This window comes from Cryptomeria japonica, chromosome 10 (assembly GCF_030272615.1).
Source record: "Cryptomeria japonica chromosome 10, Sugi_1.0, whole genome shotgun sequence".
NCBI lineage: Eukaryota > Viridiplantae > Streptophyta > Pinopsida > Cupressales > Cupressaceae > Cryptomeria > Cryptomeria japonica.
The window spans coordinates 464,165,563-464,237,651 of record NC_081414.1 but is presented as its reverse complement, the minus strand read 5'-3'; the positions used below and the strand labels follow the sequence as shown (position 1 = coordinate 464,237,651).

Sequence of the window (72,089 nt, the reverse complement as noted above, 5' to 3'; positions counted from 1 at the left end):
CCTTTGCTTAAGTAACAACAAGACTTGATATGTTTGTTGGGACCCTATCGTTGGGTTGATGTGTGGTTGGCCATAGATGGTCAAGTCCCTAGTTAGAGTACCTTCAAACTAGGGACCTTTGTATTTGCTTTTAATATGTTCAGTTGGATCCGTTTCTATGTAGGGATCATTTAGGTATTTATTGACTGAAGTGGTCGTTTGTATATTGGTTATGTTCGCCTTGATGGCACGATTGTAAATAATGTGAACCTTGTATATCTTTAACTTATTTAATTATCAGAGGGGTCTTGCAGTTGAGCAAACCCGGAGATGTAGCCCTCCAGGGGTGAACTCCGAGATCATTTGGTTGTTATGTGATGCTTTTGTTCTTATGTTTCGTGGTTAATGCTAGCATGTATGGATGGCACTTTGATAGAATGTATAAGTGGATTGGATGAGAATTATCGTAATGCATGTATGCAGTCGTCTCTTAAATGCAATAAATTGGATCATGAAAGGATGTAGATTTGAATAATAGAATGTAATCAATTTCAGTTATTGATAATGCAATTAAGTATGCATGGAAAGAACTCACTAGGTTATGAAGAAATTAAAGCATGTAATAAAACTAAATGCATGGTATATGGTTAAGGAAAAGTTTGAACGAAATGATTGGATAACCATTGTTGGATGAACTCGTCATATTACCTAAGTTGTAACTATAATGGATGAACTCAATTGGTTATCTACATTTTAACCTTAATAAATGAACTTCATCTTGTTAGCTATATTTTAACTATAATGGATGAACTCAATTGGTTATCTACATTTTAACCTTAATAAATGAACTTCATCTTATTAGTTGTATTTTAACTATAATAGATGAACTCAATTGGTTATCTGCATTTTAACCTTAATAAACGAACTTCATCTTATTAGCTATATTTTAACTATAATGGATGAACTCAATTGGTTATCTACATTTTAACCTTAATAAATGAACTTCATCTTATTAGCTATATTTTAACTATAATGGATGAACTCAATGGGTTATTTACATTTTAATCTTAATAAACGAACTTCATCATATTAACTATTTTGGTATCTAAAATGGATGGACTCATCAAGTTAACTATGTTTTAACCTTAAGGGATGAATTCATATGTTACCTATGTTTTAACTTCTATGGGTAAATATCCTCATGTTAGACTCACCTTCAACCATAATGGATGAGCGCGTCCTACTATCTATAATGTTAATTTACTGAACAAATTATATCCATGTTTTAAATAATAATATGTAATTGAGATAACCTGCTTAATTGGATCTAATGTCGCGAATTGAGTTAGGTGTTAAGTTATGTAATCACGTTGGGAAACCCTTTAGGTTTGTTTAGGTCTTCCATTGTGTTATCGAAGCTTTAGATAACTCCAATGTATCTTAATGTTGTGTCTTATTATAAAAAAAATATTGCACTCCTTGAGTGTGTTTCAGCTTTACCCCTTCGAGGTTTCCTAGCGGGGCATTACACCTTGAATTTAGTTCACATGGCCTGAAGAGTTGTGCAAGACTCAAAGTAAAATAGGAGACTATCTTTTTTTTGTGCTAAAAATCCTCAAATTGATGTAGTAGACCACAAACCTTTGGACATAAGAAATCTAGTCATTTGATCCTTCCAAGTGTGACAGTTATGGGGCTGGAGATGTACAATAGAGTTTTCCATAGGGATGGGATGTGAAGAGGATCTGAAAAGGATGAATTGACCCCTAACAATAAGAAAACACAAACCCTATAGATTTGAATAGATGACTCTAAGATCTTTTTAACGATATATGCAAAAGTTGAAAAACAAAGTCTATTTGCCAAGTTATGGACCCAAAAGCACAAAAACTAGTCTTATTTTGGAGGCCTGAAGCAGTCAAAAGGAGCAAAATATGACAAAACCACCACCACAACAATTTTGGTGTTAAAAACTTCTTTTCAACGATGTGGAAGTCAAAAAATGGACGCGATATGTGCAAGTTATTGCAAAAAAAATGAAGGTAGGTATTTAGGGCTTAGAGAGGTCAGACTATGTTATCCTCAATTTGAGTAGGGGTAAAATTGGGATACCCTCTATGAATTTTTCTCATATCGTATCCCAATTCTATAAGGCACATTTTTTGAGAAAGGTTATAATTGTTTTCCTTAGTCATGCCAAATTATCTTCTCAACATTTGTGATAAGTTTTGAGTCATTTTTGTGTCGGTTTTTTTTTGTTGTTGTTGTTGTTGTTGTTGTTGCTTTCTTTAAATTTTAAATACACTTGTAGTATCGAGTTTAAAACTTGACACTACACGTGCTCTTAGGAGTTTTATTTAGGCACACATGTAGTATCAAGTTTTAAACCCGAAACTACATAGGTTGGTTGCGTTGTTATAGTCTTTAAATCAATGCACATGTATACTAGGTTTTGAAAATCAATATACACATGCTTATTGGGTTTCAAAATCTGATATACATGTATTCATTTCCTACATGTTCGACATTTATGATATTGAGAGTCCAGTTTTTATAAAGTCTTTTTGCTATTTTCTTTTGTTCATTTCCAGTGATCTTGATCCCGTGCGAGAGGCAACATAGGGCAAAAGATTGTTCACATTTCTTATCTTCTTTTGGCTTTGAATCGGGTAATTCCTTGCTATTTGCTTTTATTTGTTTGTGACTTTAGGGTTTTTCTCTTTCATTCTATTTTTCTTTGTTTGTTTGAAGCCCCAACGTTTGTGTGGGTAGGTGGCGAGTGCATCTCATCCAACATTATACATTAGTGTTGGGCCGAATGAAATTAAGTCATCCCCCTTTTCCTCTATGCAAACCATGTTTTGAAGCTTTTCTTTAGCTTGTAATACAGGTTTTGAAACCCATATTACAAGCCAGTGTTTCCCTAAACTAAATGCAAGGGCACATGTAGTCCAGACCACGAAGTTTGAACTATATGTAGTTTGGGTTTCATGGCCCGAACTACACATGTCATTGTTTCTTACAAGTCAAAAAATTTGTAGTTCAGGTTATGTAACCCGAACTACAACTTGTAGTTCGGGTTTTATAACCCAAACTATAATGTTGTGAATATGTTCCCTTTCTCTTTTGAACTTCAAGCATGAGCTTGTAATTCGGGTTACAAGTCCCAAATTACAATTTGAAGTTCAGACCTTGTAACTTGAACTGCAAGTATTTGGTATTGAAATACTTTAAGCTTTTCCAAATATGTAGTTCAGGTTTTAAGTCCTGAACTGCAAGTAATGTGAACTATCAAAACATGTAGTTCGGGGTTTAAAACCCAAACTGCATCTAAGTTGAATTCTTCCCAAATCCTTACCTTTGTTTGCACACACATTGTAAAAAGGGAGTTTTTCTCTCTAATTACACTTATGGATTCAAATTGGAGATTTTCTTTGATTCTCAGTTTGTATATAACATTCCTTTTCAGATTTCAATTCATCATGAATGAGCCATCCCCAAGAAAGAAAGGGATGAAGTACAAATATGATAAGTCTTTGAAGGCAAATCCAGAAAGCTTGGTCACTTCAAATGTGTTTGAAATTAAGGATATTGAAGTAGGTCACATTAATATGACAAATTTTCTAGAAAGGATTGAAGTAGAATCTCTCACTCTGGAAATGAAGAGAGTCATCAGAAGTAGTATTCATAAATTTGTAACATTTCCCTTCTCCACACAAAATCTTGAGTTCGTACTTGCTGCAGTGGCTCATTTTGATGCCACAAACAAATGTGTTAGAGATTCAAATGGAAATATGGCTATTTAGCTCACAAAAGAATTATTTTACAAGATCTTCATGTGTTTGGATATTGAATCCTATGCAGACTTAAAGATAGACAAAGCCATTGAATATTATGAAAAGAACACATAAGAGTGTAAGAGAGTAATTAATACAAAATGGTTACACGAGGTGGCCTAAATCATTGCAAGGGAGAAACTTTAAACAAGAAATCAATGATCTTATCACACTTCATAGTAGGGTTAAAGGTTTACCAGATTCCAACATATTTCAAGAATGGATGTTTAAATACATCCAAACCATATTGAAAAGTAAAACTAAGATCTATTGGGGGAAGGAGATCAGTGATACGATTTGCGATCAACTTTCCAAGGTTAACACAACCTTGAAGTTCTACATGACATCTTATCTTGTCTATGTGGCCACTTCAATGAGACATTTTCCAGGCTTGACTATAGACGATAATTGCAGACAAGTTCTTGTGTACATATACTTTTCTTAGCTGACATTGAATGAAAGTAAGCATCATTTTAGGAGGGTTAATGATCCCTTCTTTGCAATTTAAATGTGCATGTTCAATAAAGATTTGGTAAAGAAAATATTATCAGATGAGGCCTATCAAATGGTCAACAAGTATGGATGTGTGTCCATATAGTTTTCCACTTTCACATACATCCCAGTCGGGTACTACGATGATCGGTCATACACGCTCCCTCGATACCCCGGTGATAAGATTGTTCTCATGGAACTATGCAGGTAAATCATATCTATCCATGCACGATAATTGGATGCCCATGAGGTAGCTTTCAAATTTTCACTCTCTATTGGTAGGTATACCATAAATACCTCCTTCAAGGCTAAGAATATGGAGATTGAAATGCAATGGGTTACAATGAAGGAATTCAAATGCATGGAGAATTTTGACTACAAAGGAATGAAAGATAAGTTGAAAAGAGCCTATCGTCATGTTCACAAGGTAGAAGATATCTGGGTTGAATACAAAACTAAAGAACATATTAGGAAGCTTGACTATAGTCGACTTACCCTTGATTAGTTGAGAGCTCTCAATATGGCAAACAATCTTGATGACATGCAAGAAGAAGGTGGTGTTCTTGATCCTTCTTATGTAATCAATCATGTTGTTGATTCACCACTTGTAGTAATTCAATGGTCCAAAAAGGAGTCAGAGTCAATTAGAGAAAGATTTCAACATGCTCTTGCAAATACAAACATTTGGTTGTAAAAGAGGAATAAAATTGAAACCTTTTGAGACTAGTTCTGATAAGGAATATCCTCAAGGTCTTGTTGGGAGGGGTTCTGAGTTAAGAACTAAAAACAAAGAAGGCCCAAAGGTTACCAAGAAGACTCCCACAATCAAGTTCACTATTGGGAAAGATAAAGGAAAAGGTATAGGTGAATCTTCTCCACCTAAGGTATTAGATCAATATCTACAAGAGGGGAATGAGAAGGAAAGGGAGTTTGATGATCCTATTGATGTGGATGAACTAGAAGTTGAACATGAAGATGAACCAGAACAAGAACCATATCAGCAAGTAGAAGAGAACCTTGCTGTAGAAGAGGACACTACACTAGAAGATCTTCCCTCAGTGTCAACTCTTTTTGCTACTACAATCTCACCTTCCTTGGTCATAGTTACGAGTTCTTTCTCAACTCCTATGGTTTTGATTCCTCCTAATTTATCTAATGTGCCCGTATAAGTAATTCCTTTTTCTACTCCGAGTGAGTCTATGCTAGAAACTCCTCATGATAGTATCGAGAATATTTTTGATACTTTGTCATCATTCCCAAGTCTATCTGATGTCTCAACTGCCATGTAAGAAGATATCTTTGATTTGGACAAAATTATCAATGATTCTACATAGAAGGGTAGCACTCCTCTTGTAGTACAAGTTAGTGTCCTGACTATTGTCATCACTATTGTCTAGCATCAAGATACATCTCAATAGATGGTTTCTTTAGGTCTACCTCCATAGCTAGATTCTACTATGTAACAAAGAGGAAGAAACAAGTTGTTTCTCTATATGAGTTTGATTTCAGTCAACTACTTGCCACCAAACCTAAAATGGTCAAGAAAGGAAAAACTTTCTCTTGGATTAGAGTAGATCAGAATAATACGAAATATGTAGAAGTGATAGAGCCTCCTCTTGATAAAAACCGAGATGAAGTTCAACAAGAAGATTATATAGTGAAGATATGTAAAGACGTAAATCATGCTAACTTCAATGATAGCCGAAATACTCTTTATTCTTAAATAAACTCATAAATAAGTTAATAAATCTATTTCATTCCACTTTTCCATCCATAGCTTCATTTGACCATTCCATTTAAATCATAATAAACATGAAATTTCTATAAAAGATAAAGATTCTTCATTTAATAAATCGATAAAAGTAGTATCTCAATCATACAATACTTAGGCATTTCAAGTTGTCTAAGTTCAATAACAAAATAATACAAAGTAAAGGGTGAGATGCGTCCATTGATCTACAACCCAAGCTATCTTCAATGAAATCTTTAGCATGAAGACGAGAACAAGATTCAGGCACTTTTTTCGCCCAACCTTGAAGCTTACGCTTCACCAGAATTCTTAGTCAATCAAGAATACCCGACCCTGCATGAATTGCTTAGCAAAAGAATTCGAAAGACAAGATAGAATCTGGTGCGTGCCTAGATGATACATACATTTTCATTTTTTTAATTCTATTAAGAAACAAGCAAGTTCAATCAAAGATGTGGTAGAGAGCATAAATAAATGAACTCCATCTATTTCAATGGTTTATTCAATTGGATTACTCGAGCGAGTATAATGCCATGCATAGCAAAAATAGATAGTTTGGAAAAGCAAACTATTCTCTCTATAATCCACATTCGACACCCGTCCTGGAAGGTAACTTTCCACAAACACAAGCCTATCTAGCTTTGTTCACATAAATCTTAGAATAAATATATACAAAAGACAATCTTTCGCCTTTCAATTCTAGCTTCCTATTTCTTGCAAGATAAAAATACAATGCTAAAAGAAGACAATCTTTCATTGAATAGAAATAGAAAGAATCAAAAGTTTATTACAACCAATCCTATCTGATAGGAAGCAATCTTTCATGGATAAACAAATATACATCTGAAAGAAAACAATCTTTTGCTTCTATCTTTCACGCAATTTAAAGACAAGAATTAAAATATTAAGAATGTGTAACACATGTATGTTTCTTTACATAGAAATTGAATAAAATGAGCACACATTCTTTTATTCAATTATCAAAACATTTAAATAACGTAATCATTAACATGCATTCCATTTCTTATGGTTTAGAATTCTAAGTTCATATCGTCTAAGCTCTCTATCTTTCCATGTGTCTTGGTTCATTTACCTCTTTTCTCAATCATCATATTTAGTTTAATACTAATATGTGACTTTTCATGATTTAAAAACTCAACTCACTGATTTTACTAATTTACCATAACAACAATCTAACATGATGAAAATTCATAAAGTGCCTATCTATATGGCTTTTTAAACAAGACACCTGATAACCATCTTTTCTCTTCATGCAAGGATCTAATTTGAAAGTGTAAGTCTTTTCTTTATGATATCAAAATAAACTTCACTATTTAATAATTCATAATCCTAGTATTTCATCTTCTCTGCAGTTCAATTTCAGAGTTTCTCTCTCTACCCTCTTACTCTGTTTCTAGAGGATTGGGCAATCTAATTTCTGAGAGTTTCACTAAGTTTATAAACAAACTTTTAGAAATATATCATTATTGCATCTATATTTGCATGATCGTAGTTTAAACAATTAAAAATAATTCACATCATGACTCTAACTCTTTCATTAGAATGTTGCATAAATCTAAAACTAGATCATTCTTTATCTCTTAAATCTCTACAACAAAACATGCTAGATTTGAGCCTACCTCAAGAAACATGATCCATGTCTATTATGATCCCTGATAACTTCAAACTGTCTACACTACGTCCGGATTCCAATGCTTTCCACCTCAAAGCTCTTCTATCTCATAAGCTCTCTATTCCTAGTTCTTATCCTTGCTATATTCCGATAATTTCTCTAATAACAATAAAACAACTAACACTCATTCAAGAGCCTAACCCCTAAGCTTGACGCTAAACCAGAGATGATCATCGTCGATCTTTTACGACTCGATTGTAAACACATCAAAATCTCGACTACTTTTCTCTTCTACATTCCATTCTCTCTAATTTCTCTTGTCGTTCTTCTACGTTCTTGCTCTCCTCTATCTCGCTTCCCTCTCTCTCAAGCCCTTGCTTCTATTTAAACTATTTTTCTCTACATTATCTGCTACATTCTTGGCTTAGATATTGCTATGGGTTCGACACCTTGGCTACATTATTGACAGGTCTTTCACTTCACTTCCCCACGTCTACTCCTTCCTAATAGACTCCCTAGTCTATCTACTTCTGATTAACTATCTTATTGACACGTTTAGGGTGGTTGGATTCTAACTATTGTTTTCTGTAGCTGAGTCAACCTTGGATCGTGGAGGAGATTGTTTGTGTCCTACGCTATCACCGCGGAGACTGCAGTCTTTCCTACTGCCACCGTGAGATGGGGAGAATTCTGCAATTCATGATAAGTCGACTTATCGACTTCTACCAGTCGACTCACCAACCGCCATCTTTGTTAATCACGCACAAGCATTAACACATACCATTCTAAACTTAAACAATAGTATATTTAATAATTCATTCTTTGCATTTAATTATTAAATGTTAAATAGAAAGAAATTCTAATTTAATCTCTTATGATATTTAATAAATTAATAATATATAAATATATATATATATCTGTGTGTGTGTGTGTGTGTATTTATAAATGTATATATATCGTTCGATTTCATTTATAAAAGGTTTTAAAATAAATATGGTAATATATACTCATAAACTATACTTCAATTGACAAGATAATTTTATTCACTTTCAAATGAAAAATAACTTATAAAACAATAATCGAATTTATACATACGAACTCCAGTCATGTCGACTTCCTCTAACATGCATTATAAATCCGCCAATATTTCAAATAGGTCAGTATTTATATACCGACAAAAATATAAAACATAAACTAGTTAACATGTTCTTTAATAGACCATTTTCCATAATTAAACACACACACACACACACACACACACACACACACACACACACACACACACACACACACACACATATCTGCACAAAAAGAACGTATAACCCTACGATCAATATTCATATCTAACCCATTAACAAAACAATCTTACCTTAAAATAAGACATAATATTTCACATTCATTCATGCAACTTGGATTTAATTCAATCATCGCTCAAATCATGCAATAAATGCACATGAATAAACATTTAAATCAATCTACTACTCATTCCAAATTCATCATTCCAATTTTACCAAACACTCAAATAAGGTAATTTAAATAATCCATCTTTACAAGATGCAAATTATAAATCCTAATGTGGTGTGTGAGAGATTTCATCTATTCTAATGAAATACAAGAGCTAAGACAACTCTACCTGAACCATGTTCTTGCCTTCATCTGCGTTCACCAGTTCCTGCCTTCACTTGCACTCAGTTGCTCATTAGCAATGACGATCCCAATTTTGCAATAAAAATTATTACTGATAATTCAATTGTATATAAATCATTTCAGTGTATTCCATCTCCTATCTTATTTCATTAACAATTCCAATTTCATTTTATTTCCATTTCATTTGCGAAAAATAAACATTATTTTCCTAATTAAATAATTATGAAAAAATAGGGTTAATGACAGATTAATTGATCTTGGTAGGCAAAGTCATGATGGTGCAAAATATGATGTGTAGTCTTCTCTGGACATTTTGGTTCAAGGGTATGATCAGCTCACAGAAACCAAAGATAACTACAAGCATCATGTAGAGAAGTTGACTAAAGTATTGATCAAGATCATTAAATCATCCAAGGTTGTGACACCTGTTGAGGCAGTAGTTGATTATAAATCAATGAAGGAGACACATATAGGTGTGCGAGGAAGAGCTGTTGGTGAATGGATTGACAAGATGCTTTCTCACTGTACTCATTTTTTATGTTCTTCCACCAAGTGGATTAGTAGTTTGAACAACATGAAATCAGAATTGGACCAAACATTGGACACCTTTTCATAAGAGCTTCAAGTTTTGGAGAAAGACTATGATGCATGGTTAAAACTTGGAGACTTTGAATTATAAATCTTGGTAGAAGATGGTGTTTGGGAAATGTATATTGAATAGTGTGAGGCCTTGGAATATAAAATGGGCACCCTATAAAATCTAATAAAAGATTTGCAGAAGGCACAAAAAGAGTGTGTAGACAAAGGCCTCGAGATCTCAAACAAGATCTTAGAGTTTCCATGTAAGTTGTTTAATGATGATCATAACATCTTTCCAGTTGATAACATTATTCAAGAATTCAACATGCTTGTTGATAAAGAAACTGAGGAAAAGGAGTTCAGTTTGGATTCCATAGACAACTCATAGACTTCAAGCTATTCTAGATGATTCAAGAACAATTTTGAAGAAACATAAGAAATGATACACAAGCATTGAAGATGCAATCATTCAAATCCATACCATTTCTAAACATTCTCAAGGACCTAATGATTTAGAGATTCAAAGTTCTCTTCAAAAGTTTGAAGAATCCTTGAGGAAAGAGTAAAATGTGTTCCTAGACACTTAGATCAGTTTGATATTCTTAGATATGTACATTGCATTTTGTTTTGACATCTTACATGTAATTTAGAAATATATAATTACATGTAATGAAAGTACAAGTCAAAGTCAAGTAGGCTGTACTTTTGAATAAGTCATAGTCAATTCATGTAACAAAAGTACAAGTCAAAGTCAAGTAGGCTGTACTTTTGAATAAGTCATAGTCAGTTCCTAGTTTTTCTCTTAGCCCCTCCTCTATAAATATGAGGGTGCTCATTGCAAATAATATCTTTAATTTTATGCAATGAAACTCTACCAAAGTGAAGAGCAAAGTGTAACTTTGAGTTGATACTATTATTTTGCAGAGTTGATTAAGTAAGAGAACATCTTTGGCATTAAGACTTTGTGTTGAATTCATTGTGGTTTACAATGAGAGTGTTCTTACATCATCATTATTGTAGAATCTTGCTTTGATTAAACAAAAGCATTGTGAAGAAGTGTTGATAAAGAGTAGAGCAAATTTCATTTTGTAAACTCTGTGTTACATTTCATAATTTGTAAGGTAGAACTAGTAGGTAGGTAACCATTTAAAGACTTTGAGCTTTACTTTGTTGTCATATGTGAAAGTTTATGGATTTGTATGTAGATATCAATATAAAAAATTTGAGCTTTATCTTGTTATCTTAATGAAAGTTTATTTTGGGCTACAAAAGTTATTGATTAAAGGTTGATAGGATTGTAGTGCGTGTTGAAGACTTTGAGCTTCATTGTTATTTTCTCATCCCGAGGAAGTAACATAAGACTTTGTGCCTTCATGGAAACTTTGCTTCTCGTTAATTATATATTTCTGTAAAGCGGAAAAATCGAACCCTAGTTGTTCTCCCCTCCCCAACTCCGAGGAGAGAGAAGGGAGAGTCACTAGGATTGATGGTTTTCACTTGGGAGAGACTTTACATTCAAAAGAGGGGTTGAAACCCACAAGATCCAGTCCCACGCAATGCAAGATTGGATTCTATATGAGTTTCAAGGGTTGTGATAGCAAGGATACCCTCTTTTGTAAAGAATTTAGATAGAATGATTGAACTAAGAATGCATGTAAAGTAGGAAAGATTCGCTTATAAGCAGAGATAGGGATATGGGATGAAACTGCGGACCTGGAATTAGCAGTAAAATGTCGAGACGGTGCTGTTCTGCAAATTTGAGCGAAAGTTGACGGGACAATGGCGCCCAGCGTGCACACGGTCCTTCGAAAAATCCGCGAAACGAAGGTGGATATGTTCGTCTCTGCACAAGGATTCCAGATCTTCAATTACAGCCGCATACCTGCAACCTACACACAGAAAAGAGAAGACGATTGGGGGGTTAGGGATGAGGGGTTTGCCTTTAGGTCAAACCCCGGTTTTGGAATTAACCAAGAAATGAGAATGCTGTAAATGTAAATGTTTGTAATGTAAACAAGTACTGATACCTTGTTGTAAGAATGTTTGTATTCTTACATGCGAAGGTGTAATGTATGTAGTATGTAATGTGTTGTAAGTGATCTCCTCTTCAATGGTTGAATCCTTGTCTTGAATGCAACACTTAGCCTTGAATGGAGACTTAGAATGATCAATTGCTTGAAGGAATGCTTGAATGCTTGAATGCTTGAATATCGTTTCCGCCTTTTTTCCATCTACCAAAATGGGAGAGGAAATGTAGTTTATATACTTGCCAATTAGGGTTGATAGACTGATTTTCCCGACCTTAGGCCGACCTAGGAAGATTATTTTCCAATTTGCAAACTTAAAGACCCGAAGTCCCACAAGAGACCGGGCCCAAAATAGGGCCAGGGACCAGGGCGCTGGGCGCCATGGTCCCACCTCCAGGGACAACAGGGTGCAAGGAGGATCAGGCCAGGGTGCTGAAAAATGTAGTTTTTGATGTCATGAACAAGTTTCGGGGTCTCCATTCAGGTTTAACGTTGCATCACCATCGTGAAGACCCAAATGCAGTCGAAATTGCAAGTGTCACAATTTTAGGACGCTACAATTTCACCAATATACTTTAGGTTGTTTCTCAATAACTTAGAAGTTTATTGGTTATTGTTACTCTCAATTTGTAATATCTTTTTTTGAAATGAGAGAAAAGGATAAACCATTTGTTCTGAAGAAAGAGAATGAAGATGGTGCAACACCCAAACTTAGAATAGGATTAGTTTAAGTAGAATTTTGTTTTAAAAAAGTTAGAGTAATAAGAAAAGGGGGAGCCTTCCCTTATAATTAGGAGAAATTTAATCTCACACACTACGACTAAAACCACAATTTTGTAAACTTCACAAGTTTACAATTTTTTCAACAAACAAACTAGTCAAAGGGTTGACTAATCGTTGGTGTGGTGTTGATTGAGCTATTGATGTGGCATCGACTGGGCTCTTGTCTAGACAATTTGATCAGGCATTGATTAGGTAGGTTGATTAGCATTGATTAGGTAGGTTGATTATGATGTTGAAAATGCAAGGTGATTAGACGGTCAAAGAGTGTTGATTGACTTGACTGGGTGCTAGTGTTGATGTCAGTAGAGGGGTTATTGCATTTTGTAGGTCCGTACGAACCTACAATAAATTTTGCACCCGCAATCTTATCAAACGACAAATATTTTTTTTGAATTTCATTTTACTAGTTGTTTTTTTTCTTTGTTTATTGTGCCTTCATACAGTTGTACAAATCCATACAACCATATATAACTTCATAAAAACTAGTTGCCCCCACAAAAAATGGCTCAATTTTTGCACCAGTGCAAATTTCAATAATTCGATAGGGGATTTAAGGGCTTTTCGGCCTTTTAAACATTATAGTGAGATCGATTTTGCCCCAAAATGACCATATTTTTTGTTGACCTCCAAAAATCGCCTCTAAAAATGTGCCATAGGTGAAATCGCCTAAAAAACATAGTAGCTTAGATTTTGATGAAACAAAAAGCATTCTTGGGGTTTCCCGATATTGGAGACACAATGGTGATGCCTATTTTGCTCCAAAGCTGATAATAAAATCGTCCCATCTCTAGATGCACAAAAAAGCAAATATGTGACCCTACAATGCTTTTGAGAAAATAAACCTTCAACTTGAGAAGGTGTTTACCAAATTTGCACTTTGATACCATGTTGAATTTTGCATCACAAGCACCTACAAGATCAAGCAAAAAACAAAACAACTTCCACAAGTGAGAGCTACACAAAAGAATGCTATATTACTCAAAAGAAAATAATACATAATGAATTACAATTGTACAATGAGGTTCTTATAAATAAAGCATTGAGCTAAATTAAAGAGAACTAAAGTGCAAGCATGAGAAGCTAAAAAAGCTCAACTATAGCAAAACTAGATGCACAACTAAAACAACTAGAAGCAAGCACTCCTATGTTAACCTAAAAAGCATAACTAGTTGTAAAAAAGCAACTAATAGCTAAAAATGCTCTAACATGTGAACCTAACCCTAAACTTGTAAGAATGAATTGGTACAAGTTTGACTATTGGAATTTTCTTGTCTTGATTTTCTAATGTTTTAATATCAATAAGGGGTTGTGGTGTTTAGAAACACTTTTTGGGATTTTGCTGAATCATAAGGATCACGTTCTCCTTAGTCAAATCCTTAGGATGATCAATTCACTGGTTTTAAAATAATGATCAAGTACACCAAACAAGAGTACAATGAGCCCTAGACGATGTTGCAAATAAACATGCAATGACAGTGCTCCATGATACTGTGATGATGCTCTCATATAAATGCTCCAATGATAATCTTTGTTGACTTAAAGAAATTAGTCATTGAAGTTAGCCCTTAAATACACCATCAGAGTGTGCAATTTAAAATAGATTTTTACTTTAATCAACACATAACAAACTAATGAGAGAAGGAAACATGAACTTAAAATAAGAAATTTAAAATTTCAAAAGTCTATATCCATGATCATATAAATAACTTAAATCAATTTTATACTCATATATTTGAACTAAAATAATAAGTAATTAAGATATAAAATCAAACCTAGATTATACAAATAAATAATAATAAAATAAAATTTATTTTCTTACTAACTTTGAGACAAAAATGCACCAATGTACAATTTAATTCAACTAAAACATAAGAGAAATGACATGCAAATGAAATTAGTTCTCGAATCTCCATGCCCAAAACAAAAGGTTAAAGGGCGTGCACATGCAATTTTAAACTTCATAGATCTAGTAGCAAATTAGACTGCTATAGAATCCCTGTAGATATTTTTATTTTGTAAAGGTTGCGTGTCTTTATCCTCTGCAAATATATATTACATTTTCCTATACAGTCGACATTCATAACCCGACAAGAAGTTGATTTTCGAAGAGACGTACAAACGACACCACACATAATTTGTTTTCAGACATCCAACATTTATAAATCCGGAATCGCGTTCTCGATTCGACTATGCGAGGAAGCTGGAGACGATTAGTTTGATAAAGACATCTGTTTTCTCTCGAGTGGAAATGCAGGATAACAGAAATCAGAAAGGGTTGCGAGTTGAATTGCGGTGAAATTTGAATAAAGGAGCGAGAAAGAAGATAAAGGAGGCAGAGGGCATAAACATAATTAGTATTATTATTATTGGAAGATGCAGTGGTTGGTGAACGGGAATTCTAAGTATGGGTACGGGATGTGGTATGACATAGCTGTGATAGCCCCTTCGGTGGCGTTTCTCACGTTTCTGGTGTTGCAAATGAAGAGCAGTCTGGAAAAATTAAGGCGAAGCGGATCATCATCATACATCATGGCCTCCTGCTACGCCTTACTTTGGCTCGTCGCAATTTTTAATCTCCTCTGGTGTTTACTTCAGGTTCACCTTCTAACTCATCTCAATTACATCAAATTCCAACTGCCGTCTTTTTTCTTTTTATTCAACGCCCAACTGTTCAAATTGTGTTACCTTGATTTATAGCGGGAAGCTTTTTTTTCCCTCATCCTAATGATAGAACATTGAATGCCATTCAAAACATTGATTCAAACGGAAACAGTTTTCTCATAAGCAATTCACTCAGTCGAGGACCGTGAAAACCTCATGCTTATTAAGGATTCTTCTTATCTAACAAATACAAAAGAAATTGTGGTCTTTGAGATGCTATTATTCTTGTGGCCCCATAGAGATGGTGGGCACAATTACCAGTGGGAGATGGAAATGAGATTCAATGGGCAGAGAATGGCACTACTAAATGCGAGAAGTCAATAGAGCTACCTTTGTGCATCCGGCAAGGGGGTTTGCCTGGCAACGCTTTTACAGCTGGTAGATTTTTTTGTTATTTTGGGCATCCAGAATCTCAAATAACAAACAATGTGCTGGATGTTTAACACTAATGTTGCCTACTAGGAGGCTGCCAATTTCCCAATAATCAACACCTATTACTTAATGTTATCATGCCTTAAATTAATTTATTAAACTAGATAACCATATTTATTATTCATAGTACAATTGAGTGGCTATATTCAAGCCCCAATTCTTACTTCCTTTCTAATCCTCGACCCTCGATGGGGATTTACTTGTCTAGGGCATGATGACACCACCTCCATAATTGGGCCCAAGTTTCAGGAACATCCGTCCAGGCCACCCGTGGGGCTCACCTAATTTGGGATGGATTTACTCCACCTCTCCCTAACAACACATAAGGGGGGCAATAGAAATGATTAAATAATTGGGCTACGAGTATACTAACTTCTCATATATAATGAATACATATGAAAAAAAAGTATGACTGTCATACATATTGCAGTCTATATTAATATTACTACTAAATTCTGCATAAGAACATTATCAGGCTTCATATATTAAGCACATCCCCATGCATACCACCAAGAACAAAGATGTTACTGCCTGCAACTTAATAACTGTTCTGATCTGATCTGATCGATGGTGATCCCACTGGATGCTTTTGATTCCTTTCCTTTATATATCTCAATGTGAGGGAGAGGTCACACCTCTTCATCATGTATGCCCTTTGGCAAGAGACACACCCTTTCATCATTAGCATCCTTTGAAATAGTGTAACTCTTCATTATTTCTGCCCTTTGAAAGGGACACAACCTTTCACAATCAGATCTGCACTTCTGATTCCCAAAATTACCCCCCCTTCAAATGAGTTCTCTTTTCCCTTTTATAGCTCATATTTGGGGGAGTCACAACTTATCATTTCATGCTCTTTGACCATTCATTAACTATAATCAACTTTTAATTATATTTAGTTAATTTTTATTCTTTTGTATTTTAATTTTATTACTATTATTTATTATTATATTCTATTTCAAAGTGGGGACATTACATTAACATTCAGCAGCTGGCGTTACTTTATTTGGTATCAACTTAAAGTTATATAAGCAACAATCTCAAACTCTCAAGACTCATCATTTTGAGAAAAATTTAGGGACCAAGTGATTTGGATGCCAAGAGGTCTAGGAGAAAATGTTAAGTATGTGAAAGACAAGATTATAGATTATGCACCAGAAAACAAAAATTACAGTTATCCAATATACAATTGAATTGAGTGGAAAGCTTTTAGCAATTATGTGCTACTTCTATTCCAAAGATGAATGATTAGGATACAATGGATGTTACATATATCATCAAGATAGAGAATGAAATTTCTTGCGACGTAAAGGGGGCAACCACATCAGACTGGCTTGTCTAGACTATTCATCTATCCATACCCCAACATGAAGGATCGAATGTCTTACGAAATAAAATGAGAAGATGAATTGGTTCATGCTCCAAATTGTTTGACAGTTGAGTTCTTGATAGTTGCCGTTTCAATCCCATAGTTTGAAGGAGAAAGCTATGTGGTTGCCATGTGTGTAGAACTGTTGATTGTGTGGTGATTGTTAGGTGGTGTCCCAAAAGGGGTTGAGTTATGCATGGTGAATGTTGACGCTGAGGTTTGCACGCTAGTGTAGAGTGTTGAATAGACTTACATGTTGGCATAAGGTGTTATTGAAGCTTGTGCATTGACCCAAAGGACTTCTATGAGGCTTGCACATAGATTAAAAGGACTATAAAAATTTGCACAAGTTTCTATGAGGCTTGTAGGACTGTGCTTTGATCATTTGCCCTTTCTTGAGAAGTGATGGGCTCCAAAGTTATGCAAATTGAACATGAAATTATCGAAGATTGTACCACTTTGCTTGATCTGTATACTGCCTCCCCTTAGCCACTTTGAATAGATAATGTGAACCTTGGAGGGTGTGTGTTGCGACCATTTGTATGATCTCATCTCAGACAATTGTGTGCAGTTGCCTAGGATCCAAGTTTGGAGGATGTCGGGTTGATGCTGGCTTGAGATGAGGAGGAAAATATGGGTTAAGGATTCCGCAATTAATATTGAATACAAACCCAATTATTGTGGGAGATTGAGAACAAAACATTCTCATCAGCTGCATGCAAGATGGCATATGGAGCATCATGCAGCAGCTTTATCTTCCTATGTGAACCCTTGTAGCACTCCTTTTGAAGATACAACTAGACTTTGTCACCAACCTTGAATGAGTAAGGGGCATAATATTTATCATGGCATTCTTTTTATTTTTATTGTTGGCACGAGAGAATCTATTGAACTTGTTCGTGGACACTCTAAATGTGTTGCAATAACATTGATGCTTTATCTGCTTCTTGTTCCTATGTGCATGAGTCTACTTGAGATGGTGTGCAACAGGATATATTCAAGGCTGCCACAAGCCAAAACCCAAGACATTTAGAAAGGACTATGCCTTGTAGAACTATGTAGGGATCTCTTTTAGGCATATTGGTGTAGAGTAGGTTGTCATCCCAAGTGTGATGTGTGTAATTTTAGATATTCAGAAGATGCAAAAGTTTGCGATTGGCCATTGCCATTTGGCTGTCTAGTTTCAGACTAAAGGTGGTTGATTGATCTAGTTGTGTATCCAATCATTCTCACAAGGATTGGCAAAAAACGTGCTAACAAGCCTTGGGTTCTGTTGTGACATAATCACACATCGCCCCATTGCAAATGGGGACCCCCCTTGTTTTCGCTTTTTAGGGTAGTGTTTTGGCGTCTTGGGTTTTGTCTCCAGTCTCTTGCCTTCACAAATGAGTCAAGTTTTCCAAAATTTGGAGGAGTCATCAAATCAATAAAGGAAAAGAATGATCAAAAGAGCGTTTTGATGTTATAGATGTGCTCAGATAGGTCGAAGGATTAAAAACGCAAATTTTCGGGATCAATTTTGACAACTTCCTATTTTTTAGGAAAATTGTTTTTTTTTCTACTTTTTTCTTTTTCAAAAAGTTTTATTTTTTGCATTTTGGAGCCAATCCAGGAACTTGCTTTTTTGTTTTGCTTTTTTCTAAAAATAGAAAGTTGCTTTTTTGCTTTTTTTGGGATCATGGGTATTTTCTAAGTTAGAGGAAGTGTTCATTGTCAGGAATGTTCATGGAAGGTCACAAGGAAATGGCTGAATATGGAAGAAATTCCTGATTCCAAGTGAAGTCCGCCCTAGACATGGAAAAAATTCCTGATTCCAAGTGAAGTCTGCCCTAGACATAGAAGAAATTCCGGATTCCAAGTGAAGTCCGCCCTTTGCATGGAGGAATTTCATAAAAGCACAAAAGAAAGAATGGGAAGGTTCGATTTGGTGTTCAAAATAAGACCGGATTCGTTTCCAATAAAACACAAAAACAAAAAAATAAGACAAAGCAAGAGTTCAACTTCTCTATAAATATGAGCATTGGCATTTCATTCAACTCACAAATCACTTCTTAAGGTTGAAAGTTGAAGCTTAGGAGATAATTTCTTTCAAACTTCAAGGCAAATTTCAAAGTAAATTGTAGGTGCAAGACAATTTCTAGGAGAATTCAGGCCAACATCTACATTTGGAGACAAAGTTGAAGGTGATTCCTTAAAGCAATTTCATCAAAATTCTCAGGTTTGCAAAAAGGATTGAGGGCTGATTTTCAGAATTTCGATTTCTTTCAGACTTCAAGAATTTTCAAATTTTATCTAGGATCATGTTGCTTTTTACGCTTTATGCAGATTTGAAAGCAAGAAAATTTCATTATCAGATTTAATTTCAATTTCCAAAATTTCACTAAGTCTGATTTTTAGTTACTATTTCATAATCAGACTTGATTTCACAATTTCCAAAATTTCACTAAGTCTGATTTCTAGAATTTCATAAGTTAAATGAGAATTATCCTTCGAAATTCCTTCAAACAAGCATCAAACCCCCTTGTTCTTTTTCTAACTTAGATTTTTCATGTTTTCAGGTGGTGGATGTCAACTCAGGGAGGGACCCCTTATTCTTTTTCTATCTTAGAGATTTTTCATGTTTTCAGGTGGTGGATGTCAACTCAGGGAGGGATTTCCAAAAAGACAGATGAAGTTCAATAACAAAGGACCACAACAAGAGTCCAGAATTGTGACAAAATGGAAGAAGGTTGGAGATATTGACCTTGGCCATGTTAACCTCGATGATTTCAAGAAAAGAATGTATGGGCTCAATGATTGCTTTCCTTCACCATTAGCACACAAGATGATGAGAAATGGAATTGTTCAAGCAACGGATTTCCTCTAGCTATGCAATGCAACGAGCTGATAGTAGAATGTGCCAGACATTACAACATCCAAGAGAGACAAGTTGTGGCACTTGATGGTAGAGTGCTGGCTTGCCTTGGAGAAATGGCCATCAAAGAAGCATTCGACATTCCAGATTAGCCTTCCACCATATACAAGACCAAAGAGGAAACCTTAAGAATTTTTGAAGCAGATGCTAGAACTTGCCTCTTGAGCTGAAATGATCAACAAGCAATGGTTGCAAAAGCCAAGGGGTCATCATACCAAATTGCGTAAGAAACTTTTAAAGACAGATTTCATAGAACAGTATGTAGACCTCATCCTATTGCTAGCAGAGTCACAAGAAGTCCTCAAGCCTCCCTATTCGAGCCTTGGATGTTCTCCTTCATTGATGAGGTCACTTCTGGTGTCAAGATGATAAATTGGGCAAAAATAATCAGTGATAGCATAGATGAGCAGCTGAGAAGCATGGAGCACACAAAGTCTTTGTACATGAGTTCTTACGTCATTTACATGCTGGCAAGATGTTATAGATATAAGGGATTGATTTGCAAAGGATTGTGGGAAACAAGGATGGTCGATTCAAAGCATATGATTGCTATCTGCAATTGCATATACAGGAGAAATCCCATTTCAAAAGAGTCAATGATGCGTTCCTAATGTACATCACCAGGATGTTTCAAGGAGGCACTCATCAACGATTGACACAAGAGGCCAAAAATTTGCTAAGCAGGTTTGGATATTGGTACATTCAATTCCTCATATTCACATATTTGATGGTCCAAGGATTTACAAGATGCCCATACAAACTTCCAAGATATCCTACAAATAAAATGGTACTACTAGAGGTCATAAGACAATTGGACACATGATAAAATCCAAAGAGGCAAGAAAAAGGTTGGAATTTCTTTTCCCCTTTTTGTTGGAAAGATGTTAGAATCATGTCCATCAACACAGGTAATTGATAAGGCAAATGTGGAAATGCAATGGTACCCATTCTCCTTATATCGATTGAGGTCCAACTTTGATCCCCATCACCATATTGGGATGGTAAATAAAAAGAAGTATAAACATAGAGTTGATCTTGAGGATTTCTGGGCCAATGCGGTTGATGAGTATGAAATAAGGAGAATGTGGTCCAAGATATTAGTAAGTATGATCAGAACAATTGAACTTTTCCCCATACTAGATCAACTGGAGGATGATGGAAATTTCACCCAGCCATGCTATGAAGAAGAAAAAGATAAACCTCTTTCTGCAACAGATTGGTTTGGACTTGAGCTTTCAGATTTGGATACATTAATGAGGCCAATCGTGAAATTCACTAGATGGTGGGTGGATTAGTAAATTCACAATGTGAGGGAGAAGAATATTGCCTTCACCTATGATTTAATTGGAAGCATGGATTCTTGTTCTTTCGATGAGAATGAAGTGACTCACGGTGCTAAGAAGCTATGAAGAAGAAAAAGATAAACCTCTTTCTGCAACAGATTGGTTTGGACTTGAGCTTTCAGATTTGGATACATTAATGAGGCCAATCGTGAAATTCACTAGATGGTGGGTGGATTAGTAAATTCACAATGTGAGGGAGAAGAATATTGCCTTCACCTATGATTTAATTGGAAGCATGGATTCTTGTTCTTTCGATGAGAATGAAGTGACTCATGGTGCTAAGAAACTAGAAAACGGAAATTCTAGGAGGAGAGATACAATAGAGTGTTCATTAAGACCAAGAAGAAAGAGAACTTATAATGAAGAGATTATACACAAGAAATTGAGAAGAAATAATGCATCTTCCTCTACGAACACTTCTTTGGTTGAAGAAATTGGCTCATCCACAAGTAGGAACAAAGCTCCAGTTGATGATGATTTACAAATTGAGATGGAAATTCCTCCTCGAATTTGTGAAGAACCAAATGAAGAACTAGTTCAACAGCAAATTGTTCCTGATGGCCCTAATAATCCAATGACAGTAATGGATGAGGAATTGGAGAATATTGAAGCTGACATCTTGGAAGGAGATTTTTAGGAAGGAATGATTTTTACACTCAGGGGAATTGAAGGAAGTGAAGGAAATGAAGTAAAAGAAGAAGATGATGGCATTGAACAACCAATAGTACTTGATTGGTTACTACAAAGAATGAAAAAGATAGCTATTGTAGAAGTCCAACTAGTGGACGATTTAGCAGAATTCTTAGCTTGATTGAATCACCCTGTAGAAAAGAAGGCAAAGAAATATTCCTTAATCCATAAAGATGGCACAAGATCTCGTTCAATATAGGTGGCCATTCCAAAAGTTGACAAAACAAAAGAGGACATCACTCCTGAAGATTACGAGCTAATGACTATGAACTTAGGTCTTGCTACAAAGGAACAAGAAGTTCAGGAGTTAGATGGAGATGACTCAATCAAGGCCATCAAGGAAAGGCTAAGGGAAGAGGAAGAAAAGAAGAACAAACTCCAAGTGGAGAATGAACAATTAAAGGATTATATCCAACATTTGGTAAATCCTATCGAAAGAGAAGAGGTAGCCGTCACTCCACCTTTAGCTCTTCCACAAGAATCAACTGAGAGCTTTGAAGGAATGAAGATGGCAGCCCAAGGAGCCAAGGAATGGATTACAAAAGTTGCAAATAAGGCCATCAAATTCATGGAAGAATTGGCACAGGTCTGTGGTCAAATCTCTTCATTTATATACAGAATCCAGAGCATAGTTGAGGTTTGGGAAGATTTTCAAATTGTTCAAGAAAGGACAATTCCATGTTTAAAGGTGCTGAAAGGAATCCCTAAACAAGACTTAGTCTATGGAAATGTTATTGACGCCGAAACATCATATGACTTTAGCACATGGTATCATGCCTTGGTGGCTAGAGGAGAAGTCTTGGAGAAGATGAAGATTGATGGTGCTAGAATAGAAGAAACAATCAAATCTGTCCAAGACAAGGTCTTCATCATAGTCTTTGATGTGCTTGAGCAAGAAATAGTCCGAGACAGGGAATTGGATGTAGAGAACCTGAAGGCCAAAGTTCAGGGCAACTTCTTTACTTCTACAAATCCAATCTAGAAGCAACATTTTAGCAAGGCATATTCATTTCTGTCTATTGAGGATGGTTTTCAAAAACTGGAAATAGATTGGATAGCCACTTTTGCCACATGTGAACATGAGATGGACCTGATGGAATACAAGATTGACATTTTGCGAAGTGTTCCAATGGAAGAGCTCAACCCCATAGTGACCAGGTTCATTGAATTTGCTGCCAAAGAAAAGGAGAAAGGATGCCCACTTCTAGAAGAAAGCTGGATTTAATAGTTTATTTATCATTGGTCCGTTTTGGATAACTATTGTAGCTTGCTTTAATTCGAGTTTAATGTTTTAATCTTGACCGTTGATCTTAGATCAATCTAGGCCGTTGCTTTGTAATGGGGTGCTTATATAACTTCTCTTTTCATTTGTGAGAGAGACAATTCATTGTTCAATATGCTGGATACATTAATGATGTTGTTGGTGCAGTGTTTAGATTGAAAGGCATAACAATTCTTTTGTATAGTTCCTCTTTGATTTCAAATGTTGTCTTCCAAATATCTCTTGGATGAGCTTGTACTTGATGATATCTTGACTTGTTGTCGATCTTAGTGAAGTATTGCACACTACAGTTGGTTTAGAATGTTGTTGATGTGCAGTAGGGGATACCTATTTTTAACTATGATCTTGTTGAGTGTGCAATAGCCAATGCAAAAGTACCATGTCCATCTTTCTTTGGTGCAAGGACTATTGGGTCGCTACACATAGAAGAGCCATATTTGATTTGTCCTAATCAATTTAGCTCTTGAATTTGGTGCGGAACTTCATCATTCTTCCAAACAAATTTGTAGTACAATGGGCTATTTAGAAGAGGTGATTCGAAACTAAGTCAATCCTATGTTGCATCTTGTAATGTATAGGAAGGTTTTTGTGCTCTTCTAAGACATCTCCATACTATTGTAGTATTGTGTTGAGTTGTTGCTGCGATAGTGTATGTGTGTTGCCAATGTGTGTGCCTTTAGATGGATGACGAGAAAGCACAAAATTCAATGTGTGGGTATTGTTTGGCAAAGTTAAAAGCTATCATGGCCTTCAGCGAGGACTTGTGAAGATTAAAGTAGTAGTTGCTAACATGAACTGTGCACCATTGTGGCTTAACTTGATAGACGCTATTTTTGTCATACACTTATGGCTTCCCAAGTATTATGTTGCAAACTTCCAATAGTGTGGCATCACAAGTGATCATGTCTTGCATGGATTCAACCACATACTTGAAAGTACATTGGCATTTTACTTGAACGTCCTTGTTGGAACCATCCCAAAGAGCATGGTCTTCAATGTGCTTCAATGGAATGACCTAGGGACTTGATTTTGTCTTGCACGATGTTCTTTTGGTTGCCACTATCAACAGTGACATGGGCTAGGTGTTTGTTAACCCTACACTTAGTATGGAAGAGACACTTGTGTTCTTTCGGAGTGTCAATTGCCATGACATTTGTGCTGAGACATTGCAGCTCTTGATGAGTCTCCTTGGCTGGTTGCTGCCCCCTGATTGGGAATGTCCTAAATGTAATGGTAATTGCATAATTGATCGATTCAATAACGAAGTGCATATAGGCAATTACAAGAGGGTGTTTCCATAAGAAACTATCGTAAATAGTTTGCAGAAATAGAAAGAATCTAGACTCACGAAAATTAACTAAAATAAACTAATATTACACTAAATGATCATTAATGACTAATAAAATACTTTAATACCCTCCCTTAATGGTCATTCTATCAACTACACCAAGGTGCCCCCTAAATTTTGCAAACTTCTTCAGGCTCAGAGACTTGGTGAGGATATTTGCAGTTTGGTCCTCAGTTGGAACATACGGCAACATTATTGATCCATCTTCGATAAGCTTTCGGGTGAAATGACAATGAAGCTCAACATGTTTGGTCTGCTCATGGAAGACTGGATTTTTGGCAAGTTTCAGCACCCCTTGATTGTCACAGTATAAGGGAGAAGGACCTGCTTGAGACATTTGCATGTCAAAAAGCATCCTTCGAAGCCAAACTACCTTACAAGCTGCGTTAACAGTTCCTCAATATTCTACTTCGGTCGAGGAAAGAGCTACTGCCTGATGCTTCTTGCTGGTCCATGTGACTACACCTGTTCCCAAACTGAAAACATATCAAGAAGTAGACTTTTTGTCATCAATAGAACTTGCCCAATTTGAGTCTATAAAACCAATGAGCCTAGGATCTTTGTTTCCGTTGTACAAAATGCCAAAGTTAGGAGTGCCCTTCACATATCTCAGCACACGCTTCGCTGCAACCCAATGCTCAACTTTAGGGGTTGTCATGAAGCAAGATATTTAGCTCACAACATAATTGAGGTCAGGCCTAGTGGCAGTGAGATAGATGAGGCTGCCCACTAGTTGCCTGAATGCTAATTCATTCACCATAGGTGAATTCGATTTGGTTGATAGTTTCAGCCCTTTCTCCATAGGTGCAGATGCAAGTTTGCAATTGTGCATCTGAAACGTATCTAGTAGATTCTTGACATACTTTGACCGAAAAATAAAAATGTGGCCATCTGTTTGCCAAACTTCTACACCGAGACAATAATGCAGAAGTCCCAAATGACTGGCACAAATTCTTTTTGATCTTTTTGATCTTTTTGATCAAATGTGTTGCACCACTAGTATTCTTGACATACAAATTGGGAGCAAAAGGACTCCTCTGAAAGCCTTGATCAACTAAGTACTTATCAATTTTTATGTACCATGCTTGAGGAATCTATTTGAGGCCATATAGTGCTTTCACCAGTCTGCATACTTGGTGTTCTTTACCGACAACCTTAAAACCTGGAGGTTGCATCATATAGACTTCTTCCTGCAACTCACCATTGATGAATGCACTCTTGTCATCCATTTGATGGACTTTCCAATTAAAACTGGGCTGAAATAGCAAGGACAAGCTAAATGTTGCTCATTTGTCTATGGGAGTAAATGTCTCCTCATAGTCGATGCCCTCTTTTTGTGAGAACCCTTTAGCTACTAAGCGAGCCTTGTACTTATCAAGGGTTCCATCAACCTTATACTTGACTTTATACACCCATTTGAAGCCAATGCGTTTCTTCCTAGGTGGAAGATTGGACAAGACCCAAGTTTTGTTCTTTAGAAGACTATGGTGTTCAACTTCAATAGCCTGTTCCCACTCTGGTATTCCTTTAGCCTCTGAATATGTCTGAGGCTCCTAAACACTATGAATGTTGGCTGTAAGAGAAAAGTTAATTGTGTTCTTTTGCTTGCTCTTGCGTTTGGCTGATCTTACGCTTAATAAGTTCATCATCACGAAGATCACCAATGCTCTTGGCCCACCACTTGGGCCGAAGATTAGAAGCACCTACATCCAAGTCAAGAGTATCAACATCATCTGGGGTGCTTGGAACAAAGTCATTTGGAAGCGGATCCTAGGGAAAGTCGGGTGGTACAATGTCATACCTGGGAGACTCTACAACTTCAGAGTCAAAGTCGTCTGAAACCCTCCCATCAGGTGGACCTAAGGGAAGATGAACACCCAAATCCTTAGCCTTCAGAGGTTGATCCTCAAGACGCAAAATGGGAGAAGAGAGCTGAAAGGGCCCTCATTCTTCATCAAATACAACATCACGACTGAATATGAGACAATCGATGTCTACATTAATTAGCCGATAAGCTTTGTGGTTATCATTGTAGCCTGTGAACGTGAGTTTTTAGCTCTTGGAATCCAATTTTGTGTGCTTGGCATTTGGAATCCAAACATAAGCAGTAGAGCCAAAGACCTTCAAATGACTGATTTTGGGCTTCCTTCCAGAGGAAGTTTCCTCTGGGGTCATCTTCTTCATGGCCTGTGTGGGAGTTTGATTCAAAAGATAGACTGCAGTGTAAACTGCTTCAGCCCAAAATTTCTTTGGAGCATTTATATGCTCCAACATAGATCAGGCTATCTTGGTGATTGTGTGGTTTCTCTGCTCAACAACACCATTTTGCTTAGGGGGGTTATCAGAAATATGGGCAGAGAAGCTGCAAATAATTCAATGCAAAACAATACATGCTTCACCTCTTTTTAATCAAATAAATACATCATAATTATATAGGAGTCTAGTCTCCTACATTATAGGAAATTCTCATAACAAAGTTTACCCATTGAGTTGTTTTAACAACTCAACACATTTGTACCTCTGATATACTAACCTATTTAACAAACTATAACAAACCTTACAGATAACAAAGTTTACCCAAATATATTGAGTTGTTTTAACAACTCAACACATTTGTACCTCTGATATACTAACCTATTTAACAAACTATAACAAACCTTACAGATAATTATTTTATGTGTCCAATGTGAACACGAATTGCCAATAGGGGTAAGGTGTGGTAAGCTGATGCTTAATTCCATGTGTCGCATAGAAGTTGGAGAAATTAGAAGAACAAAATCCCCCCCATTGTCTGACCTAAGAGTGACTATTTGACAGCCTAACTCTTTTTCTGCTAAGGCCTTAAACTTCTGAAACATGCTAAACACCTCTGATTTGTTTTTAAGAAAATACACCCACATTCTTCTACTAAAATCATCGACAAATAATAGAAAATACTTGGAGCCAATGACTGATGGAGTGTTCATCGGTCCACAAACATCTGCATGAACCAACTGCAAGACCTTGGATGCTCTCTAAGTGTCACCATTTGAAAACAAAGTCCGATGTTGCTTTCCAGCCTGACAAGCTCCAGAAACTCCATGATTTTGAGTCTGAATCTCAGGTAACCCAACAATCAGACCCTCCCAAACTAATTGAGAGAGATAGTGAACATTCAGGTGCCCATATCGCTAATGCTAGAGGTTGCTGATGGAAGAATTTTTGGCTGCATGGCGTGCTCCTGAGAATCACCAATATCAATAAGTCTATAAAGACCATGATCCTCAAGGCCAACAATAACTGTAGTGCAAGTCTCCCTATCAACAATGCTGCACTTGTGCCAACTAAAGATGACATCCAGCCGTGGAGAATGACACATGATATGACCAATTGACAACAGAATCACCTCCATACCTACGACAAAGTATACATTGAGAAATATCAAGTTTCTTCCTCGAGACGTGATTTGAACGTTGCCTTTTCCGACAACAGTATACTCTTCACCTCCTCCAAAGATCATTGAATCTTTGAAAGGCGTGTATTTTGTAAACCAATCCCGACAATGTGTGAAGTGTCGAGAGGTGCCAGAGTCAATGTACCAGGCAGCTGATTTCACATGATTAGATGTGCATTTGGCCACGAACGCATAAAAGGCAAACTCCTGTTTAGAATGCGTGGCAACATGGGCCTTTTGCTAAGACCCTTTTTGTTTAGATTGCTTAGACGCCAGTCATTTCTTGCAATCTTTCTTCATATGGGCATACTTGTGACAATAGTTGCATTGAATATTCTTCTTAGGGTTCTCCCGAGGTTTGCCTTGTCTTTTCTATTGGAAGGACTTGCCTTTGCCCTTTTCTGAGGCTTTGGTAGTGAATGCTTGTTTAGTGGAGGATGAACTAGGACTGCTTCCAAATTGTTGTTTCCATCTATCCTGTTGCAGAGATCAAGAAACTTTAGATCAACATTCGTTGAATGTAATGTCCCCTTTTTGGGATGATATGGTTTATGGTTGGATTAGCCTATTATTGGCCCTCGTAGGCTAAGACTGACGGTTAGAGGGTCCCAGTTGGCAGTGCGGGAGGCTTATTTCCATTCCGGAGGTTAGAAGTGTTCAGGATTGCTTTTCGTTTGGTTTAGTTTGGCCTTCGTTTGACTTTGTTCCACACACTTACTATTTATAGTAAGTTAGTGGTTGATTGAGAGGGACCCTTACTATTTTTAGGAAGGCAGTTAGATGCGCAATGCATGCAGTTATTGACCCTCTGGTTCAGACGGGATTGAAAAGTAATGAATATTTGAGAAGTTATTAATGTTTAATTGGCCTAAATGATAATTATTTATTAAAAGGTGATAATATAAGTTATAACTTAATGTTATAACTTGAGGGTCAATTCATCATGAAAAGGGGGCCAGTTGAGGAATTAATTATGAATGCAAATCTTAATGAAATATTAAATGTTTTCCCTAAGTCTTAATGAAATAACATTTTAAATGTTATTAATGTCTTTTATGGGAAAGCGGGCCTTAAGGAGGAATTAAAAGTAAAGGAGGATTTATCTCACATTGAGTGTGGAGATTGATTTGGAGTTTGAAGAGTCTTTATAAACAAACCTTGTCTTCCTTCAAGAGGATGTTATGAGATTATTTCATTGAAGCTATTTCTCCATTGTTGTTGGAAATCAGTGACTGGATTGTTCTAAGGACAAAATCCCTTGGAATTTGAAGGTTGGACGAAACCCCAACTTTCCATGAGAGGTGAACTCATCTTCGGAGTTTGCTGCTGCACTTAATGGTAGAAGTTTTGGTTCAAATAAGAAGCTCTGATGCAGATTGAAGGTGGCATGAATAGTAAATCGCTACAGTACCTATGAATAGTAAATCGCTATAGTACCCGTGAATAGTAAACACTACAGTACTAATGCATTTTAGAAGAGTTAATTTACAGAAATTCAAAGGGGTTTGAAGAGCTATTTTCAAATTGTTGGAGGCACAATCTTTAGAAGCTGATCAATTGCTGTTAGCACCTTCTATCTGCTGCAAACATTTCAGTCTAGAAGTTGTCTTTATTTCATGCATTTGGTCAACTTATGAGGAAGAAATCAAAAGTAGGATCAACTATATGTTGAAAAGAGACTGCATGCCAAGTGTTTGATGAAATGTTGGACAACATAAATTGAAAGTCTTAGGCAAATTTGACAAGGGACATTACATTGAAGTAATGTTGAGTGTCTCAATAAAATGTTCTTAAGATTTTTGTAGGCTCTTCAAAGTTATGACCACCATATCTTCCTTCTCCATTAAATGACCAATCGCCTCTAGCTGATCACGGATGTCCTTTATCTTCGTAAGATGCTCCTGCAGAGACATCTTCTCATCCATCATGATGGAGAACAACATGTTCTTTAGAAATAATGCTCAGCTTTTATCTTAGGTTTCATGGAGATCTTTCACATGAGTCCAGATCTCTATAGTTGTCTTGTCGGATGGCACTTGAGGTAGCTGATCATCGACGAATGATAATTTGGTGAGCATCACTGCTTCCTAGTTGCTCTCATCGAACTTGTCCAAGTCTTTTCCCACCACTGAAGGATGAGCAATCTTACCCAAAACAATCTGGTCAAGGCACCGATACTCAAATATTGTCAACATGTGTTGTTTCCACGTGTTGTAGCTGCAGCTCTTGAACTCCAGGTCAAAGTAAGTCAACCTTGTGAGGCACAAAAAAAGAGGTAGAAGCTTCTAATTTAAAATTAGATCAAAGAAATAACCAACACGGATCTCAAGGCAAAAAAATAGACTCAACACCTGGACACGAATATTGAGGCATAGAGATAATTGCAGAAAATATCCTTGATTTTTATGCCAACAAATCAGTCAAAAAAATTGTTGCAGGAAAGTTGCTGAGAACCTAGGGTGTAAGAAACCCTAGCTGGTATGTAGCAGAACCTACGAAAAGCAAAAAAACGATGCCAAGAACTGAGAAAAATGGGTCAAAAACCCTAGCCGAGTTTGAAGCCCATGATTTATAGACAAATCGTGCAGAAAATACAGAATCCCGTCGTAGAGAAAACACAAATTCCAGTCCATCGCAGGTAGCTGATGCGGGTTACAGAAAGAACACGGAGAGCACAGGTTGTCGAGTTGAAAACACGATGCAGAAAAATATCTAACCCATCATGAAAAAACTCATGAACAGGTGCGTAGAGCCAACGCGAAAAGAGATGTGCAAGGTTTACAGAGAGAGACAACACCTCGCAGCCAAAAACACAGAGACAACTTCTCGTTGCACAGCAGCAAACAAAACGTTGACGCCTGAGAAAAACACGAGCCTTGACGTGGCCAGGACCAAACCCATGAAAGAACTTAACGATTCTGCCGAAAAACAATCACAATGCAACCAGAAAAAAAACTGCAAAAAATGCCCTTCACGATTTTTTAGAAAAAAAACTGCAAAAAATGCCCTTCACGATTTTTAGAAACAAAACACAGAAGCCTTCGTATATATATTTTTTTTCAAAGAAGACGTGTGAAAATATCTTATTAATTAAAAAAAAACTGAAAAAAAATTTTGAAAAATTGTTTTATGAATTAAAAAATTCATGCTTTGATACCATGTAATGGTAATTGCATAATTGATTGATTCAATAACGAAGTACAGGCAATTACAAGATGATGTTTCCATAAGAAACTATCGTAAACAGAATGCAAAAATAGAAAGAATCTAAACTAACTAAAATAAACTAATATTACACTAAATGACCATTAATGACTAATTAAATACTTTAATACTAAATTTGCCCTAATTCTCAATTTTCAAGTAAGCAAAGGGGTTTAGAGAGTACCTTCACCTGATTGAAACCTTGCAAATAGATTAGAAATCAGTTACAACAACAATTCCAATAAGCAGATTATAATAATACTAGCACTTGCACCAAAACAAGGTGCAATGGTTACGCAGATAGTAAAAAAATATACTTTGAATAATATATCGAAATTTGACCTACAACTTAAGTATAGCTTTGTCTTCTAATAATTATTAATAATTAAAAAAGTGTATCAACCTTCCTCCTCTGCAATCTGCATAAGTCAGAGCAAAATGAACGAAAGGTTTTATCGTCAGCAAAGAGCAGAAAATGCAAAAAGGATTTGGTTTAAAAATATATAAATAACAAACAACATCAAAGGGAAGAAATGCAAATTTTGATTGCGCCAAAAATCATATCATACCCAGCAATACAAATTTGAAATTTTACAAGTTTTGTATCTTCTGCTTGAGTCTAGTTTAAAAAATTATTTGAACAGTATTTGATTTATTTAAAAAAGCTTTTTTTAAACAGGCTCCATTTTATTTTAAAATATGCATCAGGGGAAAAGTTGAGTCCAATAATTTCCAAAAGCCACCGTTAATTTAATTATAATGGGAACTAACAGTTTATGAGTTGGGCCTAAAGCTGGAGTAAATCTTTCCTGACTTCTATCTCGTGCCTTTTTCGGAAGTAAAATTTGAGGGAAGTTTTTATGTTCTCATACTCATGCTAAACAGAATCCTTTACAGAATCCTCTATACCATAAAGTCTCCTGCAAAAAATTAATTGTATGCTGTAGGTAATTTCAATGATGTTCACATAACAAAGAAGAAATTCAAAGAAAACAAAATCCTATGTTCCCAAGAGCACAATGCATACTTTTACAGTATCAACTAAACCTTGCAGTTAAGGTTTTATCATAGGCCTGAGACTAAGAACAGAATTGTCTTTGAATGAATTAAAGCAAAACAAAAACAAAATGATCTGGCCACATAGATTCCAAAAAATAAAAATCATAAAATTATGTTGATCTCAAAAAAAAATCATTCAAACCGTGTTGTGTGCTATAACTTTTTCTTGTCAAATGCAACTCAATCCTGACAAGCAAGACAGTGTCAGCATTATAACATGTTAGAGCTATAAAATTATTCAATAATGAATGATTCTATTTACTCTGAATATATTCAGATGAAATAACATAATCTATCAATTAACTGGCGGTAGAATCAGGGCAAGCTTACAAAAACAATTGCTAAATTTAAATTGCTTTAGAGCCCATAATCAAAGGTTCTCAATTTCCATAGAAAATTTGCATTTCATTAAAGTTCATTACAAACACACCTCAGTGACCAAACAAAGAAAATAATTACCAGCACAACTACTGACTGTGATGTGGCCTTGCAGTCATTATTAACCATAAAACGCTTCCAAGGGTGCAATTATCTTCATTACAATGAAATTTAAGTCAGCACCATTTTAAACTAGTACTTAGGATGCTTAGTTTCCACACAAAATAAACATCTCAAAAAGGCCAATTTAAAAACCATATTAGCAACTATAACAGTTTGAAATTCTCTGTTAAGGAAGTTTATGCCTGTTTTGGAGCAGTAGCATGATGCCTATTTACAGAAACTGTCTAATCCAGTACCTCAACACCAACAATGAGCTTAGGCAATGCCGTTGAGGGCTACAAGTAAACTTTTGGGTAAAACGTAAAGAGAATCAAATAAGTCTTGCAAGATATTTAACCATGCTCCATACAATTTCTTTGAATTTGGACAATGTTTCTTCTGCATTTACAAAGATCAAAAGGGTTTTGTTGAAATTTTCAAGGAAGGAAAATTGGATGTATCCATTCAAAATTAAAAACCCTAGATGAACATCATGAAATCTTGAACAGTAAACAATAGCAATGGCAGCCAACCATATACAGTTATCCCCTCTATGGAATTCAAAGAACCATAACAATTTGATCTTCTTAATTATTAATTGGTTATTTCCCTTTTTTTTGGTTTGAAGATGTTTTAGCTTTTAAAAAATCCTACCTCGTGAGATAGAGAAAGCCCACAAAGGAGTGAGAAGCAGATTGAGAATCAATGTTGTCCATTTACAGAGCCCTTGAAAACTCCCTGTTTTCATTCATATCAAGCCTAGTGTGGAAGGAAGACCCTACCCCTACTTTACCTCAATCGGTGATTTGCAAATCAACAATGCAAGAGATTCTGGTGTATTAAGAATATGGATAATTAGATAGCCCCAGACAAAGCTTGAGAGGCTCTAATTCACTACAGTAGGTGGAGGATGTAATGCAACTGTTCGTTGAATGGCACTTGTAGAATTCTGTGTGGGCAGCTGTGTTGTATCCAAGTCGGTCAGTATAATTCTCCAGCTCCACAAATATATTTGCAGTGTCAGCAACTGGAAATGTTTGAGACGTTTGAATTGTCCACCGTCAAGCTTTTTCAGGCATGAAACCCGGCGTGAGACTTTCTTGGTGGGGTTCCCCACCATAAAAAAGCCTATCAGATAATTAGTAAATCCATGGTAGAATTATCAATTCAATCATAAAGAATTCAAATATATTTGGAAGGCCTAACCATAGGAGAGCATGCGAGAGAGTGACTTTGATGGGGTATCTCAGATCCTCTACCCTAGGCCCTAGAGTGGATATACCATCCCTCTTGGCCTCATGTGGCTCATGCCATCCATATGAGGTGTCTGCTTTCCGTTTCACCTCATCTTGCCATCCTTTTTCCTCTCTCTATGATTGGTCTCCTTGTATTGATGCATCATGATAGGGGAATGAGGTTACAGCAGGGTGCCTTGGAAGCCATCTCTTCCAGGCCCAAGGGCAGTACCCTCTGTACCCCCTTGGCCTCATGGAACCATCTAGTCCCCCACCTTGAGGTGGCATACCTAGAGGAGTGCCCCATCACCATACCCCTCTTGTAGGCCTACATTTCTTCTACCATGGCTGGAAGTACTCAGAAAATATGAAAGATTCCAGTATCATACATATACTTTACATATAATAAATAAATTATAGAAATTCACAGATCAGGTGCAGTTAATGGTCATTGTGATATAATCATAACAACAATGTACTATTCAATCGTTAGTGTGCAGTGGTATATTTATTAATGCAGTGTTTATTCTGTTATGCACAATGGAACTCATGCCAAACAGTTACATTCAATCGAACTGCAGAATGCTCAGTGTTGTATCAAATATCCAATTTGAATCCTTTCCATGCTTGATCCCTTTCTCCCTCTATCTTGTTGTTATATCTTCCCTTGTGTCCTTTTATGAAGGGATGTATTCCTTAGGACATATCTCTTCCAAGAGAAGCGATTATCTTAGGGACATCGCTTTTCATTAACTTAACTCTAAATAAACCAATCGCACCTCTTGTATGTATTGCTGCTTTTTAATGTTTGCAACATAGTTGAACTACTCGCCAAAAGAAAAAACTGGCCAAGGCTCGGAAAATAAACTCCTCAAAAACTCGGTGAAAACTTGACAACTTAAACATTTGCTTAAATTTAATTAGAAATGCATTTTTTTTTGCAAAATTCAATGAGGAGATGCATCCAATGAGTCAATAAATGAGTTCACAAAAGAAACAAGCTGAGTCTAGATAGATTTGATTGATTTAAATGCAAATTGGGTACAAAATGGCATCCTCATGTGGAATGCTGATGGTTGATAGTCTGAAACAAAATGAAAATAGCAAATTGTTTTTGTAAAACTAAATATAAATACTACATCAAAACATTTTACATCTTCCTCTTCCCAACTCTAGTGAAAACTAGGGGAGAGGTGGAACTGGAGGGCCTAGTCCCAGGAGTTTGCTATGGCTCCTCCACCTCACCAAAACGAGGTTTAGGGTAGCAGCCCTTGCGGGGGTTTGAGGGTGAGAGAGAGAGAGGTAGAGAGATAGGTCCAGATCTTGGGGGAGAGAGGAGAGAGTGAGATAGAGACTGGTAGAGAGAGGGGATAGAGGAAGAGTGATAGGGAGATAGATAGGTCTAGAATTCAGGGCAGATAAAATGAGTGAGATAGAGAGAGCGAGAGAATGTTGATAGGAGTCAACTGGTTACTAAAATTTGACAATTCTGAAAATTTATAAGATCCTCTAAAACCTTGAATTTGCATTATTACTCCTAGAGATTTGAAACCACTCTCAAACATTACCAATATATACATGAAATATAACTTAAATATTTTTCCTTATACTTAAATGTTATATTTCATGTATATATTTTGATGAAGAGAATGAGACTGAATTGAAGAAAAAAAAAATACATAATTTTTTGATGTGTTTGGACTTCTTTTTTTAATGCAGCCGAGTTTTTGCCAAAGGCTCGCGACTTTTTCTCGGTGAGTTTTTCACAAAAACTCATGTGAGTTTTTGGGTGAGTTAATGGCGAGTTTACTCGCTAGGCCAAAACTCACGAGTTTTTTGCAACTCAGCTAGTAGTTCATCTTTGCAAATATTAATTATTTAACATATTAACCACAAATCAGCGCTGTCTTACAGGATGTAGTCACTGCTCTTAACATTGTTTAATAACATAAGTCGCTACTTCCAAATCACTTCTCTTGTATTCATTAATCCTCTTTGAATATTGCTGCTCCTAAGTCTTCCTAAATCTGACATAGCATTAGTTTGTTTGATGCAAGTTTAAGGGAACAAAACCCAACACATTCTTGACATCCTCTGTGGGTTGTCTACTGATGACATGATTTTATAATCGCATCCTCTTAAGGAGAAAGGAAATTGCTTTTCAGTAAATATTTAATTAGTGGACAATTTCTGACAGGCTGAAGATGGGTCCCAAAGTTTATTAACAAGTTACTAAGGCCCTTTTATTCTTATTTTGATGGGGCATGACAGTCTGCCCTTCCCAAGGTTTCTTGTCCTCAAGTAATTCATAATCCACCTTTCACTGCACTACTCTGATATCATTGTGAGTTATAGATTGAATTAAGATCAATATGTTCCTCCCTCAACTTGAATGTGAGTTAAAACTAATAGTTGGAAACTGGCAAGATCTTAATTTAAGACAAGTTTTCTCTCATCTTCATCCAATTGTATTTTGCAAAAACTGATTAGGTTGGTGATATGTTTACACACTGGATATCTTGGTGAGTATTTCCATGTTTTAGGGTGATGATTAGAAACATGACACACATCTATGACCTTCATATCCCTTTTTGGTTTACTCTTGTTATTCTCATATTCTAGATTAACTAAAAATATAGAGCCAAAAATGTAGAATACACTTGTAAACATGGAGTATACACATGAATGTATGAAGACATGGAGCATACATGAATATACACATTGTTAGACCCTTCTTATTGACTAGAATGCATCCATTGATTTATCTTTTTCCTGCTGGCTGGCAGGATCATGCTCTGGTACCATTTGTGATGCCCCCTAATTGGAAATGCCCTAAATTTGCCCAAATTCTCAATTTCCAAGTAAGCATGTGGGTTTAGAGAGCACCTTCACCTGATTGAAACTCTGCAAACAGATTAGAAATCATTTACAACAACAATTCCATTAAGCACTTTATAATAACATTAGTAAATCTATGGCAGAATTATCAATTCAATCATAAAGCATTTAAATATATTTGGATGGCCCAACCATAGGAGAGCATGTGAGAGAGTGACTTCGATGGGGTGTCTCGTATGCTCTACCCTAGGCCCAAGAATGGATATACCATCCCTCTTGGCCTCATGTGGCCCATGCCAGCCCATGCCATCCATATGAGGTGGTCTACCCAATGAGGTGTCCACTTTCCATTTCCCCTCATCTTGCCATCCTTTTCCCTCTCTCTATGATTGGTCTCCTTGTATTGATGCACCATGATAGGGGAATGAGGTTACAACAGGGTGCCCTTGAAGCCATCTCTTCTAGGCCCAAGGGCAGTACCCTCTGTACCCCGTTGGACTCATGGAACCATCTAGTCCCCACCTTGAGGTGGCGTACCTAGAGGAGTTCCCCATTACTGCACGTAGATTAGAGATTATGCATAGGTAAACAACATTCACAGTTATCAAATACTTAATTGATATGAGCAGAAGACTTTTAGCAATAATGTGCTTCTTCTATTCTCAACAAGGATGAATAGGATACAATGGATGTTCCAGATAACAAGATCTAGACTATTCTTCTATTCCTCTTTCAACATGAAGGACTGAATGTCTACAAAACAGAATGTGAACATGAAATGGTTCACATCATGGTTGGCATTCTGATTCCACGATCTGAAGGAGAATGCTTCATGGATGCCAAGTGTGTAGGACTGTTGATTGTGTGGTGACTGCCAGATAAAGTGTGAAGAGAGGCCGAGTCATCCATGATGGCACATAATGATACTAAGGCTTGTGCGCTAGGACAGAGTGCTGAATAGATTTGTGCACTGAGGCGGAGTGCTGCTGAAGCTTGTGTTTTGGCACAGAGGATTATAGATGTTTGCATAAGGTTTCCTGGGGCTTGCACAGCTGTTGTCTGATCACCATGTATCTCCATACTGCCACCTCAAAGATGTTCATATGAAAACAGGAGGTTGGGAACATGTCATTTATGTTACCATCAGAAGAGGAAAAAGGTGGAAGTTAAGAAAGCGGTAATAGAATTTACACAGTCAGGGAGTTTAACTGCAGCTATTGCTTCCTTTAGTTTTGCCTTTTTCATCCCCGACATTTTTTTCTATATCTTTTGCTCATTGACAGCCTCAAATTGTTATAATTTTATGTTTTCATTGCACAAATAGTTAAAGTTTTCAGACCTGTTTTTGGAAATGCTTACTTCACTCTCAACCTTCTGCATTCTTCCTTTGTCAAGAACATTGTTGAATCTTTTCAATTTTATGGTAAGCTCAATTTGTTTCCTGGTTTTCAATTTCTGTTAGATTTAGACCTTGTTGACATTCAGTAGGAACTAGGCTCCATTTTTTTACTTGTACATAATCTCAAATTTTACTTTATTGGTCATGATTATACAGGTATGGCAGGGTCTTCCTTCACAAGCCACTGCATTTAATGTGCTGTCTTTGGTAACAAGATCTGGGATGCTGCTTCTGGAAGTCAGTGTGGTGGTGTTTTTATTACAAGGAAATCATGTCAGGGGATGGGATGCTTTGCTGCAATCTCTAATTTTATCAAGCATCATTGCTGGCATCGATGTCACTGTGAAGGTAAATTCACATGGGTTTTCTGCAGTTATTCATATGCAAGTTGCCAAATTCAATTTAATCTTGGTGGGCTTCACTCAATTGTCAATTTTGATTGTTTGCTAGTTGTCCTCAGCATAACAAAATCTGCAACTCTTCTTGTAGGACAACATTGAAAAGAGTGTAGGACAAGATTGAAAAGAGTGCAACAGGAATTCTAATACTCTTTTTAGTAAGGATGGCTGACAATTTTTGAAAATAATGATATTTTGATATGATTTGAAACTGAGCTGGAAGTTTTTAGTAAATTCTAGCAGTACTCTTCAGCACGCTTTTCTGAGGATATTGACTGGTTTTGAAACTATTTTTTTTTCGTTTTTTGTTGTTGTCATATTACTGCCTCTTTCGTGTCTCATGGGCCAGGTTTGCCTTCTTAAGGGCTTTACTGAATGGTAAAAACCAATTTTCATTATGATGCAAAGTTTTCATCCTTACGAAAGAAATTGAATATATGAAAAGAACAGAATGAAAGCCTATTTATGACTTTGTTAGGCATATTTGTAATTTTTAGTCTTATGTATAGGTGAAGGTGAGGAAAGAAACTCGATGTCGTCGAGTTTGATTGATGCATTTTACAGGCAATATACATATTTGGTTATGTTATGTATTGGTGAAGGTGAGGAAAGAAACTTGATGTCATCGAATTTGTTTGATGCATTTTACAGGCAATATACATATTTGGTTATGGTGTGCCTCTGTTCATTGATGGCAACGATGTAGGAGATTGGCACAAGTGGGGGTTTTGGCTTGTACATAAGCTCCTGCTAGTTGCTGTTTATGCTTCTATTCTATGTCTGCCTCACACCAAATGGCAAAACAGATTACCAGGTACGTTTTTCTTTTGTGCTATTTAGTATTTTCAATTTTGTTAACACAATATAGCTGCTATATGAAATAAAGTTGTTTTGCATTATTCCCCTAGAAAATGAATCGCTACTATATGAAATAAAGTTGTTTTTCTTTTAGATGATCCATGTCACATGCTAGTTAGTAATATTTTTGTTAATCTACTAATCTCTCTTCTTCAAATGCTGTACAACAAATTGGCCTCTTATATTTTGATCCATCTATGCCTGTTATAACATTCAGATAATATAGTTTAAAACAAAAGTAGTTCTTTCTTTTTTGTTTCCTTTATAGACTATAGTCAATCTATTTAGAGTGTAATCCATTGGGACTCAGAAGTGGTTAATGGGTCTGTGAAGGGTTGAAGCTTTATGTTCAACATTTTGGATTGATTGGTCCAGATTAAAATATGTTCTTACTTTTAGAGGATCTATGGCTCTCTCCATTCCCATTCATAGACTCAGGTTCTGGAACTGCTTCAGATCTTCTGGACTGCATATTCCTAGGAGTTTCCAAATGCATGCCAATTTGATCAGTTGTGGTTGTTATGGCGTGGTTAGTACCTGTTATTCACATGGATTTTTGCATACTTGATCATGACTCAACATCAGATACTCCATTCAAATTAGTCAAAGACCAGCTTGAAGATATCCAAGCCACATCATCAAACCATAGAAACAGATCCAAACTAAGCTATAGGATATGCTTTTAGCTGGTAGCAGTTCTCTGCATCTACTGTGTAGATACAAATATGCCTGGATAAGAACAATCATTTCGATACAACTTGTGGAAGTCAAATTGGTCTCAAACAGCATTATAATCAGTGAGCTTTAATATCAAAATATTAGTCCTTGATGATGTTTGTTTGTGAAGTCTGACTCCTTTATTGGTTTTACAGGGACCTTGGGTGATAATTATGATGGGATAGACTCTAAGCTTGAAACAATGAAGAAGATAATTAATGCAAAAGAGAAGGATCTTGAAGTAGTAAAAGAACAACACCGTTTTATCCCCTAGAATAGGTTGTAAAACCCAGATCTTATCATGCTCAAATAGTTGATTTACCTGGTAGGCATCCACCCTTTAGGGACCCACTAAGACATCAATAGACTAAAAAATAACATAAATGCGTTCGGTTCATGAAGAAAGATGAGAATGTGAGTGAATTTAAGGTTCATCTTGTAGACAATCTTTTTTGTGATGTTATCATGGGCAAGCTACTATGTACCTGTGGCCTGCTGCCATTCAAGTGCCATAACAGTTATGTAGCCACATTTAATAATTCTAATAGCAAAATTCCATGTTAAGCTATAACTTGTACTGTTTCTTTTTGAAAAAGTTAGTAAGTCTATTTATTAATTTACTAATTTAACATTTCTAAATTCTACCTCATTATCCCTCAGCAAGTGTCCCATTGGCTAAGAGGAACTGGAGTACATACTCCTTTAAATGTTTGATTGAATCTAACTGATTAGAAGCATTCAAGACCAAGGAGTATTAGCAGCAGCCGTCTGTGCTTTGGCATGCTGATCAAGATCTGTCCAATTTGGTGTGCCTTTGGCTGTGTTTGTGGGGATGTCATTATAATTATAGGCATATAAACTTGTTCAATCTGATGGAAGATTGAAGTTTATTGACCAATGGTTTTATTGCTTGGCCCAGAATATGTTTCTTGCTCTTGGAGGAAAAAGGGTTATCTCAATTTGTATTTATAGAATTGGTAGTAAGAACTGCTGCATGTGTTTTGGGCTGAATACTCCTAGGTGCTGAGAAACGGAAACTGTATTTAGCTGTACTTGGGAAAATATTTCTGTTAGTCACCTTAGTTTCTTCTTGATACTTGTACTTGACCATGCCTTGAAATCAGATAGTCTAGACATATTGTCAAAGGGGCTTTGGAGGGATGGAGGATGTAGCCTCAGAGCGCATCGTAGCTGGCATTCAAGCTGAACCATAGAGTTGTAGAAGCAGGAGGTTGATTCTCAAATCCTCCTTTAGATTGTCAATGATATCAGTCTTTAGAGCTAGTGCACTGAAATCATGCATATGCAATAGAGCAGAATCACAATTATGAGCTTATGTACTTTTTTAGTTGTAATTTATCCTTTCCAGGACAGCTCAAACTGGAATAGTATTCACAATTGAACCATTCCTCAAATTTTAAGGGGAAGCTCCGTGAGACCTAAAACTTAAAACTATAAACAACATTTACAAGTATGCACACTGTAAGGATTTCAATGTAGTTTTACATTAATGATTAAATGCAAACAACTAATTGACTATGTTTTTGCCTTGGATGTAAGCACCAGCTTGTCAACAATCAAAACCTGCAGCAAGATTTTCAGATATTATGAAGATGAACTAATTCAAGCATAAATGGAGTTAGCTTTGTACTTGCTAAAAAGAGACCAGCATTCGGCTGCAAACAAATATTCGGAAGAAAAACACAGATTTATGCTTACTATTGGTTAAAACAGAGGCCAATAGATCTACACAAATAGGAGATGAGTCACATGGTCCTAGAAAATAACTTGCTAAGTGATACCCAAAAAATTACCCAGTCAATAACAGACATCAATACAAAGTTTGACAAAGTTTTCAATTCATTTTATTTGATGAAATAACAAGCATGGTGCAACAGTAACTACAATTGAACACTAGTTTCTGCAGCAGAAGCTTCATATTGATTAACCTTAACAAATTATGCTCCGGAGGCACTTTTTTATAAGCTCTTCAAGTGGCACCTTTTAGTATACCAAGCTTCGTAAGGATACCAACAGTGCTATACCTATTGCTATTAAATATGCATCAATACACCTCTGTCCATGGCAACTCATACTCAGAATTGTGTCTTGTAAGGTACAGTGGAAATGATCCAAAAAGTGCTATTAGAGCTTAGGAATTTACCCTGTTCGTAGCATTAAAACTGGATATGGTCGGCTACCTTTCATTCACGAGCCACCTAATACCTTTCTAAATTTGTCAAATTAGAGTGCTATATAAAATTTACATGCCTCTACCCACTTATATAGGTTCTTGATTGTCTCAACGAGGCATGATATCCACTTGCTGCTAATCTTTAGCCATCAGTGATATTTCTTGCAGGGAGGAACACACATTTCCATGGATGCTCGAGAGCATTTAATTCTGGGTAGTAGACAGATGGAAGAGATTGGCCTGGATTAGAAGATTGAACTTTTGCCATTACAAATATTGTTAAGTTTTTATAATGTCCCTGATTTCTATTGGGGTCGACCAGCCCAATGATAAATAAAATTTTAAATAATAAATAAATGAAATTATTCAATAAATTTATTTTCCCTTCTTGGCCAACTCACCTTAACTGTCCTGGGTCGGTTTATTTATGAAACCGACTTATTTGCATTTTTATACTTTTTAGTAATAAATTGACGGCCAACCTGTCCCTTATGTCAGTTTTTGTCCTTGGGTTGGTTTACTCTATAAGTGGCCAACTCATTTTGAGCCAAGTATATATATCGTTGGGTGTTGATTGATTCAGATATCGGATGAGTTTCATATTCCATGCATTAAACGAATGCAACTGCTGTCAGACGCAGACCTGAGAGTTGCCTAGTAGTGGGACGAAAACCCTACTACCTTACTGTTCGTGGTTGCCTGAGACGCCAAGCTCAGGACCTGCAAGGAGTTCGTTACCAGTCAGAAGAATAACACCAGCGAGTGAGCATGAACTTGGGAGTAGAATCAGATTATCTACAAGGGCATTCATGCTGGAGAAAGCAGAGTATAATCGTTTAAAGGAAAGGATCTATAATTCTGGGCCAGCAATTACAATCTGTCCAGCTACCTATTCCATCCCACACAGGTCAGATATACTTTGTTGTGTGCCTACGAAAGCAGCAAAGTAAAGTGTTTGATTGAGCTAATAAGGGTCGGGTTGTGTAAATGAGTCATTTGTAAGTCTGTTATTGGCTTATTGCAGCCATCTCAAATCGAGGGAAGCTATTTTGTAACAGGTGACTTGTTATCTGAAAACTATGTCTGGTCATATTAAAGTCTGATTTCATTAATTTGTGCCAGCTGTGTGTATATATTACTGGCATCCTATGTCTGAATATCAATAGGTGATTATAGATAGTAACTGGTGAAGCAAGGTCAAACTGCTCAATTTGCAATTTCTCATAGCTGTGCAACATATAATTATATCATGAGCAGAAATTTTCAGTTTTATAGTTTTCTCTATTAAAAGAATTAGATATTCTGAGTTAGAATTATCAGTTTGTGAAGTGCTGATGATTGTTATTTTTCTGTCTCCTTTCTTGGGATTAGATTAAATGTTCACAATTAACAAAGTCAAGGTGCTATATATCAGATTTGAAACCGATGCACATACATGTTTTGAGTGGCTAGCTTAGATCCAAAAGGGGAAAAGACCTAGAGGTGAGGTAGGTCTACTGGAGGATAACGTCCAACAGAAAGGGACAACTACGTTTAGTATAAGCATAGTTGAAGGATAGATTCAATTTTACTTAGTCGTTGCTGGGAGGAGATAACTTGATAAATAGCAACCTGTATCATAAATATTATTTTAAATCTCAATTTTGCCACTAACACGAGGAGACAGGTATCCTGAGTATAATTAGATTTTTAAAATTTTTTTTTGTCTTTGTGTGGGCATGTGTACGCGTGTAACAGGGACAGTGATATCTCACACACTCGTATCTAATGATAATGATGTTGACCAAGCCGGTGAAAAGTGAATAGTTTAAGACTTAATGGATTAAAAATAGAAAAATGATTTTAATGCGACTTCTAAAGAGATGCTAGAAATATTAAATGCTGAGAAAAAAAAATGACGTTTTTTTTATGTCTCAAAGGTGCAATTTAATATGAGGTAAGGCTCTTCAATCCTACTGACGTATGTGATGCTATTAATACTAGTAGAGCCCGAAGGGTAGAGGAAAGACTACTAGCTACTAAGAAACATACATTCATAATTTCATAGAGTTTGAAGGATCTTAGCTTATCATCATCTTCACTTCCACAGCCAACAAGATTGACATCTCAGCAAATTGGAAAAAAAGAGCCAAAGGATTATGGTTTAACTATGACAGCAAATATAGTAGATGTGTAAAAAGCAAGTTATTCTACATTGAAGGAGCAATTGATATTAAAGATGAACAAGAGAAAATGAGTAGGAGGTTTCTATTGATCAACTAGTCATCTCTTGTAATGCTGTCAACTGTTATGTCTTACTGCAACACAAAATTTCATGGAAGAGGGATTTCAAGAAGAGCAAAGGGTAATGATGTTGATTTATTCTTGTAGCACCCATATTTTTCGTAGATAGTAAACTGGTAGCTTGATTAATTTGCTTTGTCTACTCGTCTTTTTGAGTTTGAAATTTAAAGTTCTTATAGCTTATGATGGGACAATTAGTTGTTCAGGTAAGTGCCACAACCTTAAGTTAGCTATGGCTAATAGTAATTAATGATTGGAAAGCACGATGCTTGCTATTCCCTTGGAAGGAGTGGATTCAGTTTTAGGAGTACAATGGCTTAGCATGCCTAGGAATATTGAGATGAATTACCAGGAGCTTTTCATAAGGTTTCAGATAGATGACAGAAAAATCTTCACATACAATTAGTTCCCATCAGATGACAAAGTTGTTGAAAAAGGGCTCTTCTAAATTTGTGGGTCAATTTCGTTGGAGGACAAAGGGACTACCATCACGCCAACCAACAATCTTGAGACAGTTTTTGATAAACCTGTAGTGTTAGTTAGAGATATGTGAAAGGGACTTCCTCGAACTAGTGATTATGATCTTGCTATCCATGTCATTCCAAGGATCCAACCGCCCAACATTAGGCCCTATCATTATTCCTATTTACAAAAAACTGAGATTGAATTGAGGGGCCTAGAAATGGCTGACAGGGATTATTCACATGCTCTTCTCTAGTGATGCTGGTTTGTAAGAAAGATGATAATTCGTGCTCTAGACTACCATGAGCTCCACAAGCTCACTGTCAAAGATCTGTTTTCTATTCTTCCCATTGATGATTTGCTTGATTATTGATGGGCCATTGATCTTTATCAATTAGATCTAAGATTTTGCCATCTGACCAAATTAGAATAAGAGAAGTGAACTTTTTAAAGATTGCTTTTTGGACACAAGGGTCATTATGAATTTCTAGTTGTACCATTTGGTTTTACAAATGTTCCTTCCATATTTTAGAGTTGGTGAATGCTATTTTTAAACCATTTTTTGTACAGTATTTTAGTTATTGAAACAAAATTAGCTTTTTGTTGTTCCTTCCAAATGTTTGTTTAGAGTACAAGAGGTGGAGTGCTAGGGTCATATGGTTTCACACAAGGCTGTAAAAGTGGATTCCATTAAGATAAAGGCAATTCTCAACTAGTAGATTTCTAAAATGCTAAAATATCCAAGAGGATTTAGGGTCATATAAGATCCTAAAAATGTTTTTTTTTTTCGAGAGCTATGGGTAAAGAGCTGTCCCACTTAGAACATTGTTGAAGAAGAATGCTTTTTGTTGGAATGAAGAAGCCACACAAGTCTTTGACCAACTCAAAGTAGCCAAGTGCACCACTCCAATTTTAGCTACTCTAGATTTTATGAAGGCAAATATTATGCAATGTGATGCTTTATTAGGGCTTGGAATTGGGATAGTTCTATTGAAAAACTGGCTACCTAAAGCATGTGAGAGCTGACAAGTCAAGGGTAAGAATCCCATTGAACTTATGAAAAGGAAATGTTGGCAATCCTTTACATACTCAAGCAATGACAACACTATTTGATGGGTAGATACTTTAAGGTCAAGAAAAATCATTACTACTCCCAAATACTTTTTAGCGAATAATTATCCTTGGAGGAGAAGCAAAAGTGGGTCAGAAAGATGTTTGGACATGACTTTGAAATCATTCATCAGAAGGGCATGGACTGCAGGAGTACACTTAACACTGAGAGGAGGGGGGTGAATCAGTGTTAAGAGCAAATAAAAAAAATCTCACAGATTTTTAAACTTTCAGAAAGCACTTTAAATAACAAAATGCACCATCAAGACAACTTATACAATTATGCAAATTTGACACCAGAAATGTCCTGCGCGGAAACCCTCCTGGGGAATAAAACCACTTGAATTGCCTCACTGGCTTATCAAAGAAAATCTTTTACAATGTCTCACTGACAGTGCTATCTCACTGATAGACTTTTGATATGCCTCACTGGCTTACAAATTTTTCAAAAATATGAAGAGAGTTCAAGTACAGAGTTTCCTCTCTGTTTCATTACACAGCATCTTCTTTACAGAAGCAATTGTATTTCAACTGTATTAGCCAACCATACATTCTACCCTAGGTACATGTAAAAACTATTCATATCTACATGCATATAGAGAAAATATATGACTGCTCTTACAAATTTTGCTGTTCAATTTTTGAAATAGATTACGGAACTGAGACTGATAATTCGTTACACAACTAACTCCTTTCACCACTGCACGCTTTTTTTTCTTTTACAACACAATGCAATATATATATATATATATATATATTCACCGACTGTCAGGTTACCCAAAAATAAAAGAAGGGTTTCTGTATGCCCGACAAGACCAGAATAATACAACTGATTCAGTAACTGTTCAATCTGCCATGAGTTAGTTAACCAAAATTTGTAAACCAAGCTACATAATATGTTCTCTGAATGCCAACAGAAGTTTTGAACAGGAACGGGCTGCATTTCAATGCTAACAGAAGCCCTAAATAAGTGTAACATAGCTTCTTTGTATACCAAATGCAGAAGGGTTTGGAATTGAAACTTTGTTTTATATTTTTAACAAAAACTCTTAACAACATCTTTAAAAATCTGTTATTTTTCAACATGAAATTGAACCAGTAAACTAAGTAATCTTTATACAAACCACTGCAAGAGGAACAAACACACATGGCTGTCAAATGTGGCCCGAAGACAAAGAAAAAACCATGCTCTGCCTGTAGAATACTTCTTCACTCCCGTCTCTGCAAGCGGATAGGGTTTGTGCCCAGTCTGTTATCGCTGAAATGTGGTAACAAAAAATGAAACCAAAACTAAACCTTTTTCCCAATAAGCTTTAGGGTTATCCGCGATAACCTTGTAACAAATATGAGATATAATTTGTTCCTTTACAACAAAATTCCCGTGGCCGTGGTCAACAAGTAAAGGTCATTAAACCTAGTCACTTATAAAGTGACTACCTTCGCATGCACATAGTCACCGAAAGTCACTTAATAACATTAGAGCATATGCATTACACATAGTCACTTGAAGTGACTAAAAATATTCACCTTTTAGAACATATGCATAATCAAATTGGCAAAGCATGTGTGCCAAGTCACCTGTTCAATGTCACAATTTTGACCCAATGCCAAATGCCTAAGGGGCTAACAAAATCCCCCTTTGGCATTGGTGTCAATACCATCTGTATCACAACAACAGCATCAGTATGCATAAACAAGAGTACTGAACAGCATTAAAATTGAACCAATCAGCAGGTAGTGTAACAGCAATGCAACTATCTGCATATCAAGATCTGGAAAATAAAACAGCAATGCAAATATCTGCATATATAACCAAATCAAGATCTGGAAAATAAGGCCAAGCTGAACCAAGTCCTGAAACTGAATCCACTGAATCCACTGAGCTAACTGAAACATATCTCACCAAAACCAATCTGATGAACTGAAACTGACTGAAAATCTCACAAAAACACTAACAATCCACTGTCTGATGAACTGAAACTGACTGAATCTCACAAAATCACTGACAATCCACTGAATCATATCTTACCAATCTCCCCCTTTGACAGCAATGCCAAAGGGAACAAAAAATGCCAAATGCCTGAGGAACATAAAAAGCTCCCCCTTACTGTATACAGACAAAATATTAAGGAAGAGCTTGAAGAGAGAAAACACCCAATCTATCTCTCAAGGTTTCAAATGTAGCTTTTGGTAAGGGTTTTGTAAAAATTTCAGCCACCTGATCGTGAGATGCCACAAAAGTCAGAGAAACATCGTTAGCAAGAACTTTTTTCCGAAGAAAATGATAACGAATATCAATATGTTTAGTACGGGAATGTTGAACAAGATTCTTTGAAATATTGATTGTGCTAGTATTATCACAAAGAATGGGTACTGGTTTAGTAACAAAAATGTGGATATCTTGTAGTTTTTGTATCATCCACAACACTTGAGTGCAACAAGCAGTAGCAGCAACATACTCTGCTTCAGCTGTAGACAGAGCAACAAATTCTTGTTTCTTACTATGCCATGCTACTAAACGATTTCCAAGGAAGAAAGCACCTCCTGATGTACTTTTTCTGTCATCAAGGCAACCTGCCCGGTCTGCATCAAAATATGCAACTAAAGTGAAATCATTATTTCTTGGATACCAAAGACCAAAATCCAAGGTGCCTGAAATGTATCTGACTATTCTTTTGACTGCATTTAAATGTGAAGTTTTAGGAGAAGATTGAAATCTTGAAGCTAAACACACAGAGTGCATTATGTCAAGCCTTGTTGCAGACAAATATAATAGACTACCAATCATTGACCTGTATAATGTATGATCTATATCAGGCTGATCTGATTCTTGTTGCAGTTTACAACAAGTTTCCATAGGTCTTCCAACCGGTTTACACTCAGTCATTTGAATTTTTTTAAGCATTTCTTTGGCATATTTTGTTTGAGATATGAATATGCCTTTCTCTAATTGATGAACTTGAAGGCCCAAGAAAAATGAAAGTTCACCCAACATTGACATTTCAAATTTTGAAGACATGATTTTTGGAAATTTAGAGCAGAGAGCTTTATCATTACTCCCAAATATAGTATCATCAACATAAACAACAACAATGAGCATATTCTCACCTTGTACTTTGAATTACAAATTGCTATCAACAACTCCTTTTGAGAAGCCTTGTTCCTGCAAATGTTTGTCAAGTTTGGCATACCAGGCTCTTGGAGCCCGTTTTAAACCATATAAGGCTTTTCTTAACCTGTATACATAATCTTCTTTTGCAGAACAAACAAAGCCCTATGGCTGTTCCATATAAACTTCCTCTTCCAGATCCCCATTAGAAAGGCAGTTTTAACATCCATCTGATATACAGTAAAATTCTTATATATAGAGAATGCTAAAAACATTCTTATAGCCTCAAGCCTTGCTACAGGGGCAAAGGTTTCATCAAAATCTTCAATTTGTGCATAGCCTTTGCACACAAGTCTGGCTTTGTTTCTTACTATATTGCCCTTATCATCAAGTTTATTTCTAAAGACCCATTTTGCACCAATGACATTTTTATTCTCAGGTCTAAGAACAAGTTCCCAAGTTTTATTCTTTTCAATCTGATCAAGCTCTTCATGCATAGCTTTGATCCAAGAAGCATCTTGACTTGCTTCAGTATAAGATTTGGGCTCAACTTGAGACAACAAACAAAGATAAACCTGGTTCTTTATTTCAGCTGTTTTCCTTCTTGTTTGAATACCTGCTGAGGTATCACCTATGATTAGATCATGAGGATGCTTTTTATGTAGCAGCTTAGTGGATCTAATAGGTGTACCTTCTAATTGTTCATTGGACACATTTTGTTCTACATTTTGTTCATATTCTTCACTTGTTTTAGAATCTTTAGAGGGCTGTTGTAAAATATTTGAAGGCTGTTGCAAAACATTAGAAGGCTGAGAGGACTGTTTTGGTTCATTGTCAAGCAGATTTTCAGTATTATCATCTTCAGCTTTTTGTATAGTTTTATCAAACTCTTCATCAACTTTAACATTTGTGCTTTCAATGATCTTCTTAAGCCTTTTATTATAGCATTTATAGGCTCTACTATGAGTAGAATATCCTAAGAATATTCCCTCATCACATCTTGATTCAAAGCTGTCAAGACTGTCAACATTTCTCTTAATATAGCATTTGCCACTGAAGATTTTGAAGTAGCCAACGTTTGCTGGTCTGCCATACCATAGTTCATATGGAGTAAACTTAGTATTTACTCTCAACTGAGCTCTATTTGTAATATAAACTGCAGTATGAACTGCTTCTTTCCAATAGGTGTTTGAAAGATCTGCATCTTGCAACATTGTTCTAGCCATTTCTTTAATTGTTCCATTTTTACGTTCTGCTACCCCATTTTGTTGAGGTGTTCTAGAAGCAGAATATTGCCTCTTAATTCCATGATTTTCACAAAATTCTACAAATTCTTGTAAAGTATACTCACCACCTTTGTCAGATCTAAGGCATTTAATTTTTAAATCAGTTTCATTTTCAACCATTCCTTGAATATTTTAAATCTGCTGAAAGCTTCAGCCTTATGCTTTAAAAAGGTAACCCATGTCATTCTGGTATAGTCATCTATGAACAACATAAAGTAGCTTTCATTGTTTAAAGACTTAGTCCTTGTAGGACCACAAAGATCTGTATGAACCAATTGCAAAGGTCTGGTAGATGAGTATTCCGTTGGCTTGAAACTGACTCTAGTCTGTTTACCTTCTTGACATTCTTTGCACACATGATTGTCAGGTTTTACAAGTATTGGCATTTTCCTGACATTCTGATTTTTACTGATTTTGATTAAATTGTCATAATTAATATGACCTAATCTTCTATGCCAAAGTCAAGTTTCATCAATCTGACTCATAAAGCACACAAATGTTTCTTGTTGACAGCTGGACTTTTCTTAAAGGTTATAGATATTACCATTCGTTCTGAATCCTGCTGCTATAAGTTTTCCTGATTTCTTCTTAATCTCACAGCTTAGAGCAGAAAAAGTAACATAAAGACCATTGTCACAAATTTGGCTAACACTTAATAAGTTGTGTGTTAACCCTTCTAAATAATAAACATCATGAATGGGTGTATTTTTATCCAGTAGGACTGTTCCTTTACCAGTAATATGAATACATTGATCATTACCAAATCTAACAGCACCACCTGGATATTTTTCAAAAGACACAAATTTGCTCTTATCACTCGTCATGTGGTGAGAGCATTCACTGTCAAGCACCCAAAGATTCTTTTTCACAGCATGAAGGGCTGTTTGTACAACAAGGGCTTCTTTTTGAATTTTAGGTCTCACGACTAATTTTTCTTTAGGAGACTTCACTGTTTGTTTAAGACCAGCTTCACAGAAAGCAACAATATGACTAGATTGCTTGCATTTAAAGCATTTTAGATTGCTTAGAAAATTGAATAAAAAACCATTAACCAAGTTAGGTCTTTTACTAGGTGGCATATTACAATTACTAGCTTTGTGACCTACTTGATTGCAATTAAAGCAAAAACCAGAAAAGTTAGAAACAAACTTACTTTTCTGAGTTGTATCCTGTTTGTCTTCAACTTGATTAGAACATTGCCCTTCAAAAGACACTTTGTCTTTGCAAGATATATTCACCAAATCAGAATATTTGTCTAGCTTCTTACAAAGTTGAACTATTTCAGATTCCAAGTTACAGCATTCATCTTCTTTGGTTCTGAGTTTTTCTTGAGTAACCTCAAGAACTCTTTTGCCTTCTTCACAATCTAATTTAAGATCAGAGATTAACTGATCCTTGTTTTGTGCTTCTTTTCTCAGTTTTTTAATTTTTTTAAAGCACACCTTAATTCTCCTTCCAAGTCTATATCAGGTTCAGATTCTTCTTCTTTATCAGTAAAAACAGCCATAAACAATGTTTCCTCTTCTCTAGGAGAATCTTCAGAACAGCTATCAGTTACATCCGCATACAAGCTTTTCTTTTTCTTGAAAACACTCTTCTTTTTATGATTGAACATTTTCTTTTTATCAGATTTCCTTATATCTTCATCATCACTATCTAGATCTTTATTAGGACATTGTGAGGCATAGTGGCCAATTTTGCCACAATTAAAACATTTGAAAGGTAGTTTAACTTTATACTTTCTTGTTCCCCTCTTTAATTTACTCACAAATGCAAGATCATCTTCATCTAAATTTTCAGAGTCAGGCAAACTTTCATTTTCTCCTTTGTTGGACAATTATCACTGACCCTCATTTCATAAGCTGAAGGACACCATGCAAAGTATCTACAGTGACTTTACTGACGTCTCTTTCTTCTAGAGCTGATACTTTTGAGTCAAATCTAGGTTTAAGTGACCTCAACACCTTTTTGACTACAGTAGGCTCTTTTAATTCTTCACCAAGACCTCTAATTGAGTTTACAACTTCTTGTACTCTCAAGAAGTAGTCTGCAATTTTTTCACTTTCAGTCATTTTAAGACTTTCAAATCTAGCCCTAAAACTTTGCAATTTAGCCTCCTTAACTTGAGCATCGCCCTCATAGATAGTTGAGAGCTTATCCCAAACTTCTTTGGCATTAGTACAGTCCATGACTTTTACTAGCACATCATTAGTTAAGCCACAACAGATTGCATTAAAGGCTTTGGCATCACATTCATACTCTTTCTCCTCGTCGGGAGTAGAGGGTGCCTTAGTAGAAGTATAAGCATTTTCAACTGCAGACCAGATTTTAAATCCAAGAGAAGTCAAATGCCTTCGCATTCGGAACTTCCAAAAAGCATAATCAGATCTATCAAATAAAGGTGATCTTACAGAGGATTGACCATCTTGACTAGCCATTTGTACTCCTCCCAGGAGCCCCTTGTTTTCTTTAAGGGTTTGGCTCTGATACCACTTGTAGGAGTACGCTTAACACTGAGAGGGTGAATCAGTGTTAAGAACAAATTAAAAAAAATTCACAGATTTTTGAACTTTTAGAAAGCACTTTAGATAACAAAATGCACCATCAAGACAACTTATAGAAGTATGCAAATTTGACATCAGAAATGTCCTGAGTGGAAACCCTCCTGGGGAATAAAATCACTCGAATTGCCTCACTGGCTTATCAAACAAAATCTTTTACAATGTCTCACTGACAGTGCTATCTCACTGATAGACTTTTGATATGCCTCACTGGCTTACAAATGTCTCAAAAATATGAAGAGAGTTCAAGTACAGAGTTTCCTCTCTGTTTTATTACACAACATCTTCTTTACAGAAGGAATTGTATTTCAACTGTATTAGCTAACCATACATTCTACCCTAGGTACATGTAAATACTATTCATATCTACATGCATATAGAGAAAATATATGACCGCTCTTACAAATTTTGCTGTTCAATTTTTGAAATAGATTACAGAACTGAGAGTGATAATTCGTTACACAACTAACTTCTTCTTTCAACACTGCACGCTCTTTTTATTTTACAACACAATGCAATATATATATATATATATATATATATATTCACCGACTGTCAGGTTACCCAAAAATAAAAGAAGGGTTTCTGTATGCCCGACAAGACCAGAATAATACAACTGATTCAGTAACTGTTCAATCTGCCATGAGTTAGTTAACCAAAATTTGTAAACCAAGCTACATATTACGTTCTCTGAATACCAACAGAAGTTTTGAACAGGAATGGAATGCATTTCAATGCTAACAGAAGCCCTAAATAAGTGTAACATAACTTCTTTGTATACCGAATGCAGAAGGGTTTGGAATTGAAACTTTGTTTTACATTTTTAACAAAAACCCTTAACATCTTTAAAAGTCTGTTATTTTTCAACATGAAATTGAACCAGTAAACTAAGTAATCTTTATACAAATCACTGCAAGAGGAACGAACACACTTGGCTGTCAAATGTGGCCCAAAGACAAAGAAAAAACCATGCTCTGCCTGTAGAATACTTCTTCACGCCCGTCTCTGCAAGCGGCTAGGGTTTGTGCCCAGTCTGTTATCGCTGAAATGTGGTAACAAAAAATGAAACCAAAACTAAACCTTTTTCCCAATAAGCTTTAGGGTCATCCGCGATAACCTTGTAACAAATATGAGATATAATTTGTTCCTTTTACAACAAAATTCCCGTGGCCATGGTCAATAAGTAAAGATCATTAAACCTAGTCACTTATAAAGTGACTACCTTCACATGCACATAGTCACCGAAAGTGACTTAATAACATTAGAGCATATGCATTGCACATGGTCACTTAAAGTGACTTAAAATGTTCACCTTTTAGAACATATGCGTAATCAAATTGGCAAAGCATGTGTGCCAAGTCACCTGTTCCATTTCACAATTTTGACCCAATGCCAAATGCCTAAGGGGCTAACAAGGACAATGTTTTAGTAGATGCATTATCTAGAAGAGAAGACAACACAAAAGCATTATTTTGTGCCATTTCAATACTCTAGGAAGATAGGTAAATGAGGCTAGACAAGAATAGTAGAAGGATCCAAAGATTTCATTTTTCATCAAGTGCTTGCAACTAGACCCTAGTGTATCCAAGAAATTTGTGTGGAAAGGAGATTCTTGTGGTATAAAGATTGGGGTTTTTTTTAATAGAAACTCACTCATCAAAATAAGGTTTTTTGGGGGACCTTCATACATATCAGATGAGTAGACATGTGGGTTTCTTGAGAACCTATCGTCGAGTCAAGCATGATTCCTTTTAGTAGTGTCTCATAGGGAATTGTTAGAACCACAAAACAAGTGTGAAAGAGTAAAGGTTGGACAGGTCTTTCACAATGATTATCCTCTCAAATTATATATAACATCCACAATGATATTAGTTGCTAGCACAAAAAAAGAATGGTGGTGGAAGAGAAGTCAAGCAGCAATTGAGGAGTAGTTCAACAAACATTTGGGGAATAAATGTAGAGAGGTCATACAATGGAGTGGTAAATTGATGAAAGAAGGTTATGGAGACTACTAAGCTGATTCGATGCCACAAGTAGATGTGAAGAAATGAGAAATGCTGGAAAAAAACAGAAAATAGAGATTTTGTGGAGATAAGTGGAGCAAAGAGGAAGCTCACCAAATGTTGGGGTGGATCTTGAAGAATTGAGAACACAAGACAAATTTGTCATGTGACCTTTTTCAAACCAAGGAAATAATTTAATAATTTAATTTAAGTTGCTTGAAAAGTAACTTTAATTTTATAAAAGGCAATTTGTATTTTATTTTTAAATTAGAAAGTACTTAAAAGTGATTTTATAAAGTGTTATTGAAATTGTTGCTAAGGTCAAAGTGATGCATAGTTCAAAGTGTCCCGACAGTGGTGAGGAAAATGCACAGTAAAAGTTTGAGACTTGAGGAGATAGGGCGCCCAACTTTGGCTTGGCACATTTCTCACACTCTAGAATGAAAGCATATTGTGACATTCAGAATTTATGAGGCATGATTGCTTGCTCCAGCTCACCTCCAAATTGGAAAAAAATGCCTACAGATCTACTCTCCTCACCACAGCTTTTACTAGGAAAGCCTCTCAACAATACTAAATAACAAAGACAAAGTAACGGACTTTGGTCATGAAGGATATGCAACTTCCTCTAGCTGTCCAGATTTGAAAATGCCATTTTTAGCTACATAAAATAGTTGCTATAATGGGTTTTTCTTGGCAACATGACAATCTTTACTAAAATGCTTAACGATGCACATGATGCATTATACAATGGAGTAGGTGGCCTAAGAAAAATGCAACTTAACAAGCTGTAGCTCAGCCTTCTCTTCTATTACACCAACACTATTGTGGGACAATCTTTAATTGCAATGCCCAATGGAGACAACAACAATAACTTGAAGCACATCAGCTGTTGAAGGAAAATTTTGACAAGGATAAGGTTGATTCCAAATGCCTCAAGATCCACAACAAGAAGGCTCTAATACCATGAGAGAAATTAGGAGCAGATTTATCACACTAAAAATATTTTATTTCTCTCCTTGTTTCTGTTCAATAAGTATTACACATTTATAGGATTCTCATATCATGTTTTATAGGAAACCTCCTGTAAGAACTCCTTAATATATCAAATTGTTTCATTTTCAACACTTCAAAAAAAAAACCCAATTATTATACTAAGAGCTAAGAGAATGATGTAATATTCCCAACAATACCTACTAATGCTAGAAAGGAGAAACACTTCAAGGTCTAGGTCCATGCAACAATCATTGTCAATTCCCACTAAGGTATGGACATATATATATATATCTATGTGTTTTATTGAAGTGTTGCTGAAGTTAGGTGCCAAATTAGTTTGTTTTTGTGGTGGTGGATCATCTCTTTATGTGTGCCCGTTTTGTCCACTAGCACATTTATTCAAAGCCTCTATTGTTGCTCAGATATTCATGGATCATATCTTTTGCCTCCATGGAATGCTCATTTCATCATTTGTGACATTGATCTAACCTTCACTAGCATTTTTGGAAGGAACTTTTTAAGCTGCATAGAACCCAATAAAATATGAGCTTTGCATACCATCTGCAAACTGATTGTTAGGCAAAATTCATCTACAATTTCTTAGAGACTGACTTTCATTGCTTGGCCTTGGAGCAATAGGTTGACTAGTCTAAAGTTTACCATTGGCTAAATGGATATAAAACATCACTTATCACATGACAACAAAGGTGACTTCCTATGAAGTAGTATATGTCCAACTACCTCCATCTCTCCTGTACTACTTTCTTGGTAGTTCTTATGTATAGGTAGTTGATTCTTCCCTTAGTACTTAAGTTAATATGCTTTGAGCCCTCAAACATGACAATGGCTTGGAACTAAATGAGGCAACATATAGATCAACACTACTTTGAGTGTGTCTTCAATGAAGGGGATAAGACTTTCCTTTGCTTACAAGCAAATGTACTTGGCTTGGAACCAAATGAAGCAACAAATATATCAATACTCCCTTGAGTGTGTTTTCATTGAAGGGGATAAAGCTTTCTATTGCCTACAATCATACAAGCAAGTATACTTGAATCTAAAAAGTCAGCCAAATATTATTACGTGAGTGCAATGGTCCTCATCAAGTTTAACAAAAGGATTGGACCAGTTCTGTACAAGTTGGACCTTCGATAATCTTCCAAGATCCATCTTGTTTTTCACATATAATTTTGAAGTGGGCTCTTGGCCACCACATTCAAGTTCAAGCATTGTTAGGGTTTGATATAGAAGGATCCATCATCTTAGAACTAGAGGCTAGCCTAGATAGGTGTTCATGCCAACTTTGCCACTGCACTATAATAAATTTGTTGGTACAATTTCAAGGTTTGCAAGTAGAAGATATGACTTGGGAGCCACTCCACCTCCTCCGACAATTGTTTCCCTATCTTCAACTTTGAGGACAATTTCTTTAAAGAGGTAGGGCGTGTTATGACCCTTATGCCCTAACTCTTATTATGTATTGGGTGTTAATAAATAAAGGATTGGATATATATGCTTTTTCAGTGATCCCATGATCTAAATAGAATAGAACTATTATCCCATATTTATGGTGAAGCAGTAGTTGTCTCTAGTTAAGCAATATATATTGTGATGCCTTGGCAAGAGAGATTTGTCTCGAATATTGTTTTGTGTTGAGCATTGCTCTAAGGAGGAATCCCTTTGAAGCTGCCAACAGTATATTGTAATCAGTTTGGTAATATCAATAAAGATATCTTTTTTTTTGTTTTATTTACAATGCAAACGCTATTTTCTGTTTCAGATAAAAATGGGGTGCCAATATAGGGAATACCCATCACATCTTGTCACCTATAGAGACCAAGATTTTTAAGTAAATTTCAGTATTTGCCTTGAGAAAAGTCACCTCTTTCAATGGATGATAAATATGCGCTAGAATTGGAAGGTCACCCATGATTTCACCCCTGGAATTTAACCATATTATTAATTTCAGTCATCCAATCATTTCTGATTTTTCTTTTTCCATCTTACATAGGTTAGGAAACTTGTGATCAAACATATTCATGAATGTTTCAAATTTGCTTTTGAAAATCCCTAGCACGAGTAATGTGGAAGTCAACTCTGTTGAGCAACTTGCACATCTTCAAGGGACTCCGTCATTGCTATGGGGGCTGTTCTAATGCAAGGAGGTACACTTATATGTTACCATTCTGAATTGTTTCATGGGTCCATCCTTAGATATTGCACTTATGTTAAGGATCTTTATGTGTTGGGACAAGTGGTTAAAAAGTGGAAACAATGTTTGCTGGGCAAAGAGACTACAATGCATACCAATCACCAGCCATTTCAATCTCTTCAAGCTCAAATGAAGCTTCAACAGGTTCATCATTATAAGTGGATGGGTGACCTACAACGATTCCATTTGGTTACCAGGTATAAAAAGGAGTTACTAATTAGCTTGCTGATTTATTGTCAAGGCCACCATTGTTATCAGTTATTTTTACTTTTATCTTTTCTTGAACCTTTTGCAAAGGAGGTTTATTCAGAAGATTACGAGTATGACAGGTTTTGGAGAGTTATATCAGCAGCTCAAGGAAGGTAAGCATCATGGTTTTCTTCGTAGGACTGATTTTTATGTCAAAGAAAGACATCTGTTCTAGTGTAAGTTGCTATGTTCCCAGAGAGAGGAGGACAGTGTTTCTGAGAGACACTACTTACAAACTTAGCCGGTCATTTTGGTGTTGTAAAAACAGTTTCAAATTTGCAGTGGTATGTTCATTTGCCCTATATGCAAAGTGATGTTGCAAAATTTGTTCAAAGTTGCAAACTATGCAGCATGAGCAAGTCTAATAATAAAAACCTAGGATTATTTCAGGCACTTCCCATCCCACCTCGTCCATGGGATAACATTTCAATGGATTTTGTATGCGGTTTGTCCATGACATGGAAAGAGTATTGACTATCTTTTTGTGATGGTTGATAGATTCAGCAATATGTTTCTCTTAATCCCATGTAAAGACCCTAATGGGTAAGGATACAGCTGGACTTTGGAAAAGAATGTATGGATTCACTTTGGTTTGCCTCAGTATTATTTCAGATTGGGTTGCATATTTCTTGGTAAGTTTTGGTGTATTTTATTGGAAAGAATTGTGGACCTGATTGGAGAAAATCACAGAATTCTATGCAACTCTCCTATAACCAGGCAATTCATTCTTCAACAAATCATTTGCCATTTGAAGTATGCTATGGCTTTCTATTTTTTAACCTGCTTGATATAGTTGTGAGACAGTTACAAGAGAAGGGCAATTTTTTTGACTCAGAGGTTGATAAAGCTGAAAATTTGATTGAACACGTTAGTCAAGTGCAGCTCCGAGTGTAAGAAAAGACCAAGGACAGCCAAGAGAAGTAGAAACCAAGGCATGACCAACACCATACTGAGCACAAACAAGTTTAAGGGGGGTGATAGAGTTTGGTTATTCATGGGCAAGGATAGGCTTCAAGGAGCAGCAAGGAAGATGAAACCACTGAGGTATGACCCTTTTTGATTTCTAGAACAAGTTGGTATGAATGTGTTCCAACTTGATTTAGCTTTATACATGAAAGTGTATTTGGTGGTTAATGTAGAGAATTTGAGATTGTTTGAGCCTTCAATGTTGTATGAAAAAGAACAGTTGGTTTTGCCATCCATGGAAGATCCCATTCCAGGTCCTTTGGAGGAGGTTGAACAAGATGTGCTCCAATAAAAGTAAAAAAGGTAGACTTGTAGGGGATTGTATGGAACATGGTTGGGTTGAAAGGACAATCCTGACCAAAGCAAAATGGTATCTTAAAAAGGATACTGGAAAGAAATCTCCGCTTTTTATAATTCCCTAAGATTTTGGGGACCAACAGCCTCCTAATTGAGGAGGTATGATTCAAAAAATTTAGATCTTGATCATGACTGCAAGGTCACCGTTTCTCCTTTTCAGTCAAGGAAGATTAGTTGAGGAGTCTTTTCATGTGAATAAATCGGTTCTTGTTGGATTTGGAGTATCAAGGACTTGTATATGGGTTTGTTGACGACTCAACGTGACTGGAGCATCTTGGGGAAGAAGGTGGACTTGTATGTGTGGTTTAAAATAAAAAACATGATGTTTTTCCATGTTTGCTGAGTTTAATGCTTACATAGGTGGTAAACATGTTTTTGCCTTGATGAATAGATAGAATGCCCCAACAAACTTGTTGACTGCTATGGCGAACTGTGGCTCACTCCAGCAAATTTATCTGAACCGGTGAACTGTTTCTCTAAGGAGTGGTGATTTTGTTCTTGTGTGTTTGAAATATGGAATCTGAAGGGTTGCAACTGTTTGTTCCCACTTCTATGTATTGTGTTGCGTGACTCTAGCCTTGGGAAATGTATAGACAATTATTTAAACATGTTTTGATGCCTGCCAATAGGTTGGCACTCAAGTTTACCAATGTGAGCAAGATGTTTTTCATTCATAGCCAGCATTGGAATTGAGCAGCAGATTGATGTGCTCTGAAGTTATTGTAAATTGTTGAGCTTGATAGGTCATGTTTAGGCCTTTTGGTACATTGTATTGACTATATTCAGTTGATTCAATAGTGGAAATGAGGTGGTATTTGTCCTTCAATTGGAGTATTCCTTCTTAGGGTTTCTCCAAGTAAAACTACTTGTCTTCGTCATTGTCATTGTTTTCTTGTAACTGTTTCTATGTTGATGTTGCTTCTTGATGATGTTTAGATGATCTGTATGACTTTTCCATGTATTAAGTACTGGTTACACTTTTGCTTTATTAAAGGTTGGTTTGAGTTGTCACAAGGCTAGAATCAGTAATTGGTGTGCTGATTAGGAGTATCGTATTCAGTTTAGCTTCATAAGAATGGAAGACACAAGGATTTACTTTTGCAAGCCCAAACTTTGGGAGAAAGTCTGGCAAAAGTGATGTCTACTGCCCTCTTTGTCCACCGTCTCAAATTCTAGTCCTTTTGGGTATACAACATGCAAGAACATTTGCTCTGCTCCTGAAATTAGTCATTAACTCTCACACTTCGCTTTCTATATTGTTACAACCTACTTATACAGACTATTGCTCATGATATAACTAGAAATTCAATTCAAACATCACTTGGCTGCTTCCTCTAATGCTTATTTTGCATTTTAAATGGTTATTTATTCTTGTACAAGCTCAAACAGAAGTTGAAAAGATGCGAGGAAGAGAGAAACTGCAGAGTTTGGAATGCCATAGGCCGTTCCTTTGATGTGGATGAAATCCCCACTTACAGCAGACCACCAATTTTGTAATTGGCTCAGCAATTGAGAGTATCACTTTTTAAAAATGGTGGTTGTGCAATTGCCCCTTGTTGGAACTGATGGTTTGTACAGAAGCTTGAAACACCTTTGTTTTTTGCCTAAAACATTTTCCTTCATTGAAAGAGTACCTCAATTTATGACCTCTGCCATGGATTTGTTGTGCGACTAGCTTATATTTTGATCCATTTGTGGATCATAGACTGTTGTTTTGTCTTTGAGTAGTCACCAGCTTGGGGTTTAAGTTCAAGTTGATTGGCACACCTATAACTTACTCATAGGCTGAAATTTTTACAAGCATTGATTTTTCATGGTTATATTTGCCCCAGCTAGGATATCTTGATGTTGAAAGTCTTTATTTCAGCAAGAGACAAAATTGGGGAAAGAAAAGTTGTTGGGCTTTGTTGTGACGTTTTCACACATCGGCCCATTGCAAATGGGGACCCCCCTTTTTTTTGCTTTTTAGGTTAGGGTTTTGGTGTCTTAGCATTTTGTCTCTGATTTCTTATCTTTGCAAATGAGTCAGGGTTTCAAAATTTGAAAGTCACTAAAGTTGGTAAAGTGAAGGAATGGTTGAAAGGGTGTTTTGATGCTACAATTGTGCTTAGAAAGGTCGAAGGAGTAAAATCACAATTTCTCAAGGTCAATTCTGACAACCTTTTTCTAGGGAATTTTGCTTTTTTCTAAATTTAGAAAGTTTTGTCTTTGGCATTTTGGGGCCAATCCGGGAACTTGCTTTTTCGGTTTTCTTTTTTCTAAAAATAGAAATTTGCTTTTTGATTTTTTTGGGTCATAGATGGTCATTGGGTCAGGTTAAGAGTCAGGTCAAGAAAGATCATTCAGAACAAATCAAGCATAAAATAGTTTTCGAACCTAGAGGAAAATTTCTAAAAGCTAATTGAAGATCACCAGAATTTGACTAAGTTTGGAACTCAAATTAAGAAATTCCTTGTTCAAATCATGAAGGCTGCCTATCCATGGAGGAATTTCTTGTTTCATGATGAAGTTCGCCTTACGAGTCAAGAAAATTCCTGATTAAGCACGAAGTTTCTTTAAGAATGGTGAAAATTTCTTGTTCGAGTGTCAAAATTCACTCAGAAATGAAGAAAATTTCCAAGGCAGCACCAAGTCTGCCCATGACATGGAGAGGAAGAATTTTCAAGCAACATGAAGTTTGCCTTGGCAACTTGAAAAAGTTCCTTATCCTACTATGAAGTCGGCTCATGGAGGGAAAAAAAGTTCCTTGGGCAAGAGCAAAGTCTGCCCAAAATGAGAGAAATGTTCCTCAAGTGCAACCAAAGTCCACCCCTCCCTTGGTAAGAAATTTCCTAAGACACCTTGAAGTCCGCCCAAGGAGTGGGTAAGGAAAATGATTAAGTGTTAGCACCTTGGGAAAAAATTCAAAATTTTGACTAAGTATAGAAGATTTTCCTCAAGATCACATGAAGTCCGCTCTCCTAGGTGTGGAAAATTCCCAAGTTGATGTGAAATCCACTCTCCCAAGCATGACAAATCCTAATCAAGCATCAAGTCCGCCCTCGGCAAGGTTGAAGAGTTCCTAACTAATGAGCAAGTCCGCCCTTGCCTTGTGGAAAACTTCCCTTTCCATGTGTCAAGTCCGTCCTCTAGGTGAGTAAAGTTCCTTCTCCTACTACTAAGTCCACCTAGGGAGATTGGAATAATTCCCTATCAACATAGCAAGTCTGCCTTAGGGACTAGGAAAGATCCTTAAGTCATGATGAAGTCCGCCCTTGGTGTACAAAGGAAAGTTTGGTAAGGTGAATAAAGCAAAAAAGGAATTAAGACAAGAATTTGCCCAAGTTGAGAAGAAAATTTGGTAGATTAAAACAAGAAAAGCAAAGTTAAAGGCAAGAAGGAAATCGCCTAAGTATTGAAGACATGAGGAATTAAAACAATAAAGCAAAGGTGGAAAACAGCAAGAGGAATTTGCCTAAGTGTTGAAGGCATAAATGATTAAAGCAAAAAAAAAAGAAAGAAATAAAGCACAAGAAGAATTTGCTCAGCTGAAAGAGAGAAGAGTTTGCAATTTTTGGCAGTGTTGAAGGAAAGGAAAAAGGAATTAAAGCAAAAAGTTTGCCCAAGTATTGCAAAGAAGAAGTTTTTGCTAAGTAAAAGAGAAATAAAACACAAAAGCAAAACAAAAAGAAAAAAAAAAGTGAAATAAAACAAAGGTTGAGCTCTTTATAGACATAGCCTTTGCAATTCATTATTCACAAGTTGCCTCTCATACTAGAGAATTCAAGCTCTTAAGAAAAATCCCTTTCAAGTTGTAAGGTAGATTTTCAAAGTGAATTTCAGGTGCAAGAGGAAATCAGGCCAAGTTGTGAGCAATTCTTTTTAGGAATTACTTCAATATTTTCAGGGTTATAAAAATTTCTAAGGTAGATTTTTAGAGTTTCAAGTTCAAATTGCACTTCAAGACTTCCTTCTTCCCGTCTAAAAATTCTGATTCTCAGACTTGCGCGTGATTTCCCACCTTAAATTCTTCAAGGAATAGCATTGCTTTTCGTGCTTTTTGCATTTTTGAAGGAAGAAAATTTTCAAAATCAGTCTCAATTTCACAATTTCTGATTTTTTTTTCAAGTCTAATTTCTGATTCTAATTTCATTAAGTCTGATCTTATTGTTGAACACAATGTACCACTGAGAGGGGGGTGAATTAGTGGTTCCTAAATTCTTTTCCTTTTGAAAAATAACCTTAGAATATCGGTTATTATCCTAAGCACTAAACAGTCAAACTGGTAAGACAAATGAGGATACCAAAAGAGACAAACACACAAATGCAACCCACAACACCAGATGTACGAGGAAAACCCAATATGGGAAAAACCTCAGTGAGAAAAGTTGCTGGAGACTACTGCTCCAATCCAACCTCACAAGTGAAACAATGAATTACAAAGATTTAGGGCACCAACCCAAGGAGCACCAACCCCTGCACCAAGCTTCAACTTGGTGATGTGTATTGAAATGCAATTTTGATACAGTTATAGCTTCTGGTTGCAAAAGAGTTTTGCAACACTTGATCAAATAGATTTCTGCCAGTTAACAGTCTTCTCTTCTTCACTGGATCTGACACTGCCGGTTATCAGATTACTCTCTCCGATTCTTGACCTCTCTTCTTTCTCTCTTAGCCTCACAATCCACTATGTCACACTTGGATGCCTTCTTAATCAATCACACCTCACCAGTTAGCTTAACTGTTAGACTTGCAACAGTTTACCGATACTCTGTCTCTGTCGGTTAGACCCTCTCACCGGTTTGCCTGCTAACTCACTCTACAACTTTCTTAGAATGATTTCTAATGAAGATGATCCCTCTTTGTGCTCAAGCTCTCTTCACTCTCCTTCACATCAAGCATCAATCATTTCTGTGTCGAGCTCATATATTTATAATCTTGGATTCCCGCTTAAAGCCGCATTCAACCAATGCCGTGTTAGGTTTTGCCTTCTCCAACTCGAACCAAACCAGATTTGATTCGATCTTCTTTTCCAAGGATATGATCTTCATGACATCGATCAACACCAGCAAAGCTTCGCATTCCAATGTGCGTTTTCTAAATCTGGAGGTCTGCACTATGTTTTTCTGCTTTTCTCTGTCATACGCCATTAATGGCTTTGCTGTTTCCTTCAGCAAACAGGTACGAAGATCAAATCTACTTGCAGGATCAGTTCAGTCGTTTGCCAGCTTGCCTTCTTCAAGTCGTAATCCTCTGGCATCCTTTGTGACTTGCAGGTTCTTTATAAAAGTCGACCTGCTTGCTGACTTGTTACGTCGATGCACACTTCATCGACCTGTGCAATATCACCACCTGGCATCCAGCTGTTATGTTTGTCGACATCCACCTTTGCTTGGATTTCTATCTCGGTTTGACATTCTTTGTTGACCAAGGTTGACTACCGGCTTAGTTCACCTTACCGATATGACCAACAAACATCCTCTGTACCGGCAGCACATCCTCTTGATAGTTCATCGTGCCTTCTGGTATATCTTCATGCCATCCTCTCTGTTTTGCTCACCGGGTGTTGTTGTGATTCTTTTAACATTCCACCTCTTCATCACAAACAAACAACCGACCTTCATCCCGGTTTGTGCCTTACCGGTAAGCCTGCTTTACCGACATATGACACAATTCATGTGTACCGATAACCTTCCTTTTGTCTGCTCACTCACATGTGCATTGTCATCATATGTCTTGCTCTTCTTATGCCGGTCACCACTTCTTACTTACCGGTGATCTTGCCAAACCAGTTGACATCAATGATAACTTAATGCCAATAATGCCAACACTTATTTTATATCAGACTTGACTAAGTCTGATTCTCATTTTGATTTCTGGAAATTCATAAGTAAATCAGAAATATCCTTCATAATTCCTTAAGTGAATATCAAACTCTTTGTTTTTAACTTTGAAAGTTTTCGTGATTTTCAGGTAGTAGATGTTAGCTTAGGAAGGGATTTCCAAAAAGGTGAAGATGAAACAAGGGAACCGGTTGGAAAGATGATTCCACAATGCATGTAAGGACAACATTCATGCTTCAAGGTGGAATCCAAAGATGAATGGAACAAAGAAGAAGGACTTACACTCCATCAAGACATTCAAGAAGATTAAGTCCAAGGATGAAAGGCTCTACATCGACTCCAGATTTCTTTTGGAAATCCAAAATCAAAATAAAAAATTTATCAATATGGAGGATTGTTCAAGAAGCGCAAGATCAAAGTGAAGATGAGGATTAGTTCGAACATAAAGAAAACTTTAGAATGACGGTGAACACCAAGGAGCGATAAGTTTAATGAAGAAAATGTTCTAATCATCTTGAATTTCCTTCAAAAATCCAAGAGTAAGGTATCAACACTTCTTCATGGTGGGGAATCAAATCTGCAAGGTAAGCTGAGGTGGCATCCCAGTCATCAATCAAGTGCAATGAACTAGACTCAACAAGTGGAAGATATTAAATGGCTCCTATTTTCTCATTGGTTATCCAAAGCATTGTAATTTTCTCATTGGCCAAAAGGAGTTTTTTTTTGCAATTAACCCTAATTAGGGTTTTATCTGTTAATCTTGGCGGTTGATCTTGGATCAATCTCGACTGGTGCTTGGTAATGGGGTGCCTATATAAACCCTCATCTTCTCATTTGTAAAGGGAGAGATTTCTGAGAAATTGTTGTAGTGATACTTCTTAAGTGCTAAGACATAATTCATTGTTCAATTGTTGGTGAATTTTTGCCTACTTTTGCGAGTTAACATGGTTTCTTAGCTCTCAATAGAATAGATTTCATCTCCAAGTTGTTAGATTGAATGAAGAATTTAACATAATTGTTCAATGTGGAATGATGTGTTCATACTTTTGCTAATTGGATGATTTTCAGTTTTTGTGCAAAGTTAGCCTGAATCAGTAAAGGAAATTTAACTTCTATTGCTTTATTCATTGTTCAAGATGTTGGTGAATGAGTGATATGAAAATCTTTTGATTTCCTTAGAAGATTGCATCGTTCTTGTGTAGTTGTTGTATTTGGCGAAGCAAGAATTGGTTTTGGATTCCACTTTTGCAATTTCCGTCTCCAGAGTTCATAGGATTAGCCTAGGGTTAGAATTATCTTCCAAAACCCTCCCTTTTGCCCTTTTTTTCAAGTCTTAGTAGGGATTGAAAAATAACTTATTGCAAAATTATTTCAAAAAAAAGAGAAAGATACAAGTGTCGGCAATCAACATAATCCTTTAATTGATTCACTCCTTGAACAATTGTGTAAGTCCCCCTTGAGATTACCAGCATATCACAAAGAACCAACTGAGACTATCCGCATGAATCTAGAACCTTGGAGTCGTCTTTGTGATCACACAGTCCATCTGTTTAGCACATAGAAGATTTTGATCAATAGAGAATAGGATATCTCTGGGTATTTATTCTGAGTTAAACGTTCATAAAAAACACACCAACAGGATTCAAACCAACTCAAACTATATTGCAGCAATGATAAAGGGGGGCAGGATAAAGATGCACCTTTTGCATATAAAGATATATGTGTACTTATTCAGCTAGATCAATATGTTCCACTCTAAGGCAAGCATATAAATATAACTAACCAATAGCATGTTGAGTTATGGAAAGGAAGCACTTGCTAAATAATTTTCTTGTGGAGATATTCCATTTTGCTCTGACAAACTATAAATTAGTCTAATGAGGAGAAATCGTTGTTTGATTGTCTTATGTTACTCATGTCATGATTGTGATTTTTTTGATTTGTTAAGTTATCCCTTTTAAGTTTTGGGGAACTTTCACCTTTGTTGTCGTGACTAAAGGGTATCTCTTACATTGAATTTACTGAGTAGGAGCACACAACCTCATCTAATATGGTTGCACCCAACCTCATCCAATGGAGTATGCCTACACCCAATAGGTTGGATATTGTATTCTACCCAACTTTGATGATTTATCATGTGCCTTGGGGTTTTGATCTTGGGGCTCCTAAATAGAAGCTCTTGTATTTTACCCACTTCCATTAAAGTTTATATACATCTCCTAGGTTGGGGATGGGGATAGGGATGAAACACTCCCTTGCTATTCCTAGTGCTTGGGCCCCAATAGGTGGTGGTTCTTGGGGCCCCTCATAGGGTGGGGACATCCTTGGATGTCTCTCCCTAACCATCTTGGGCTTTTGGGCTCCAATAGGTGTTTGTTCTTGGGATGCCCCCTAGAGTAGGGATTTAGTCCTTTTTGGGGTACATCCTAGCATTTTAGGAGATGATATAGCATTCTTGACAACCAAAAACAAGGGCTTTACATTGTTATAAAAAAAAGCACAAAGTAAAACATAAAAATGTCCTACTCAAAACTTAAAAGGAAGGCTTACTAAGGGTTTCCAACCTAAAAGACCTTTTGAAACCCTAGCCCGTTATCTTTTGCAATCACTAAAAGAGAAGAGGGAAATAGGAGAAGAGAAGAGGAGTGAGATTGGGAAGAGGAAGACCACTAACATCAACTCTTTTAGGTATGTTGAATGTTTCTAATTATCATTGATCGTTCATCTTCATTTTGAAGTTTCCATCTAAGATGAAACTATTCCATTATGAAGCTATTAAAAAAAATTCCATAAATACTAAAATATTAAATAATGTTAAATAGGATTTCAACTTTTGTGTATGCTTTTGCTTCTACACCACGTGTCCTAAAGTGTGTAGCAATGAGTAAATGTTATTTTTTTTAGTTGCAATGGGAGCTAATCAAATAATGTCTTAGGAGTCTCAGATAATTCAAAGAAAGGTTGCAAGTTCTATGTATTCTCCACTTCTATGCCTCGTGCAACATGAAATAAGGAAAAAAAATCCTTGTGTTTGTAGCAACTTGTGATTGTTATTATTTTTTAGAGGAAACTCTGACAAACACTATATTTTACCACTTGAGCTCATCCCATTCATCCTGATAATTATGTTGTTTCATGTCCTCTTACTAATTTTTTTCTTGTTTTGATTTTCATATGTTCTGTTCTCCTGTTATGTGGGCATGCATATGTTGGCATTATTATATTGTGGTTATGTTTTTCTTTATCTTCTATTCTTGAAGAGGAATATGATTGCCAAGTATGATTCAACAGTTTTATACTACTTTTGCCTAGATGGTTGCAGGGAGGGCTCCCATAGGATGTAACACAACTCTCAGATAAAACTTTCCATATTATCATAATGTTTATATCGTACTAGCATAATGATGAGCAGCGCTGGGCATTTTGCAGATATGTTGAGGATTCTGGCTTGGGATTTCTGTTTGTTAGTGTCGAGTTCATTAGTTGGTTGTTTTGCTGCGCTATTTATTTGGTGTGTGGCACATTATATACATGTACTTGAGTCTGTCAAAAAGAGACATTATTAACTAAAACTCTAGTTGAACTTATACTTAATCACTTATATGTTCTATTTGTATACAGCTAAGCCAACTTTTTACAACTATATTTGTGCACTCTTTGTCCTGAATACAACATCTGCTCTTGGCTGTGGCTTGCTGGCATCTGGGATTGGCTTTGGATACTGGTGAGTAAAATTTGGTTCTTCAGAGATTTGAATTTCTTTCCTATTCCCTGATAAAGTTTTAATGCTTGAAAATTATCCTATTATCTTTTATGTGGCAAAGTTGAGAGGATGGTTTTGATCCTGGATACAAAGACCACCTAATTAAAAGTCTTCTATTCTATTATTTGCAGGATCTATGGCATTACAAATATCTGCTACCATGCTTTCTATCCTCCTCTGCTATATGCAACTTTTCTTAGGGACTTTTTCCAGGCAAGGCTTTCTTCTCTATGCTAATAAAATATGGCATCCTAACTTTGTTGTCACATTTATGGAAAGTTCTTTTGTTTATTCTGAAAGTCTCTTTGCAGGAAGAAGATTTGCACTTAGAGGATGTATATTACTCCGAAATGAAGGATGCTGGATTCTTTGATGCTGACTGGGATTGATTATTAACTTCTTGAAACATTATGATTTGTCCTAAGCACAGGAATAAGTTCTACCTGTTAAGATTCTTCTTTGCAATTAGTATGTATTTGTATGAGCGTAGTTGATAATATTTGTTGTTTGTATGCAATGTGATCTGTGGTCAGTTGTTTCTCAAGTATATATAAGTTCACCCTACCATCCTCTTTCTCTCTCCCTCTCTCTTGTGTGCATGATGGCATAGTTCCCATTATATAGTAAATTGTTCAAACATTATTGGTGCAGATTCAAAGCAATAGTTGACTAGGCCTCAAGTTTGGATCACAGATAAATTCTGGTTTCCCACAGTGAAGACTAAGCAATAGTTGACTCTATTTCTATATGGCAACTTTTCATTTCTTAAGATGATGTTTTGATTGATGCTGGATTGCTTCTCTGAAAAGTAACAAACTCAAACAACTGTGCTTAGCAATCTTTGTTGAGACTAGTAGTACAGAATTTGAGATTATCTGATTACTAATGCAAGTTCCATAACATCCACATAATGTTGCCTAACATATTACATTATGTGATATGATCTTTGGGATTCAACTATGTATTGAGTCAATCTATATTGGTCTGTATTTCATGAGAAGTGGTTCGCAAGGACCCATATCTCACGAGCATGAATGACCTAGTTTGCACTCATTGCATCTAGGTGATTCTTATAGGAGTGAAATACTAGAAATTTTCGGGCGTTCAACTATCTTAGTACTACAATGGAAGAGACTCATTTAACAATGGAGATTTATTCAACACCAATCTTTGAAATACATAATTTACTAGTGGATATTTGAACATTCCATAAACATTGTTCAAAGCCTATGGTGAAGAAAGTCAAAAGCAGAGCGTAAAATTCTACATCTAGGATGGGGTTGGCTAAGAGATTTATGAAAAGTTTGCTAATGAATAAGGATAATCAAAAGTTCACAATTATACATCTTACTCATCATTATTGTTCATTATGCTCATGATTTGTTATATTGTATTGCCGTATAGCTTATTGCTATATTTTTTTAAATCAATGCTTATCATTTGGTGTTTTAATTTATTAAAGTTACATAACAAGTGTTACCAGAGGTAATTGTAGTGGAGCAATGTTTTATGCAGATTTTGTTGTTCTAGGGTTTGTGCTGAAGTCACAAAATTGTCAATGTTATGCTTGTGTCTAAGTTGCTAGCCTGTGTGTGTGTGTGTGTGTAAACATAATGATTCCTTGAAGATATGAAGTGGCCAAACTCGTCGTGTGTGTCTGCACGTGCGCATGTGTACAAGCATCATGATTCCTTGAAGATATCAAGTGGCCAAACTCATTGTGTGTGTATAAGCATCATGATTCCTTGAAGATATCAAGTGGCCAAACTCATTGTGTGTATATAAGCATCATGATTCCTTGAAGATATTCTTCTAAATGTAATTTTGTGGCTAACAACAACTTTGCCATCTTTAAATGAGACCGTTTTTTTTGGTAAGGAAAAAATCTCTTTACCTAATGCTTTTGGGAACAAAGCAAATGCTAGGAGACGTGTTGTCTGTACTTTTTGCATTCACAAAATTGGACAACCCCTTTGAAATTTTTGTTCAAAAATAAAATTTTTACTCTAAGGCATGCTTCCTGAGGCAAAATTTTTGCTTCTTGTTGAACGGGACTGATCTTTGATTCGTTTTTGATCCATGTTTCAAATTTCATCGCGTTTCGAGTTTGTTTGCTATGTCTTTCCTTCAAATTTGAGTTTTTTTCCTCCTGACTGCAAATGAGAAATTTCCCTTCTTTTGCAAGTTAGGAATTTTATTTTGTTTTTGTGTTGTAGGGTATTTTTTTCAAGCAATTACAAGTGAACTTTATAAAAGACTTGTAACTTGTGACTTGCTTTTATTTCCCATTTCTCCTTTTTGCCTTTTAAGTTGTTTGTAGGAACTTTTTG

The 72,089-nt window shown here is 36.2% G+C and overlaps 1 protein-coding gene across 1 annotated transcript; it reads left to right on the top strand.

Moving 5' to 3' along the window:
* Positions 1 to 14,628: 14,628 nt before the first annotated feature.
* On the top strand, positions 14,629 to 70,528 carry LOC131859424 (protein CANDIDATE G-PROTEIN COUPLED RECEPTOR 2). The gene is made up of 6 exons (XM_059213144.1): positions 14,629 to 15,321; positions 38,570 to 38,761; positions 39,463 to 39,625; positions 69,618 to 69,720; positions 69,891 to 69,972; positions 70,071 to 70,528. Exons 1-6 carry the CDS (start codon positions 15,100 to 15,102, stop codon positions 70,146 to 70,148), a joined length of 840 nt encoding a protein of 279 aa, XP_059069127.1. The 5' UTR covers positions 14,629 to 15,099; the 3' UTR covers positions 70,149 to 70,528.
* The last annotated feature ends 1,561 nt before the right edge of the window (positions 70,529 to 72,089 follow it).

Bases quoted from the DNA above. Each gene is read 5' to 3' on its own strand.
- LOC131859424 (XM_059213144.1), top strand. From the start codon at position 15,100: ATGCAGTGGTTGGTGAACGGGAATTCTAAGTATGGGTACGGGATGTGG. The intron at 15,322-38,569 runs GTTCACCTTCTA...ATGATTATACAG, and splicing joins TCCTCTGGTGTTTACTTCAG to GTATGGCAGGGTCTTCCTTC. The intron at 39,626-69,617 runs GTACGTTTTTCT...ATTTGTATACAG, and splicing joins ATGGCAAAACAGATTACCAG to CTAAGCCAACTTTTTACAAC.